The sequence below is a fragment of the Gambusia affinis genome, linkage group LG04, assembly GCF_019740435.1.
Source record: "Gambusia affinis linkage group LG04, SWU_Gaff_1.0, whole genome shotgun sequence".
Taxonomy (NCBI): Eukaryota; Metazoa; Chordata; class Actinopteri; order Cyprinodontiformes; family Poeciliidae; genus Gambusia; species Gambusia affinis.
Genome location: NC_057871.1, coordinates 22853551 through 22910182, shown reverse-complemented (window position 1 = coordinate 22910182; position 56632 = coordinate 22853551). Strand labels below are relative to the sequence as shown.

Here is a 56632-nt window from a genome sequence, read left to right as displayed (position 1 = left end):
TGTCATTTCATTACAGTTTAATTTTTTTGCTTTTCAACAAATTCTCAAGTGGATTTAGGTCTAAACATTAAATATGCTCTGACCTGGACCTTTCTACCTCTCTCTGTGTGTTGACTGTCTTTGCCCTGCTGAAACCTCCAACTTCATTTCCAAGTATTTTGTTCCGAGATGATTAAAAACTAACCACGACAGTCTTCCTGACCTTTCTGCTGTCTTTCTTGGTCTTCACGATTCTGTTTGTTCACTACTATTCTCCGAGACAAACAGCTGGGTTTATCTTTACTAAATAAGAATACAACCAGTTGCACTAGATTTCATTTATTGTTATGAAAGGAAAGGGGCAAATTACATATGCAACATACTTTAGGAAAATATATATAAGTATATATAAGCCAAACTGTGCCTGCCAATAGAGTTATAAAATTAATGTCTTTATAATTAGCTAATGCTGAGATTTGGGATTGTTGTGCTCATAAATGGTCGATTACACTGATGTTTATGGAAATATAAAATGAAGCTAATAAGGATGGTGAGTATTGTAAATAAAATAGTTTAATGTTAAATGTTAAATCTAGGGGGCTTTAATGTACAAGTTGCTTTAGTCCTAATAAATTAGCGTTAAAACGTAACTACAAGTCACGACAGACGCCACCAGCTTAGCAACCAATAGAAAAAGAAACAAATCCCAGAAAAAAAGTATAATCAGCAAAAAAAGAAAGTATGCTAACTAAACTGTGTTTACTATTCGACTTTCAAATGTTAAAAAGCAACATGCTTTTAATTTGAAGGCAAAACTCAACTTCTGATCTCTATATGCTTCCCTTTGTTTGCCTTGACAGCTTGTTGTCAGAATTACTCACCTGTAAATGCAGCTTTGGGCATTTAGTTTTAGTTTGTATCGCCCACGTTACATTACGTGTCAGCGGCTACTGAAAAAAAAACCGTCTCAGTTTTATTTCCTTTCTTACTTTTTAGTGAACACTGTTCTTTTCTATATCACAAAATGTCAGAAAAAAGTATCCACAAACATATAGAGAGACCTCCAGGTTTGACATTTGTAGAACCACTGGCGTGCATATCTTTTCTAATCCTGATCTGGACCTCCATGTCATTTCTGGTCAAACATTACACTAATTGAAGGAATAAACTGCCCTTTGGCTCTTAGTTAATTATTTCAACTGTTCCTCCTGGGCTAAGTGATTATATGATGTGGGAACTCTATGATTTAAAAAAAAGAAAAAAAATTGATGCAAATGTTTGCATTTGTTATGGATTTTTTCTGACGTACACCAGCTCAATAATGATCCATAGATGCTTACATATGTAGATGCTACATATATTCATATATATATATATATATATATATATATATATATATATATAGACATACTATATGTACGTCATTTGTTGCAATGTCTCTTAGCAAGGTCAACCTCCTCATTTATCTCGTCTCACAATTTAAGTTGATCTCAACCTTGTTGTAAGTATATGGAGCTCAACTAAAGTAATAGTGCGAAAATTTGAAACTGGAAAACAAAACATTAATTAAAGTTTAACTCCATGCAGGCCTTCCACTGTAGCCACACAAAGTCTCTATAAATTTCCCAGAAGGTACAGCACTGTAGAAGTATTTAAGCATTTACAAAAACGTTTTACAAAGTCACACACACTGTTAGACTTTATATTGTAATTTTACAGTACCTTACTGGCAACACTGTTGCCAGTAAGTTACTGTAGAATGGTAATTACAGTAACTTACTGGCAACAGTGTTGCCAGTAAGTTGCCAGCAAGGTACTGTAATTACCATTCTACAGTACCTTACTGGCAACAGTGTTGCCAGTAAGGTACTGTAATCACCATTCTACAGTAACTTACTGGCGACTTACTGGCAACAGTGTTGCCAGTAAGTTACTGTAATCACCATTCTACGGTAACTTACTGGCAACTTACTGGCAACACTGTTGCCAGTAAGTTACTGTAATCACCATTCTACGGTAACTTACTGGCAACTTACTGGCAACACTGTTGCCAGTAAGTTACTGTAATCACCATTCTACAGTACCTTTACTGTTATGATATTTCACAGTTAATTTTTACTGTGAGTGTGATTTACAGTTATAACTGCTTTACTGTAAATGTAGTTTATAGCATAAAACTGTAAATGTATTTTATAGTAAAACTGACAACATAATGTCAGTTTTACTGTAAATTAAAGTTTACATTTTTTAATACAAGAATATTTTACCATAAACCGAAAAGTTTCACAAAAGAAATTTTAGTCCAAGTACTGTGAATAAAAACAGGTATTTATTTTCAGCAGATTTGTTGAAATAAAATCCATTTATATATTCGCAATGTCATAAAGAACAAAGTCACAATATAATATACAATGTGCTATAAAACAACAAAACCATAGAACACACTACAGGTCATGTCAATATTTTTATGGCACATGTATGTAGCAACATGAACATGTGTGCATCAAGTACCAGCCATAAACTATTAAAGACTGACTTTTAAAAAATATATAGAATATACTTCATTTAAAAAACCAGCAGAGGCTGCATTGTCAGAAAGCAGTTAACAGTAGCTTAAATGTGCTCTGTTACACAATACATCACAGTAACAGTGCAAGTGCGATAATGTACTATATGGTAGGCATTCATATCAATAAATATTGTTATATCAGATGCATTTCCTACATTAGAAGAACTTTTATTCCATTTGTCAAACAAAATCAGTGGGATCCATCTTGTGGAAGCTGAACTGTAAAGAATAAGACAGAAAATGTGGGAGGTCATGAGATGGTCAGGAAGTTATCTACATTTTCAAATCAACAGGAAGGCTGACAAATTAAACTGAAGTGACAATGTCCAAATGCATAAAACCATTGGCATAAAGCAGCATTAAGTTGATAATTTGTTTAAAAAAAAAAAATCAATTACACTGAAGTGATAATAGAAGCTGCATAAAGAATGTGCAGGACTGGCTTCACTTCAGGTTTTTGGATTGTTTATGGCAAAAGCAGTCAGTCAGTCTTCACTAATTCAAACGATTGCGTACTGTATTGAGACCCTGCAAATGTCCCCAAGGAGACGATGAAGTACAACATGTCATAACAATCTTTTTAGTCATTTTGTTGGTGCTGATGGATTACTGCAAAGGCGTGCCTAATAAACTGAAAACTGCATAGTATAAAAAAAACACCTCAATTAAACGACTACACACTTAAACATTTCTGTGATTTAGTAAGAGATGCAGCGACATCCACTTTTTACCACGGACACAGAAAAGATGCAGGCTACTCTAAAGGGCTATTGTGTAGGAATCACATGCCATTCATAAATAATCATTAAAATCATATTAAAAAGCCTAAAGTAAAGTCAGAACATGCAAGATAGGAGGAAAAGACAATAAAATAATAAACATTTGGTAAAACGCTTACCTAGTTGGAAGTCCTCTATTCAAATTCAGCGAGTCGTTTGAGGAAGGTGGTGATCCGGGAGTTGACACTGACTACTTTCCTCTTGACTTCCCATCTTGCAGCTTGTACTGACTTTGGCTGTGCATTTGGTATCAACATCTGGATTGATCCTCACAAAGAATCTTTTAACAGAAATAAAATATATTAATTGTATTTTTTAAAATGAAGACATACAATACAGCAATCAGCTATGAATCTTCATCATCAGTCAAACTGTCATTAAATTTTATTCATAAATGGCTTGGTGTAGAGTACTTACAGTTGTATCATCTCCAGCGTGGTGGATGCTGACTCCTGATACTCCAGATTGAAGTCATAATATGACCCAAAAAAGACAGCAAGGACACTGGCAAAGTCATGTAGTTGCTCAGGTTCGAAAAATACCTTCTTCTCCATACTGACCATCCACCGGGTTGCAGACATCAAGCTATTTCCTAAAATAGACAAACCCTTGTCAAGCTAATGCTAGTGAGTAAAAGTACAGACTACCATAACTATTACATACATTGCTACAAAAAAATTATAGTGATAGAAAATATTCCTCTTACCAAGCATGATTACCCTTGGTGTTGTAGGTAAGGTCATTTCCATCTCAACAGACATCTTGGTGGAAGATACCTTTGAAACATAAAAGGAAAACTCTTAATTATGAATTACTGGTAGTAATTTATATTTAAAGGGCCAGTTCACCCAGATTATAACAGGTTTTTGAGAACCTCACCCCGGAGACTAGACTAGACTTTACCCCTACATCCTGCTACCACTCTGAAACAACGGATGTGAATGACAGTTTGTGAGGCTAAATGAATTTTTTAAAGCATTACATTCCACAAATACAGTATCTGAATGGCTAAGTACAATATGGGTTAACAAAATGTTTGTAATTTGGGTGAATTGATCCCTTTAACAAATTAATTGAACAATTCTGATTTAAGATGTGTGTTTTAAGTTAAGAGTCGATATAAAATTACATCAACCAAGATGAAGATTGAGTCCTCTTTTTCTTCTAAATGTTTTATTTTTCTCTGACGGAAGTAGGACATTGCTCTATTCCACAAAGAAACCGATAATTAGCTGTGTGTTGATGTTTCTTCACATGAGTACAAAATTCTCTAAATTCTGAAGTACAAATGCTGCAGAATTTACACCTGTACATAGTTGCACCTGTTAGTACTGACTTAACTTTAAATTTGTAAGAGCATGGTTTAAACAGGTGAACAGTCCTTATATGTAACCAGGGTTGGAAATTAACTTTTTTGTCCACCTGCCACTGTGGCTGAACCAACTCAAAAAATAACAGAAACCACTTGAATGTTTTCCACCTTTGTCCTCATTTACAGACTCTTATACACTATGTTGGAGATGTAATGATACTTTAGCAGGCTAACTAGCTGTAGCAAGCTCAAAGTTATAGATTAGGTTAGCTGCTCCTCTACATTTCCAGATTATTTTGTGGCTTCAAATATGTTTGAAGAGCTGTCTTTTTACCTGTTGTCTTGTCTTTTCAAGAGTTGAAGCTATGTTAGCACTCAGCAGGACAAAACTGCACAGCCACTTGGAGGGAAAAAGCTTGGGAGTTAAAAAAAAAAAGTCATCTGACAAAAAGAAAAAAAAGAACAACGTTAGAATTCATCCTTGTTGACCTAGCTAATCTGCACTCTTAACATTTGCAAGGTCATGGTTTAAACAAATGAACAGTTATTAGATGTATTTTAAAAAAAAAGGGGGGATCAATTATCAGTTAACGTTATATTGTTCGACAAAGGATGTAACAACAATGCTAACAGACACTCAACACTGAGCTTATCTCAACCCAAAGCTAGTCGCCGAGGAAGATTTAGCGGCAAAAGCCAAGCTAAAACCTTCGGTAAAATTAGCACCTTAGCTAACGTTAATTCCGAACCAGCTCAAAAAATAACACCATCATATTTTTCTATCTTTCACCTCATGCTAAGTTATAGCATTATAGCATGATGCTATAAGTTACGTTAGCTCCATCTAAAATATACATTGGCTTCAAACAGTTTTCTAAGTGTTTTTTTTACCTGTCTTGCGAAGAGCTGAAGCAGTGTGAGCCCACAGCAGAGCTGCACTTGCACTTGGACGGAAAAAGCTTCGAGTTTAAAACAAAGCGTCATCAGAAAAACGTTGGAAGCGAAGCCACCCTTGATGACGTAGCTAGATAAACTGCATATTAATGTTAGCTAGGATGTGAAAAAAACAAAAATACATGCTCTCTTTCTGCCTTAAAATATGTTAACCACTAAAGGAGTAAAAATACAGAAACAGAGAACCACGATGAAACATCTATGATGACCGTTGGAAATCAAATAGAATTCTTACATGGCCAGCGCAAAGACATTATTAGTACAGTACCACTACTGTAATGTGTAAACAGTAAATTACAACTTCAAAACATACAGTAAGTTACTGTAATGCTATGTACTATACCCATAATGCAATGCAAATTACAGTAACTAATTGTAAAGATGTTTTATGTTAGTTTACTGGGCATTTTATGTATTTAGCTGTAAAAAATACAGTAAAGGCTAACAGTGCAAGATATTATAAATACAGTACCACTACTGCAATGTGTAAACAGTAAATTACTGCAACTTCAAAACATACAGTAAGTTACTGTAATGCTATGTACTATACCCATAATGCAATGCAAATTACAGTAACTAATTGTAAAGATGTTTTATGTTAGTTTTACTGGGCATTTTGCGGTATTTAGCTGTAGAAAATACAGCAAAGGCTAACAGTGCAGATATCCTTTATGACTCATGTTTTCATTCACTGCACACTCATTCACTGGTCTTTCTGTTAATATCCATCCATATGGATGGGGTGTTAGGTTTTCCTAACACCCTTGTCCCTCGTGGTGTCAGGAAGGGTGCCGGTGGTTCCAATCTTCAGCGAGACATTTCGGGTTCACCCTGGACAGGTCGCTAGTCCTTTCTGTTAATATATTATTCTAATTACATTTTACTGTGGAAGATGGAGGACAATTTGAATATTAATCTCAGGGGACGTGTGATCTCTGTGCATGGTTCTTGCGAGAGCTTGGCATGTGGGTGGTGCGCTGAGAGCTTACAAAGAGAGGACTGTTGTGGGATTTGATAAAGCCCGTCTGATAGGTCTGCTCTGAAACTGTGCCGAGGGCCTTCGAGAGCCGCGGCTCAGCTCATCAAACACGCACGACAAGAGCTCAAACATGTGTTTGAGGGTGTAGGTTTTATTCATGAATCCACAGGTGAAGTCACGTAAAGTCGAAAATGCGCCAGAAGGGAAAGAAAGGCCATGCCTCCAAGCTGGTTCACAGACTGAAAAGAGGGCAAGAAAGAGCATTTCAGCTGGTTTGCTGTTATAATTAAGTTTGGAAACTCTTTACTCTTGGTACGGTAAGATTAAAAACTACAGTTGCATTGCTATGAGGGTCTTCTCTGCAGAGCAGCTGATTGTAGACAGGCTACCAAAAGAGAGAGACGGATTAAAAAGGAACAAGCCAATATCAGTTTTACCCGTCACTCCGCATTGTAGAGTAACAGCATTTTCTTAATTTTGGGACAAATCAAGATCATGAATCCTCATAAAGGGCCTGTTGTGCAGAATGTATAAAACCTGTTCACAAACTGTTAAAAAAAAATCTATAAATTCTTAAAATTAAATTAATATATTTTCAGTCCCTCCAGGATTTTGTGATTTTTTGCAATAAAACTCAAAGTATTTGTTGTACTAATTTGGAAATATTTGCGCTTATTTGTAACAGTAAATGCGGCTTTTTATTACTCAGTGTATGGATAGTGACCTGCAATCTGATATCAATTAAGACTTAGTACAAGTAAGAAGGTTTTTGACCATTTCTTTTAGAAAAATCTCCAATAAACTTCCAATTATTAGTGCAAAAAAGAGCGGGGATTTGTTGATTTTGTGTGAATTTCCACAATATTTCTCAAGAAACTGGAGGGACTGATTGATATAATTTGGCAGTAAACAGATAAGAATTGGATCAATTTGACTGAAAACATAATGTTTATGGACACTTAGTGTTTAGTCTAGAATCTAGAGGGCCATACAAAAAGCTATGGCCTTGAGTTTGACGCATTCTGTATTTTGGCTCATAATATTGCATCTAAAAGAAGAAATCAAGTTCCCATAAAATGTACTCACCACCTTGATTGATTCACTCTTTTACTGCTGTTGCAAATCAGTCACTATCGATAAAATGTAGCTTTCTTTTGACAAAAAACCCCCCCTTTAAAATCAAAATGAAAACTTATTTCTACAAAAAAAAAAAAAAATTTATTGTCTAAAAATATGTACCATAAAATCAGCGATTTTTCTAGGGTTCCTAAAGCTTGAATCGGTTTTAGCTCGTGGAGATTTATCTCCAGAGAAAATTAAACTTTGACTCACTAAACTGCAGTGATCCACAGATTATAACCAGCTCATCAAATATGTTCCGAACAGAGTGGGGAGGTATGAATGAGTAAATCCAGCGCAAATTTTGTTCACTTGCATAAACAGCTACATGTTACGTTTATCTTTTTTCCCCCTGCACAATATATTATTTATTTCGAGATTTTACTTCCTCTTTGCATTTAAGTAAGAAGAAAGGCAATCCCAAACTTATTTTCTTTCTCTACTTTTGAAAATCCTTTCAATCGACGCATTGAACCGAAGCGCCATCTGGTGTCAAGTTTTAGTCACTGCAGAAGAAAATGACCGACAGCTATAAGGAATCATAGCTGTTGTCTCAATAATTATAATTATATATATATTCTTCTGTTACACACTTACAGTTTTGTGAAAACAATTATTTGTTCTTTATTAAGAAAATATTCACACATTAATGTCAAACCCTTCATTATTATTATTTTTTATTTATCTCTAAAAAACAACCCTCACACCCCTTAAAATGGCATTTTACTCTTTCTACATGTCTAGATTTGATGGTAAGAACAAACAAAAGTTAGTAAACCTTACCTCCTAAGAGTGAGTGTTAACCCCATCGGTGAAAATGTTTTCACTTCTCGAAACACTTCTTGCAGCCATCGTTTTGTCTTTGACATCTGTCCACTCCTCACTTGCAGGTTTTTGATGTTTTAAGCATTTTTTTATCCGTTCACTCTAGCTTGAGTCACGTCGCATTATCTCAGTGAGATCAACAATTGGGCTTGAATCAATCCAGGCCTGACTTTCCATTTCCCAACTCTCAGCCATGGATTTACTGATATGCTTGGATCTTTTTTGTTGTTGTTGTTGTTGTTATTGTTGTTGTTATTGTTGTTGTTGTTGTTGTTGCAGGGTCCAGTTCTGCTCCAGGTTTTACAGCTGATGACACATTTTCATCAAATCCCTCTGACACACGATAGAATCCATGATGGACTCCGTTATGGAGTGACGTCTGTGGGTCAGCAAAACGTCCCCAAACACTGAAAGTTGCCCCCCTGTGCTTCACAATTGGTTTATGCCGAACCTTAGCTTAGGCATTCCTTTCCTAAGCAATTCCACTCAATTCTGATTATCATCACACCTCTGTCTGGGCTTTCTGCCATTTAAGTGGATTTCTCCGGTAGAACGTCTACTAGGACATAGAACAGAAAGAGAAGTTGAGAACGTCGATTTTCTGCGCCATTTTGAATTTGTAGTCTGCTTGTAGTTTCAGCAAGTTCAACGCAGGAAGCGAAGACAGCCCTTCAGTCCGCGTTGGCCATGTTCCTAAAGTGAATTAAATCAATATCCATCTTTTTTTTTTTTGCTTCATCTTCACAGTGGAGGATGATTGTTTACAGGCCAGGCGATTTCCGGTTAGCTTCATAGCATCGAGCTAACGCATTATATACATATCTGCCGATGATTTGTGTTACGATTTAAAACTTCAGAGTCCCCGCCTTCAGGAAACAATCGTTTCTCAGTATCCGAGGGTCCAGACCCTGTGCATGAAGGAAAGCGGAGAACAAAGGACTGGTTTTCACCAAGCTAGTTCTGGAAATAGAATTCAGTTTCATCTGTCCAAGGAAAAGGATCCTGGAAGTCCTGGGTTCTTCTGTCCAACAATTGTAAACTGTTGTAGACTTATAATTTTGTACAGTCATTTTCCTGAGGGGTTTCACACCTGCAGGGAAACTCCTACAAGTTGAAGTTCAAGCAAACCGAACCACCCTCGAAATTAACCTTCAGAAACTACATCGTTTTTAAATTATATTTTAATAAAATATTTTGTAAGGCAAATTGATAACAATGAAATCATTTCTAGTTCAATATGCTGCACATTACCCATCATGTTCAGGTATTGTTTAGTTCTGATACCAGAACATTAGGCCTTAGTCAAAGGGATTTCACAAAGGAAACAGTGCTGCTGTTGTTTTTGTATCCTGGTTATTTACTGACAATGAATCACACAAAACAAGGACAATATTAAACAGAGTAAATACTGATTAAGGACCCAACAGAGTGTATTTTAATGGAAAATGCCAATATGGTGCACGGCAGAAATGGGGTGAAGCTAAACAACAATTCAAAGTTTTTTGAGGAAAAAAGCTAGGAAATTGTGGGACATTTATTTCTTTCAGTTATCCTAACCTCAAAATCTGTAAAAAATAAAATAAAATAAAAATTAAAGTATATGTATTAGAGCTAAATATAGTTCAGAGGGAAATTACAGTGTAAAATACAACTGGAAACAGAGTGAGAACCTTTCTCCTTATTTTATTAGAACACGTTATCAGAAAACTCTGCTGTTTGTCTGAATTACAGTGGGTCAGATCTGAAAATATAAAATATTACAAGGTCAGCTTTCCTTTTCAGTCCCAGGAGCGGTGTGACCGCTTCCTGATGACTCCTCCGATTCAAACAAATAAAAGAACGAGGAACATAAAACAAGAAACTGAAAAATAATTTCTCTAAATCATAACCCTTGAAGTATATTTATGCTCTAGATATTCAATAAAGTTTGAAAATTAAAACTGTTGCAGAGAGGAATTCAAGGAACAGTTTAATCGCCACAAGAAGTGAAATTATTTGCTAAATACCAAACAAATAAAATTCTTCACCAGCAATATCAAAATATAGCAGTTCTTGGAACATCTGGTTAAAGGTTGCTTGAAGGTTTGTATGAAAAAACTTCTATTAAGATTTTAAAAAAATTTATTAATCACTGGTGCCACACCAATCAGGATTCCCTAAACGTCCAATAAAAAAAAAACGTTAGTGAAGCGTTGAGGAGATAATTCACCCATCGGCCCTGGACGACTGTTGTTAGTCGCCATCTAAATGCCAACCAGTTGTTTGGGAAGCATGCCAGGAAAAAGCTTTTTCTGTCCTAACAACCATGTATGTAAAGGCCGTTTGGCAAACTCTACTGGGACTTTAACTACAACTAGCTGCTTTGATGAGTTGCAACAAAGAGTTGGGTCTGATGTGTAACACAGAATTAATTCATAGAAAAGCACCTTATTCTCACTGTTAGGCATGGTGGAGGTTCTGTGATGTGTGTTGGGTTTGTATCTCTCCTAAGTAGTCTGGAAATCTAGTTAGAGCGCATGGCATTGTGAACTGTTTTAGACACCGGAAGATTTCAAGTAAAAATCAGCAGATCTCTGCCAGAATACTGAAACTGGATTGTCATAGGGTTTTTCAAGTGAAATATGAGCAGAAAGATTTAGCTAAATGGATGCAGAAATGTAAATCAACCTTCCTTCTTGGGCATCTCACTTCCTGAGATGTAAATTCTATAGATGGCCAGGTGGGGGAGCCGAAGAGTAGAGAACTTAAGACTGGATGATCTACTGAGTTTATGCGAAGAGGAATGGTCTAAAATATGGTCTGTATGCTTACAACTTATAAAATATTATAAGAGAAGTAGGGGTGCAAATAAGTGTGGCACCAATGATTTGGCGAAAAAAGAGCAGATGTTTGTCCCCACTTGTATTTAAATTTAAAGGCAAGGTAAATAAAATGAACTGTATAAATGTATGGTAGAGTAATACACAATTAATTTAGGGATTTTTATCAAGGGTCCCAATACATGTAGAGGGCCCTGTATTGTTTTCCTCTGCTTTCAAATACAACTAACAGAACATGTATGGCAAATATTCTTTCCATTTAAGTAGTAACACAAAATATGCTGAAGTCCATTCTGTATCTGGTTTTCTGCACATTTCCAGTTTTCCTGGAGCTAATCCTGGAATCCACACCAGTGGACATTATTTCAGGAAACTATCTGGCTGCCCTCTGCCTCATCTCTCTCTTGGCTGCCCCCCTGTCCTCTTCCTTTCCATCTCACTGCTTCCTCCAGCGATTTTTGGGTTTCTCCTCACACTCTGGACCTTCGCATGTACCGGGGAGAGGAGGCGGGTTTGCTGGGGCAGTCTTTGCCGGGGTGGGTGCCTCTGAGCTTTTGGTGATGCTGCTGAGCAGAGCCGGAAGCTCGTGCGAGATAGCCTTCTCAATCTTCTCCAGCAGACATCCGTCAGTCCAGCTGCAGTGCTGGGAGAGTTGCTTGAAGTTGGAAATGGGGTTGACCCCAAAGAAGTCCTGGTAAGCCTCCTTGTCGGGCAGGTCGAACTTGCTGACGTTGCTCTTGGCCAGAATGGACTTGAAGATGTAATACTTATCGGGGTCATTCACGATGTCTTGGAAAACCTCGTAGGGGTCGCCGAACCAGCCCAGCTTGTCGTAGTAGGTCTGAAGGTAGCGGTCTACCAGCAGAGCGTGGATGCGTACTCGGATGGCGTGCTGGCGGATGAAGGCGATTTTGTTTTCTATCTGATTCTCAACCACCTGCACGGACAAAAGGCAAGTTTAAGTAACACAAATAAGAAAGCAGAGGCAAGAAAACAAGAACTCGTAGGAAAATACAGCTTTGATTGGTGGTCTGTCCCGGGTGTAGTCTGCCTTTTAGCCATTGACAGTGGGAGACGACGACTAGCCCTAACGCCACCCTGTAAGGATCAAACAGGTATGGAAACTGAATGGAAGAATAAATATCATCAATCCACCTGCACCCAAACGCTGACGTTGTTAAAGTTTTCTGTTGCTAATTAAAAACATCCGCCAATTAGGGTAACAAATAACTATTTTGGTAATCAATTATTCTGATAAATTAATTTCACAGATTTTTTATTTAACTACTTAAGCCTTTTTTATACAATATGAGAAGTACATTAAAGGATATAAATAAACACAATAATTAACCTATCCGAAGTTCCCAAAGCCATGACCTCATCATCTGGGCTTTCTCTCATTGTTTAAGCAAATAGAGATTATTTTGGCGATTCTGACTGACCTAAGACAAAAAAAGTTTAGTTTGTCTTAACTTGAGACAGCGAGGAAAAAAAAAAGCTGTGTGTCTTTTTGAAAACTTCTGGCTTCAAATGTAGATATTCAACAACAGCGGCCCAAAAATGGAGCTTTGAGACGCGGCCCCCACGGACCCTCAACAGCTAACCAGCCCTACACAGAGTCATTTTGAGGTTACTGAACAGAAAGTAACCTGGAATGAGCTTAACCTGGTTGAGATCCTCCAGCAGGGAGATTTCCTCCTTCATGAAGAGCTCTCGGCTTGTGTTGGGAGCGTAGTCCTGCGGCCAGAAGGAGCTGACATACACGCGGGGTGGCTCTGTGACATTGACAAGCGGCGCCATGCTCCAGAAGAGGGCCCCATAAACCCTCATTAGGTCCTGCGTAGAGAGGCTGTCGGCCTTGTTGAGGATGAGGCGAATCTGGGACTCGCGGCCCTTCATCTGGCGGAAGAGCATCTCCAGCTCGCCCCCCACATCCAGCTTGGTGGGGTCGAACACCAGGAAGATGAGGTCTGCTCTGTCGATGAACCACTGGCACACGTCGTTGTACGGGTAACCTGTGAACTTGAGCTAGGTTAGCTTCGGCTGTGCAATTTCTATGGAAAAGTCTAAACGTTTCAGGGCTTTCTTCGAACAATATCTCTCCTCTATCCACCTATCTATGGAGGACAGATTTTTGGACTGATCCTTACCTCTCTCCTGCTGCTTGCGGTTTTCAATGATGCCGGGTGTGTCAACAAAGGTGACCCTCTCCAGTAACTTGTGGGGCATCTCGATGCCAACCAGTCGCTCCAGGAAGCCTTGACCGAACTTCTCCAGCGGAGAGAAGGACCTTGAACTGTCTGCTGCCATCACAATGCCCTCTATGGTCCGAAACCTTTCCCCGTGCATGATGACCGTGTACTCAGATGTGGTGGGCTCAGCACCTGGTGCAGGGATGAAAAGAAAGGGATTTTCTTCCGGTGCAAGCACCGGAAGAAAAACCTGCATGCTGTCAGGTTTTATGTGTGCTAACCTGTGTAAAGTTCCTGGGGTGTGCCATGGAGACCCAAAAGGTAGTTGATCATCGAGGACTTTCCAACGCTCCAGGGTCCGAGAAACAGAACCATTGGCTTTGAGGTGATCTCACCATCTGTAGGTGAGTGTTTATAAAAGGTCGGAGGAAGGTTTGAGAAAATAAAAGAAACCACCACAGATCCTAACCCCAGCCCTAACCCTAATCTGCTACATGATGCAGTCCAAGTGTAGAAGTCATTGGTTAACAGGTACTTGTTCTGGAACATGCCTGAACCACCTGTCCGTAATTTCCATTAAGGCATTTGGTGAATTTCATGTACATTCCTTGAAAGTTGCATCCAAAACTCAGCTGGATTCAGTGTTGGACCAAAACGGAGAAAAACACTGAAATAGAGGTACACACTAAGTAAAGTTCCCATGTCAACACTGATACAAGAGCTTTCATTAGTGTGTGATACACGGTACCACACTTTACAAACATTATAGACTTTCTCCATCGTTCTATTAACTCCAATCAGCTTCCCTGTCCCAAAGAGAAGCATCTCCACAGAATGATGCTGGGAAAAAGAAAAAGTTGGATTAAAATCTCAAGTCCTTTTCCTTAGAAAACAAAAGAACCACTCTGCTTTACTTTTGTGTTTTTTCTTAAATAAAATACCAATAAATCCTCCAGTTTTGTAGGTGTAATGGGACTAGATGTGAAAAACTTCAAGGGTAATGAACACTTTTGCAAGGCACTGCTCCTGCAGATTGATCTGACTGGTAAAAGTTAGCTTTAGTCACTTCTGTTCTCGCCATTGTTCTCTTGTTCAGGAAGAGCCAGCAGTACCTACCTGTAACTTCATGTTGCCTGAGCTCGTTGTACTTAAAGACTTGTTCCATTGGCTTGATGGACTTATGGTAGATGTTTAACAGTCTCTTTATGGCCCCTAAACAGGGAAAAGCAGAGAGAGACAGACCCATAACAGCTAATGCCAAAACCTGCTTCCGCTGTAGATGATGAAAAGACCCTATAAAATTTACTGTACAGAACGGAGGCAATAAAAGGCCTGCTCTGCCGTAGCTCATAACTTTTGTAACAGGAACCGCTCTGATTCAACAAACTGTAGAGGGTTTCATGCCCAGGACACCATCACATTTGGTCTGATTAATCGCCCTCATTTGTACACACGCACTCATGTGGTACATGCGCACACACTTTGGCCCAGACATCATGAAGCAATCATCAGAACGGCTGCAGCATGACGACGCAAAAAAAAAACAACAAAAAAACGTCTCAGGCACACATTTTCCTGCGAGCACATCTGGTTTCCTTCGCATTGTCAACGTAGGTGTAAACATTCAGATGCTTGTTGTAGTTCAAGTCATGGCTTCATTTCCACAGCAGAGGTCCAACAGACATAACCATTGGTGATGATGGATAGAGGCAATGTGTTTTTTGTTTATTTTTTTTCCCCACCAGGGTGTCTTTTTGTGGGCTCTAGTGTCCCTTATACCACAGTAGGCTGATAGGAAAGGGGGAAGGAGAGGGGGGGAAGACATGTGGCAAATGTCGTCGGGTCCGGGAATCGAACCCGCGACGGCCGCGTCGAGGACTGAAGGCCTCCAACTGTGGGGCGCGCTACCCTCTACGCCACCGGAGCACGCCCCGAGGCAATGTGTTTTAACTGTGTTTAATAAATGAGTGTCTTTCCCATCAACTCTCAGGTATAGTGGAGCATTAGGCCCAACTTTATGACTTTATTCTCATATTATTGTGACTTTGTTCTCATAATATCATGACTTTATTCTTCTAATTTTGGCCCTAATATTCCGTTTCATTTCAGGGAACTCGCGCACCTTGTAAAGATTTCTTCTCATCAGTATGATCGGGCCGATATTTTGCTCCTTACCAGAGAACTCTGCTGATGGTTCAGCTGTCGCCAGTCGCAGCATCTCCTCAATGTGGGAGCGGTCTCTCAGGCCCGACCCAATGGCCTCATCCTCTGTGAGAGCGAGTGAACATGTAGTGAGTCAGCAGGTGAGTAAAAGAGAGCCAATCCAAATGCGACCGAAACAAGCTGTGCTTCGCTACCAAACAGCTTTCTCATATCACTTTCTATTACTGATATCGCGATACGAGTAATCTGAGTAAAACCACTAGCCTCATAGTTTTGCCATACTTTGTAAACAATTGATCTAACTCATTGTATTGTTTTAGCTCCAGTTTCCAGTGTTTCGCAACCTCCAGCTAGTTTTCTTCCACGATTGCCTCGTATTTTGGTATTTCCTCCTGCTATAAAAAAGCTTCCCCACAACATGATTCTGTCACCACCATTGACATGTTGTAGGTGGAGGGTTCAGGCTGCGTTTCCACCACATGTAATGATTTGAATGCATGCCAAAATTTCATTTTGGTCTGACTATTAGAGTATCTTTTTTTTTTTTATTTAAATAACTTAATCGTTTTTAGTTTAAAGAAAAGCTTAATTAAAAAAATATGCATTTTTTTATTTATTATTATTTAAAGAAATTCAACACCCTTCATCACTCCAGGTGGCATGAATAAAACAAAACAAATACATAATTAACTTGAGAACAGAGTAAGAATCAATGAATTAATCAAAAATAAATGCAACCCAAAATACTCAAATCACTTCTGTACATCACAAGATCATATTCTCAAGATTTTCATACTCTGACGTAGAATGGAGACAAATATATCCAATCGTCACAATAATATCCAACAATGTACTTGCAACGAAGCATAGGCAATCCCATTTCTATGAAGGCATAATACTCTTAGCTCATCTCTAACTGCACAAAAAGTAGCTGTCAAAGTGTCAGGGTCCAATGTTATCAGCTATTACTGAAGGGGATTGAAAAACTGAAGACAATAATGAAGAAGTAATGTTCTCCCTCCCAAGTCCAACAATCTATGTTAATAAAACATGAATTATACATTTCAACAACTTTTTGTACCTTTAGCTGGAAGCTGTGCTGGTTCCTCTGCAGGTACCTCCTCCAGTTTCACCTCCTGGTCAGAACCCTGTTCAGACTCCGGTGTGTCCGCTGTAGTTTCCTCCACTGCATCATCCTCAGTGCCTTCCAGAGAAAGGTCCTGGTTAGCCTGATGGGTGATTTCTGGTTCTGGGTCAGTCTCAGTAATCAGCTCAGGCTCTAAAGTGACTTCTTGTTCTGCTTCTGCTTCAGGTTGTTCTGTCACTTCTGGCTCTTTCACTCGATCCTCCGGTAGCTCCCGTGACTCTGGTTTGGGGTCTTCTGTCAAATCTGGGGGTCTTTCCTCTGGTTCAGGTACCATTTCATCCTCCTCTGCACCTTTGTCCTCTGAGTCCTCAACTTCGTCTTCATCAGTTGCAGTGTCCTGACTCACGTCTTCTTCCTCTACTTGAGATAATTCCCCTAGGGCTCCCCGCTCCTCTTCCTCAGGTGTCTTCTCTGCTGCCTCAGCAACAGTGATCTCTTCAGGTATTTCTTTTTCCTTGCTTTGAGCACCAGATGTCGCCTCTTCATGCTCCTCTGCAATCTCCTCCAGGCTCCTTTCTTCACTTGCAACTTCCTCAACAGAAGAATCATCCTCAGTTGGATGTACTTCCTCTACCTCTTGCTCCAACGCGGCCACCAGCTCTTCTTCATCACTTGACAGGGGCTTGCAAGGGTGGCACACGGCTCTCTCTGGAGCCGGGGTGTCATTGGACGAGGTCTGGCTGGCATCAGTTGTGTCACATCCGCAGGGGAAGAGGTCTCCGTCTGGCTGCTGGAGCTGAAGACGCATTCGATGCTCCTCCTCGTGGACGGAGGACTCTGTCAGGAGAAATAAAGGTGTTAAAAAACATCAAACATGAGTTTGATGAGTTAAAGTAACAACTTTAACTCCAGTCCAGCACTGTCTCAATCTCGTTGTAATCTGTTGATGACAATGACAAATAAATCTTATCTTATCTTAAGACTAAAATGTATTTTTTTTAACTATTACTTTCTCTGCACTTAGTGCTGCTCTTACATTTAAACTTTGTTACCATGCTTTTATGGATCAAACACAGCTACCATGACTTCTATAAAATCATATTTAACAGCAGGGGACTCTTTTGGCATCCCGATACATTGAGGCATGCTGGATATCCTTGACTGCCATGATGGACATAGAGCAAAGGTTTGTGTCCTGCATTTAAATTTAACTGCCTGTGGTACAGAGTGTGATGTGAGACACTTAAATGAATGCCTACAGTTCATGTTACAAGATGGATTCACTACGAGGGAGGATTAAAAGGTTTTGTTTGCTGTCAAAGACATCAGATGTTTTGTTAAGTATTTTGTCACTAATTAAGAAGATCCTGTTGAAAATATTTGTTTTGATTTTTGGCAGTTAACTCGGGTAGACCTCTTGTAAATAAACATCATTTTCTTACTGTTTGTGATTTTCGTACTTAAAGACTCAACTAGGTCTGAGAGATTACTAGCTAAACCTATGCTAACAAGACCGCTAGTATTCAAACTATCTGATATTTCGTCGCCAACAAAAGATGTGTGGAATTGTGTACTGATAAATAAACGAGTTTCTAACATTTTGTGTGCCACAAACTAAAACTTAACTATCGGCTTTTATCAAGTTTCTTGTTGGCAAACTGTTTTCTATTAAGTGCCCAACTTTTAAAAGTCCATATAATCACGTTCTTCTGATACTGATTCTTCTGATTTAGTTAAGAAATTGTATAATTTCAGCTTTTATAGGGGAGCCAATGCTCACCTAAATGTCATAGAGGTCATTATTAGAATGATATCTACCTTTCAGTCCCCCAAAGTACTGTCCAGCACTGTCCCCGACCTTAACTTAAGAAATGTACAATGTGTTCCCATCATGTTGTTGTCACCTCTTGGGGCTCTAAGTTTTTGGCTTACCACCTCCCAGTGGGGTAGTCAGCCTCAACAGCTACTGATCTCGTAAAAAAAATACAATACTGCAGTAATGTTGTTATGTTATGAGGCGTAATTATGCAGACTTTGCCAAAAGCAAAAATAAAATTGAGTCCAAAGTACAGTTAAGGGGCCACATTGTGTCGTATTGTTATGTTAATAAATATCTGTAAGAGAAAAAAAAAAGGTGAATTTTCAGAGTTCAAGGTGTAACAAAAGCAAATTTCCATAGAAAACAGACAGAAAAGAAGATGTTGACTTCAGGCTACAAAACATGACAAAAGTGCAAAGCCAGAAGAAATCTGTTGATGTCCAGATGTGGCTCAAAGAGGGTTGGGATTGATCAAATAGGCCAACCAAGTCTGACTTTGAACATCTTTGTTCAGGCCAAATTTATAGGAAACCTATAGACAGGAAAAGTCCAGTTATACACCATATTTAATTGTTACATATAAACAAGGAAGGTCCAACGTTGATTGTGTGTTTGGAAACACTCTGTAATTTTAACACATTCAGTGGAGAAAAATGTGAAGCTTCTATAAAATTTTTTTTTGTTTTACCAAGATACACTATCCATTGTTTACCGTGAGAGATAATCCTTAGTATTACATTAAAACCAGCCCTCATTTCTTCATGTTACCTTCTGGAGGACACATTCGGTAATGTCCCAGCTCGGATTCATACCAAAGACCTTTTTGCTCTAACCAGTGCCGGCAACTGCATCCCTTTGTTTCTGTTCATCAGTCGGCCATAAAAAGCCTCTTGAACTCAATGAATGAAAACTCTTGGATGACATCTTTTTCAATGCTTTTGAAAGGTCTGCCAGAAAAGAAAACTGAAAGTGGACATTTTTTAGCCAAAAGTTGCAGATGTTGTAATTTGACCAAACTCAACCATTTTTATACCACTTTTAAACATCTATGTACATCTTTAGATATCTCTTCATCTTTCAGTTTTTAAGCCTCTCTAGATATCCAGACATTCAAACATTATTTGTTTTGGATTTGCTTGTTTCTTTTTTTTTATTTGCCTGTTTCAGTTTTATAGACCTTCAGAAAACCTTGAAGAACTATTGATAAAGACCCTCTTAGATAGATTTTAGTACATTTTACACAATCCTGTGTACAAATATCAAGACTTCTGTTCCACAGTAATGGAGCAGAAATCTCTGTCGGTCAAGGTCTTATAATACCCATCTTGAGCAGGCTTACGTGTACCGTAGGTGTCTATAATTGAATGACTCAAGAGAAGAAGAAGAGCAATCTGATCCATGTCTGTGCAGCTTCAACTCTGATCTGCCTGAGTCATGTGGGAGTTTTGGATGCAATCCAGACGGGTGCAGTGGCATCGTTTGCGCTCTAACATGAGCCAGAAAAAACAAAAAAGCTACCAGGTTTTACAATTGTGGACTAACTCGTTGTTGTCAGCAGTTATTAGATCTCTCTGATATTGCTGGCAAATGGAGGGTGGTTAGAGATCTAAATGAAGGGGAATCCTGGAAGAAAACTTGTTAGAAGACACAAAAACTCAAATTTCAGCAGGAGATGCAGTAAAATGGTGTGAATCAAGCCACATTTGTGTTTTAGAATGGCCCAGTCAAAGTACAGATCCACATTTGTTAGTTTATCAAAGGAAACCTTTAAAAATGTGTTTGCTGTTGTTACTTGACACGACATGGTATGTCATTCAAGGTATATGAATAATTCTTCAAAACACTTTACCCAGTTTGAATTAAAAACATTCAGATCCATTTTAAATAATTGTCTGACTCAACAATTGGAGAATACTTGGTGACTACTTTAATATTTGGAGCATTTATAACAAGACTTTATCACTCTTTTTTGTAAATATAAAATAACTAAGCATTGTTTATGACAGGATAAAGACAGACTGCATCTGTCTTGAGTAATCATAAACACAAATTTGAACAACATTTAAAAACATATTTTCAATCCAAAGAATTGTTTGCTACCATTCTTGATAAACTTAATTTAATCTCTGATAGAAAATAAGATGAGTAGTTTATTCTGTAGTATTAATGTCAGCTTTTTATTATCATTTTATGGTACCTAAAAGGTTAGAGCAGACAATATGGGCGTTACTCGATTGTCCAGGCCAAAACCTAAATCAAACTCTTCAGTAGCAATGCTTTTCTACTGACACTAACTAATTGACTTGAGATATTTATCTAAATTAGGACAATATGTATCTATATATATTTTTTTATATAGAAAGATGACAGTCTGGTAAAGTGACTTATTCAAAGCCCAGACCTAAATCCAAGCATGGATTTGTGGCAAGAGAGTTGAAATTTGATGTTAACAGATCCTCCCATTCAAACTGACTGGTCCTGGAGTCATTTTGCAAAAATGTCTGACATTCTCAGTCTGCAACGGGAGACGTTGAACCTTAAGTCTTCTGTTTGCGGGTTATCCTCCCTTCAAGAACGTTGGAATACAATTAATGGCAACGTGCTGCTGTGGTGCAGATCAGTTGACAGAACTGCTCCCCGACTCCCAGGCAGCAGCAGCAGCAGCAGCAGCAGCAGCAGCAGCCTGACGCTGGAGCCTGGGCAGAGCGCAGGCCTGTGGGGACGGAGCGGGACAGGTGCCTGGGTGCTGGACGCCCAGAAATAGTCCCACAATGAGTCAGAGGGCGAAAAGAAGGAGGGATAATTCCGTTTCTATTTTCAGGAAGCGTGACGCTCGTCGCCCTCTCTGCGATTGTCATGAGGCCGCGCTCCGGCTCCTGCAGGAGCTCCAGCCGCGAACGACTCAGATGTCATAAAGTCGGCATATGGCAGCAATTAAACATAGCAGCCAGAGGGAAACAGAGTCCGATTGTGTGTGAGTGCATGACGGATTAGCGGCTCGGCAGGTTTGAGATGAACAGAAGTTTACCATGAGAAACTGTTAAATTACGGTAAAAATCTGTTTCAGCGTTGGAACGGAAATATTCATACACTTAGCAGAAAATGTCCTGGTAATTTTTTGCCAGCCAGGATTTTTTATTTTATTTTTTCAATATTAATTTCCTTTAGAGTGTAGCTGTGAAATTTTAGTCTAAGTGTATGGCTTGAAGTTTGTCTTGTTCTTACAAAGACGTCACAGAAACAATCTTTTGCATTTGGAAATGTGATGTCTGTGCATTCCCAAGAGGTTGGAAGAGATCATTATCAGTCTAACGACCGTATCTGATGACGACTTTGTCTGACAATATCCCGGCACCTGGTCAGTGGGGGTCAAAATGAATCGGCACAAGGACGGACAAGAAGCCTCGACATTAAGGGAGAGTTGATAAAGACCCCAAAACGGCATAAGATGGGTTAGGGTTCTAAACAACAAATTCAGTTCAAGCTCGTCCAAACCTGAAACAGGAAGACTGACAAATTAGACTGGAGGTCTGCACTGAGCATCCAGTATAAAAAATGATTTGATTGATTCAGATTTAAAGCAGCAAATTCTACCAAAACGTTTAGGAAGTTTACCAAAATGGTGACATGCGTACACATTAAGTGGACATTCCATTTGAATCAGTTCAAAAACTAAACGTTCATTTGTTTCTAAATCTAGTTATTTCATTCATCCGGCCTCCGTACCTGCAGCCGACAGAGCCAGGAGACACAGCAAGCGGCACGCAGTTGCCAGAAGCTTCATTTTGGCTGCCAGAGGACTGCAGATCATCCCCCCCAGATATATATACCGCTGCAGCTGAAGGTCAGAGGGCACGCCGTTGGGGGTGGGGTCGCATTGAGTGTCAGAACAGCTGCCCGATCCAATCGGGAGTGCTGATAGGAGCGGAGCAGGAAAAGGCGGGCTGAACGCTTGTAGTTTAAAGTGAGTTGGAGGCCCCAGTCTAACGCAGCCAAGATGGATATCATTCACACTGATGTACACGATGGATGGATGGATGATTATGGGTTACAGATAGTGAAAACCTAAAATTTTATGTCTCATAAAATTAGAAAATCACTTAAGATCAATAATCGAGTACATCTACAAACAAGACTGTCAGGATTCTGAAGACTATATTGTAGTCCATAGCTTTCCCACTAGATGGCGCGACCGTTTTGTGAGTAATATTTTGTTCAAAATTCTGTTCAAGAAGCAGTGCAGATCAGCAGAAGTTGTGATCGTAGGTAGTTTTATGGTTTTATGAGAATGTGCGTCCACAAGTCTGGTAAATTACCGTCTATCTATGTTTAAGTAGGATAATATGTGTATTTTATTAACTTGGACATTTTCTGTTTGCTCAATTTTTCCTGAACAATTGATAGCTAATCTAAGTTCTACTCTAAAATTGTGAAACTTATTATGTTTACTTGCTCTCTTTCACTTTATTTAACTGTATTAGCAACTGAAAGATAAGACTGGAGTAATGAGAAGAAAGTTTCATTTTATTTAGTCATAAGGGCCTTTGGGCCTAGTGGTAAGGCTTAAAAGACAAGTAATGTCTTTTGTAGCTTACTTTTGTAGCTTACAATATGTTTGTAGCTTACAAAATTATTAATTGGTGTACATGGTGGATTGTAATTTGTATTTGTTTATCTTTTTTGTAGAACCAGACATATGCTATATGCTACATCAGTCCACCTGAACACACCTATGAAAGTGGTTAGCTGAATCTTTATTTTAAAGAACAGGAGAATAATCACCTGGCCTTGTTATTTGCTTGGGGGTTGTGTGAACTGCATCATAACATGTTACGTCCAACAAGGGCACAACATATTTGAGGACAGGTAGGCAGAACTGAGGGTTCAAAAAAAATATATTTTATTTTAAAACTCTCTTGAGCTTTTCTTTTGGTTCAGCTGCTTTGATTTTCTGTGGAAGGAAAAAAGAGAGAGAATTAAATAACCTCAGATGCGTTGCGTGATAGATATCTAACTTATGGCTCCACTCACTGTACTTACAGCCGAGGTAGCGAAATAACTTCTAATGTCTGTCGTCCTTTTCTTTTTTTTGGTGGCGACATGGTCTCGGAGACTCATAATAAATGTCAAACTCAGAAGGAGACACGTTCACTTTCAGCACCATAGACCAAGCTTCCGTTCCGCGTGTGGCCAGCTGGCCGCCGCCTGTTGCAGCCAATCAAAGAACGTAGATCCAATAGCGGCATGGATCGTCATAGTTCATAAGAGCGAATTTTAAAATGAATGCTACCACTGCGTAGTATATTGAAATATTAAACTAATCAATGTGGATTTTTGTTTATTTATTTTGTTTTTGTTAAAAAATACATATGTTTTTTTTTTTTTTTTATTAATATGGCAAAAATTTGACTATTTTATATCCCTTGAATATTGGTCGTGACATGTCACGACCGTCCATACCCAAACCTATGCCCATGTGTGGCCGGTTCTAATAATAATTAAATATCATCCAGAGGGCCATTGATAATTAATTCGGGCCTTAACTTTGACATATGTGATCAAAAGGGATATAGAAAGACACTACCCAGCTATTAGCATGCAGATGCGCTAGCATAGCTCGGTAGCACAGCTTATTCACTTAGATCGCTATCTTGTGATGATAGTTGCACAATTAAATCGATTAACATTAATAATGGTAACGTGGGGATAAATAGCTAAATACATTGGATAGATATTTCACTTACAGCTCCTCTGTCGCTGCCAGAAGCCAGGCTGAGGTCTAAACTGTGGTGCTTCGTTTTGGCTACAGCGCTGTTGGAATGGGTTAATGCGATTAGCTGAAACATATGTTACCCCAACGTGGGACTTCGTTCATATGATTGGGTGAAACAACGAAGCTATCTGATTGGCTGCTGATCATCCAATCAGATAGGCCATTTATTAAAAAATACATTTGTGGATTGAGACGTCAGGGGAGTCTCAAAATTCACACACAAATGCAGCGTAACTCACAGGCCAGAAACAGCTTGTAAATCAAGATATACAAGTGTGAATCTCGTGCTGCGCTTTTGTAGATTTCGTCCCGTGCATCTGTGAATCTTTTGCATTTGTGAATTATGAGACGGTTTTTGCTCCTTTAGTCCCAGTTTGATTCAGTGGTTTATATTTTGCTAAGTTACCAACAAATAACTACAATAAAATCAATTCTAACTTTAATGCAACTCTTAAAAACGCAAAAATATGTCGCCACCTAGTGGCCAGACAGTTTTATATGTATATATAAATATATATATATATAAAAAAAAACTGAAACAGGGGAGTGTAATAAAAAAGTACAAATTTTATTTTATTTTTTTTAACTTTTTTTTTTTTTTTTACAAAGGCCGGTTCATCCATTTTTTTTTAATAAACAAAATATAACAGCTTGGCATTGCCCTGGACTGATGAGAAAAAAAAAAATGTAAGTCACACAAAATATAAAAAAAAGTATTGTCACTATAAATGGAAAACAGGAGACAAAAAAAGACTAAAGAGTTGAACAACAGAGCTTAAACTGCATCACGGAAAACAGCTTAGAAAACATAAAAGGCAGCAAAAGAGAAACAAAACAAAAAAAATGATTTAGGCAGTACAGAACAAGTGCTTCATATATATATATATATATATATAAGTATATATATATAAAAAAAATCATCAAAAGAACAGCCGCGCTGCCAACAAAATGTACAGAAACATGAAGGGGTGAAGCGATTATCCGACTGATAACCACACCTGAGATTTAGGCTGTGGATCAACTAAGATCAGCGCAACGCTAAACCCTTCAACAAAGCTTCACAATCAATATGTAATCCCCTCCCTCTCCGTCTTCCCAACCATGTTTGGCTTGAAAAAAACTACTCTAACCAGCTGATGAGTGAGTGAACACAATCCAAACATCCCACACAAGACAGTGTCACAGAATGCAAAAAAATCCTAACAAAAACCTACTTTAAGACAAGAAAAAAAAACAAAAACAACAAAAAAAGACAACATAAGATGCATTTGGTTGGCAAAAGAACACACAACATCAATAGACAGAAACGAATCCAAACGAAGGAATGTTTACAGCATCAAATCAGCGACTCGAATCGAGTATGACAAGAGGGAGGCTTTGCAGCACAGGGGGCTGCGGGGGTTTCCAGTCAGAGTCCCAGCAGAAACACTAGCAAAGTAACATGAGGTGCACAGGGGGTGGGGGGGGTATTTAAAAAAGAAAACAGGAGAGATGGGGCTGCGCGATGGGGGCGGTGTGGGGGGGATATGTGTGGCACATCTGCAATTCTCTTCAGTTTTTCAACGTCAAAAACTTCGCTGTTAGTGTTTCTGATCCTCGGGCTTCGGTTTTCCCGCTATAGCCGTGTAAGATTAAATTTGTCTCTTTTGTAAATCGATTTGTTTCCCTAAATTAATTAGAGTTACAGTCTATGTTTGTACATTAGGGAGGGGAAAAAATAACACTCCCGACTCCGGTTTTCTTGAAGTACTAACTTCAGAAAATGGAGGCACCAGGCATGGGCCGGTTATCCTTTTCGAAGGAATATTTAAGTTTGAGGTGTTATCGTCTGAACACAAGAACACTTTTCCAATCCAGTGCTTTAGATGTATTATTAATAAGTTGCCACGTTAAGTACTCTAGATTTCTCCGGATGAAAATGGGAATCGATCCCTTTCTTCTTGCTTGCATCGCCAACAAACTTCTCCATTTGGAAATACTCCCTAACCCCAAAAAACACAAACGGTTATTCATCATTTGTAAAATGGATAAATATATTATCTTAGCAGCTGCTGGAAGAATCTGCTGCTGTTCGTTTTGTAAACAGAAGTGCATAAAACAGTTTCTACCAAACAAACTGATCCGTGCCTGGTGCCTCCACAGTCGTTGAAGTTTCCGGATACGTTTGTAAATTAAGTTCTCTTCTATAGCCAAACAACGTGTAAAAAAAAAATAATTATAATAATACGCATATGTAGCCCGACTCTCCTTTCACTAGTTGTTGTGCTCTGCCGGACAGCTGGCTTAAAGAAGACTCCTATACAAGAAACTCATTTGTTTTGTGTCAGAAAAAAATAAATGTCTAATTTTGCACATATCACCAGCAGGGATAGCTGTTGCTGTTCTGTTTTGAGATTTAAAAAAAAAAATCTCATTTGTATTTTAACTCAAAGTTATCAAACCATGAGAATCTATTGCTGGTTGAACTTTGCTTGTGGGATTTATTAAATTTTTTTTGGAAGAGAAGACACCAGAAATTTAACTCCTATGTTGTCAAGTTCAACATAATTAATATCTGACTAAATCTCCGGGGGGAGAGAGAAACCAAAACCAAAGGAAAGGTGACTTATTGCAGGTACTTTTGGCCTCGGCTCGTTGCGTCCCTGCAGATCGCCACGGTGACAACTAAAACAAGCACCTCTTAAGTACTACATTCTTCCATTTAAACACGTCAAGTTTCATACACGGTGCATAGAGAACTTCACTCTATGTTTAAATGATAGCGACAACGAAAAAAAAAAAAGGAAAAAGAACAACAAATGAACAAAAGATGGAATTGCATAAATCCCAACATCTCTAGTGCATAGTCACCAAGACCAGATGGTGGATTCAGGCCCTTAGGGGGAAATGCTGGAAACATGATTCATGCCCATCTGTTTCAGAACTTCGATGGAAATATTTGTAGATTCCAAAGAGTCTGATTCAGTCAAACCGTCTCGGGTTGATCGCTTATTTACAAAAATGCGGCACCTGAATGTTTTTCATGCAACAAGCCGACATCAAGTTAAAAACGTAATGGTGCGTTTTTCTCCTCCCTCCTGTTAAGAACAAACAAACAAAAAGAAAATGGTAAAAGAAAAGTCGACTAATTTTAAATTAGGACAAAACCTTCAACGATTGGCGACCCTGACACTTAATGGAAAAAAAAACAACCCAATTTTTATATACATATATATATATATATATATATATATATATGTATATATATATATAAACATCTAAACTGAAAGACCAGAGAAGGAATTCCGCTTATTTCTAAAGGCTTATTTAGAGTTTAAAAACAGCTTCTTTTTTTTTTTCTTCAAGTAAGATTTTATGTGTAGGTTCAAATTTTTAAATTTAGTATTTAATAGCTTAAGATTTGACAGCCACCAGAAATATACACAAAAAACAAAACATGTGAATAAGGATCTCCTTGCTTATTGTGTTGTTACATTCATCTTTCTGATAAATTGACTCCATTAGATTGTAGCTGCACTGTCAGGAGTGACAGAAAGAGGGCGACGATGATTCCGGGACTACGTGGAGAGCACGCACAAACGAGAAACAACGGGGCAGACAGCCTTTTTTTCTTCTTTTTTTTTTTCTACAAGTAGACCGTTTGATTATTCAAGTAGCTGCAGAGATCCAACGGATCCTGCACGCTGACCCTCCTACCTCTTCAATACTCTGAAAAATTACAGTACAAAACTTGACGCAGAGCTTAAACCACTGGATTTAGGAGTTTAGGTAATGCCAAAGACAGATTAACAAGAGTAGTCAAGCTCCTGGAGGAAATCTTACAGTGAGTAGGGTGTCTTAAGTGTTTGTGTGCGTGTTGGAGGGGCGGGGTTAGGCAGGAGTTCAGGGTGGGGGCGGGTCAGTTCATCAAACAGTCTTCGCCCTCCGTGTCCGTGTCTGTGTCTGAGCAGGCGGTGTCCATGGCGACGTGGGTGGGGCTGACGATGACTGCTCTCCTCTGCTCGTCCTCGGAGCTGCCTCTTCTCTCCTGGGTGCGCTCGATGTGCTGGATGGCCTGGGAGGGGATGAGCAAAAAACACTAACATCGTTACCAGAGGTGGGCACACTTCCACAAATCTGCGGAACTAGTTCTTTTGCTAAGAGGTTTAGCATTTTGGCTAGTTTTGAAAACATCTAGCGCACGTAGCTTCCCATAAATTAATTTCCCTGGACAAAGTGTAAAATGCTATAATTTTCTCAGCTGTTTTGTAAGCTTTCAATTGAGTAATTGAAAGCTTGGTGGGTGGTGTGTTGAATTTAGCACTTTAGCATTAGTTTCTGCTAAAAACCATGATAGTGTAGCACTTCAACATTAGAAAAACTAATGTTTATAGATAGCGCTTTAGCAGAACTCATACTTATAGTTAGTGCTTTAGCGTTAGCGGAACCATTGTTTATAGTTATTGTTTTTATCAGTACCGATGCCTATTGTTAGCACTGTAGCGGAACCAATGGTTAATGTTAGCATAGCTAACATTTATAACTAGCGGTTAGCATTAGCAAACCTAATGTTTACAGCTGGTGTTTTAGTTAGCAGATCTAATGTACATAGTTAGAACTTTAGCAGAAATTTTTTTAGAGCTAGTGTTTTAGAGCTAGAGGAACCAATGTTTATAGTTAGTGCTTAAGTGTTAGCGTAACTAATTTTTATAGTTAGCGTTAGATCTAGTAGAACCGACGTTTATAGTTAGCGCACATTAGAACAAGCTCCAACCTGCACAATGGTGTCCAGGTTCTGTCTGGAAGTGGACACGGTGCTGGTGTGGACAGATGGGCTCATGGTCACCACGGTGACGTGATGGTGTTGGTTTAGTGTTGGAGCTGGGACGATGACGGTGGGGTGGTGGGTTGGGGCAGGCGGAGTGGGCGGAGCCAGCACCTGAAAGACAGAAGATCAAATTGAAACCAAAGTCCAGATCTTATTTCCCCCCCAATGATTCTCATCGATCTGGAGCACAGGGACCGTCGGGAGAGAGGAGCGTTTCTGACCTGAGGACTGTGTGTTTGTCTGTCGGCGGCGTGGATCTGCTGTAGCCGCAGCAACGTCTGGCTCTGGATGAGGGCCTGCTCCTCATCCACCTGCTGGGTGATCACCTTCAGACGCTCTGGGTGCAGCTGGCCGTCCAGAGACCGCACCTACGAACAGATACCAATCCAGTTAGAGCACGTCCTTACAAGAGGGGTGTGGAGTATTTGTGACCTCATTTTATCCACAAGTTGCATCAATTACAGGAAAAGAAGGGGGATTTCTAATTTAAGGTTTTTCCAATAAAGTGTTTAACTAAATTTAGTTCTTTACTGGCTCTATAAAAGCACCCAGAGAGCTAGCTTGGAGCCTACAGACATTTCACCAGTGAATGTTAGATTTTATTAACCAGCCTTTTTCTCAGCACTCCTGCAAATACATTCCCAAATATTTCCGCTACAAACATCCGCAGAACTATTGCCATATTCCGCTGGCGTCAAAAAACACACAAATTTGCAATAGCGGTGTTTCCATTAAATAAGAAATACAATTAAAATCACACGTAATTAAGTTAGTTTAAGATGCATGCTGATATCCAACAAATTTCTGATGTCTATAATAGATCAGGACATCCCTGATTTAAAACATAGTTAAATAGTGTTCAGATAAACATTTGGGAGCTGCTCTGAGCGTCACATACTCAAGAAGAAATTTACACTAAAGTATACACACAGTTCATTAAAAATTATGGTGTAAAAACTCCAGAAATGGAAGAAATGCTTTGGATTTGTGACTAAATGAGATCGCTTTAAAGAGATCAAACTATTTCTCAACATGTTGGCGACTCCTCCAACTTTGCAGCGGTGAAATTCTGGTCGAGTCAGCTGTGTCTATAATTGCGCTCACGCAGCCGTCAGTGTTTAGCCCCCTCCTCCCCTTCCTGCTTGTTCAACCTGCTTGTTCGAGTTTCTGTTTGTGTCCAGCACCGGCTGTTCAGGTAGATCCAGGATGTGACCCAATCGGGACATGTCTGCTGGGCTGATAAATGTGTCGGCGCCACAATCAGCATTGTGTTTGAGTGTTTGCTCTCCTAAAACGTGGCTTAAGGGCCCTATTGGCTCAACATCGAGGACAGCGATCAAATACATGGGGAAGAGTTTATAATGGTTAAACGCACAGCTGAGATCACCTGCTCCTCCAGCTGCATGCGAGCCGAGCGCTCCTTGTCCAGCTGCTGCCGCAGCTCGATCATCTCCCTCCTCAGCTCCTCCACCTTCTCCTCCTCCAGCGTGTCCGGAGACCCGATGCCTTCGTCCTTCTCCTCGGCTCGCCTCCTTTTGGGCGAGGAGCCGCTAAACTCCTGCAGGACACGAAACGTGACGTTGTGAGCACGCAATTCCTAACTGGGCGACCGAATCAAACTAAAATTGTGCTTGGAGGCAGAACAAAAGAATTAAAATGACCTGAAAGTGGGTCTGTAAGGCAGGACTAAATAACCAAAACAACAGAAAACAAAACAACACCTCCAGCTATAAAACACACCTCACCACATGCTGCTCAGGCGTTACCAACACCTGCTTTCAAGGTGAAATACAGGACGACATTTTTGTCAACCAAGTTCTCGTCTGACTAGTTAGTGTTGTCTGGTGAGTTCTTACATTTTGTTTTTGTAATAATTATATTGCTGGCTGAGAAATATCTATAGAGTGAGTTACCCAGAGAAGTCATATAACACATTTTTAAAGAGGCTAGGAAATTTAGGTTTTAATTTTGAATTCAATCAAAGTAAGATGTAAAGAAATCAACATAAGGATTCATAAAATTATTTGCTAATCACCATTTTCGATGGGAACCCTTCTGAAATCTTGGGCTGGCTGCAGACATCAACTTTTACCAATGTTTTCCAATGTTACATATTCAGCTTCACGGTTTCTGCAGGTTTCACCAACTCAAATTTAAGACTTTTAAAGACCACTTTGAATGGAATTTAAGATCTCTTAATTGTACAAACTTCTTTCAGCCAAGTGGCCATAAATTTGTAATAATTTATTATTAAAGCAAAAAAAAAAAAAAAAAAAAAAATGCCAGCTAGCAAGACAAGATATATTAGAAGCTAGTTAGCGGTAGCCTCAACTGCCTTGTGACACAGAACACAATGTGGATGTCTCAAATCTTTGCCTGGAAAAAAAAAAAAGAACGAGATGGAACAGGGTTGGCAAGACTAAATTTAGGACCTGACATTTTTAAAAAATGAATTTAAGACATTGCGGCCTAAATTTTACATGCAAGATTTTAACTTTTTAAGGATAGGCGGCCACCCTGACCCTTATTATTAACACTGGCCCAGTTTTACTTATCGGGTAGATAACAGCGTGTTAGAAAGTAACTAATGTCGGCCAATATCAATGTTAATACTGATATTGCAACTCAGTGAGGCAAGTAAATATGGACATGAAAACTCCATATGCAGACAAAAATATAACAACGCTGAGGATGGAGGTTTAAAACCAATAAAACTAGAGACAACGTTTCCGGTCACATGCAAAAATCTACAATTAGCGTTCTTACCTGGATGAAGCGTTTGAGCTGGTTGTTCTGGGTTAGCAGCTGGGTTTTTTCCTGCTCCAAGGTGAAGATGTAGTCCGCTGTTTGTTGAAGGATGGCCGCCTAGTAAAAGGAGAAACCAGCAGCTCAAGTTAGGGTTGAAAAACTCTAAATATTGTCAGTGAAAAAGGAGTAAAAAGAGACTTTAAAGACCCGGATTTGCTCATTATAGCGCAGGAGAAGCTACCTTGCTGAGCTTCTCTCCGTCTGTGTGTGGCAGGAGTGTTTTGAGGGACTGAAATCCAGCGTTGATGCTCTGCATACGCCGCCGCTCGTTGCTGTTGGCGATTTCCCGACGGATCCGTCTCTCCTGGTCCTGGGCCGTCTCCGGACTGAGGGGGATGTTCGCCAGGCTGAAAGACATCGGAAGGAGAATTAAAACGTGAAGAAATAAAACGTCTTAGTTATCCACATCTGCACACCCTCAGCACTTTTTTTTTTTTTTTTAGAAAAACAAATCCAAAGAATGACATGCATTTCATGTAACCCCCAAATAAAATCCAGTGCAACCAAGAAGCTCCCTAATTAGTCAACAGAGTACACGTGTGAAAACTTGCACTGTAAATCACTGCATCCACCACTTGAAACATGGCAGTGGCCGTATCATACTGAGGGGATCATCTTCGGACCTACAGAGTCGGCGCACAGCTTCAGTTGTCACAGCTACAAACTAGTGGTCAGACCTGAACTCTGGCTGTGAGGATGGACTCAGACCTGACCTTCCAGTGTCACATAAAGACAGTTACAAAGTCGGCCTTCTGAAGAACATACGCTCATGTTTGTGGATGTAGTGTGGCCAAATTAAAACCATGTAAGTTCTAAAACTGATGCCTTGTTTTATCTCCCTTCAAAGTAAGCCTTAAAAAAAGTTTTAAGTATATTTTTATGTGAAAAAACATCAAAACAAAGCGGGGAAATTAAAGACGTTTTGATACATATTACAATTTATGCATTAGTTTTACCTAAAAAAAAAAAAAAAAAGCACAACTACAAAAGAGGAACAATAAACTCAGTCTGAATGTGATGCTTTGAACCTTTAACTTATAGCTTTGATGGTGACCTCTTCACTTTCCTGACGTCTGGCTCCAGAGGTCACGAGTTTGGCTGAACTTGCTGCCCCTCTCCAGCTCACGGCGCTGGGCGGCGTACTAGTAAAAAGCCTCGCTCTTGTTTACTGTGAGGGGGCGGGGGCACTACTAACGACATAAACGGTCACAACAAACCTGAAGAACCGGGTCTGCAACGTTGAAGTCAGAAGGTCAGAAGCGACACGGTTCACGAGGCTGTAAAAGCTCGCAGGCGACGCTGAGTCGGTTTTTAATACAGGCCTCAGTTTCACTGCAGGGAAATCTGGAATAATTAAAAGCTTTGTTTTGATTTTTTTTTTGGTTTTAAAAGGACAATTTCTTAAAGTTTTAAACACCAACTTGAAGGTGAATTTGAGTTTGCTTGTTGTTTTTCAAATTGGGTTTTTCTCAGAAAGAAGAGTGAGCGACTGATAAACTTGTAGTTATGCGGTTCCACCTACAATCATTTATCTTCACTGATCAAAGAGACTTCTGTGCAGAGAATTTCTGTGTAAAACACTTTCAATAAGCACTTTTTAAATATTTGTACCCTTGAGGTTCATTTTATTTTCTGGGAATTTAAGCTGCAAATTACATTTCTGTTTAATTTCTAAATTCTGGTGCAACAGAAGCTTGCTTAAGCTTTTTGAGGGATAAACCCCCCCCCCCCCAAAAAAAAAACATCCATAGTTTGTAGATTCATTGTTTTCAAATACCTGTAAAAAAAAATAATCAAGAGAAATTGATACTCGACAGACATTTTTTCAATTGTTTTAGAATAAGATTGCCAAGTACAATCACCCTGAATGACACTTGAAACAGTAAATATTGGAATTTTGAAGTTCTGTGTGGAAGAGGAATTGGTTTCTTACCAACCTTGACCTTAAAACATAACATGGCTGACTTGTGTAAAAAAATAAACTTGAATATTTTATAGGTCAAAGCAACAACGTTTCTTTTGAAAAATAATGCACACTCAATTTCTGTTGCTCTGTTTTAAACAATGAATATTTTACAGTAACAAATGCAATGAAAACAGTTCCAGGTTTACTCTAACCACGAAAATACCACTTTATGGTAACGCCTACATATAGTTAAAAGTTGGCAATTTTGCCAGTATTACAACTTTTAAAAGGTTTTACATCCGTGAATAAATTAGACAGTTTATTCATGTAATGCTTTGCTAATATAAACAAAGCATGTTTAGTTCAGAATAACTACAAAAACATACAACTTAGTTGAAACCAATCTCAGAAAAGAGATTAAAAACAACAAGCCAGCTGTAGAATGATGTCACAGTCTGGAGAAATGCGCTTCCTTTCATTTCTACCGCTAGGGGGCGCGTCTTCGAGCGGTAGCGGTTAGTGAAATGTGACACCACCTGCAGAAGCAGCAGGCCCCCTGGCACCGAGAACAATGCTGTACGCCATTAGCATTGAGCTAACGCTTTGTCTGCTATACGTTAGAGGCAGATATACTTATGTGTGTACCGTAGCTTGTGTTGAGCGACTTATTTAAATGAAAAATATGTCGTGAACATATGTTTAAAGAAACCCAATCACAGTCCACACGGTTGCTACTAAAGTGCGCAGCGACGTATGACTTGCTAGCTAAGCTAAGCTAATTTTAGCACATGACAACGTCGCCCGCAACAGGGAGCAGCTGTTTAAACACACAAATACCGAAGCCGAAAACCTGCTGAACGAACCCAAACGGTGTACATCCATCCAGAAAGTGGTTATTAATGGTGCTCAGTGGAAACTAGTTGGGTTTTAATAAACTATTGTGATTTGAAACATGATTTGGTGCGTCAGCGGCGATCATGTTAACTACCACGTGGTTGGCGTCCATCTGGACATGAACGTATTCGCTCCATCTCGCTGTCTCACAGAGACCCCATCTACATACTTTCGCCTACATAAATAACGCATCTAACACAGGTTAAATTTAGGATATTATATAGTAGTTCTCAGCAGGCACGAATGTGACAAACACAGTTAATTTCTACAAGCACATTCCAGCTGCCAGTAGCTAACAGCTAGCATGCTACCCGAAGTCCCCTCTGCACCACACACACATACACACACACGCTACGGCCACATGAAAAACCCTTCACGCACATGGTATGGCTGCACCACAAATTGTTAATACGCGGTTTACACACCTGCAAAGCCCGCCGATAACATCCTTCTCCGTCCGCTTGAAGTGCTGCAGGGATGTTATCTTCTCTGTCGGCATCCTGACATAGTCCATGCTTTCAAAGCCACCTTCTGTAGTTCGTGTTTGCTGTTTTCTTCCCCTTCCCACTCGTGTGCTCTCGTTGAAGTATTGTGTTTTTCGATTATATCGCAGAACCCGCAAAGGCGTCCCACAGTAGCGCAGATCCTAAAACGCCGCTCTAAAATTCAATCTGAGAAGGAGGGAAGGAAAAAACGAAAAGTAAAACCGAACTGTGTTTCTTTCCACAGCTGATGGGGTTCCCTCCAGCGTGTGTGTGTGTGTGTGTGTGTGTGTGTTGCCTTCCAGCCTCCGCCTACTACGACTCTGTGTGTGTGTGTGTGTGTGTGCAGCTGATCTGTGTGAGGCGGGAAACAGCTGGTTGGAATCAGAGCTGGTTTTCCGGAAAACCGAACAAGCAGGGCTCTGTTGTTGAAGCTCTGCAGCAGGGACTGCAGTTCTACAAATTAGCCACGACTGAACAAACAGTACCGATTAGAAATGCTGGAGACAACTGGGAAACCGTCTGCGGGACAAAGAAAGCACTGAGAACAAAGGGGAAACACTATATATATATATATATATATATATATATATATATATATATATATGTGTGTGTGTGTGTGTGTGTGTGTGTGTGTGTGTGTGTGTGTGTGTGTGTGTGTGTGTGACAGGCGAGCCAGTACATATCCAGTACACCTCAGAAAGTACTTTATTGTGTCCCATGTGGATGTCTTTTTGAGTGTTTTGGAAAGTTAATGGTGGCAGCATCATGCGATGGGGATGATTTGACAGATGGATAGAAAAACTAAGAGCAACTATAATTGGTCTGGATATTTCTAAGACCGTTTTGTTGTCTCTGTTTACACTCTAAAAACGCCTTAAACTTTTTTTTTTTTATTTTACTAGGCTTGTCTGTTATAATTTTACTCAGTCATTTTTATTTGGTCTATATTTAAGCTACTAATTGTAATTTATTTTCAGTTCTATTTTACAAAGTTTTATGACTGTATCTTGGAAAGGTGCTCTGTGAAAAAAGCTTAACTTAGTTTGCTTATAGGTACAAGAAACTTTAAAAAGGATAACAACAAGCTTGTGGAAACTGCCAAGACTGTCTTCACGATGTCATCATTTTAGATTATTAGAAGAAAAAAAAAACTGCACTAATACCAAAACCTAACTGGGAATCAATGTTAAGTTAAGCAGCTGGTTAATGTCAATCTGATGGTGAGATTGACATTTAAATATACTTATTAACTAAATCTGAAGACATTACTTCAGGTTATTCCTGCGTCATATGAGAAGTGTAAAGCTGAGCCACCAAAGTCGAACATGGGAAGAAATTTAATTTACCTTCTTAAGGGAGACACAGCATTCTCACAAAGGCACCATGGCATGTGGTATTGAAGACAGGAGGTAGAGCGTGTGAATATTCCCGCTTAGTCCAGCAGGTGGCAGTACTTCATAGAAATATTTTCAACCAATCAGGATGGGCTTTATTGGGGACGAATTTGACCTCCGTTTTCCAGTGTTCAAAGATTGTTGTGAACAAATTCAGAACTGACTTTTAGCTTTATGAAACACCCTAAATTTGGTTAAGATAATTTTAAAATTAAAATGAACACGATTCACTTTTGAATCAAGTCCTGTTTCCAATTTGACAGATGCTTGAAGCAGCTTATCAAGCATTACTCATGTCTTACGAGGGAGAAACTCAAACTTTCCAAATGCAATATTGTGTCAAAGTTTTAAGTCCACCTTGCAATCTTTATTAATTTTTGTTTTCAAAAAGTCAGACTTTAACATTGGTTACTTTCTTTAAGAATGTGTGTATGCAAGGTAGTCTGGTACCAGCACTGGACTGAAAAGTTTAATGAAAGAAATTGCAGAACTATTTATCAAAACCACTTATTATGTTCTAATTATTTTTTTTTTTTCAGTTTTAAAGCAACATATAAGGAAATCATTGGTAGTTTCAAACTTCTGCAAAGTCTTGATTTATGTAAAGTGCACACATCCTTATATTTGACATACTAAAACTGACATGCAAAAGTTATTTTTTGCGGGTCTTTATTTTTAAATCTGTAAGAGTTTACAGTAAAGCTAAGGAAAAAATACAATTCAACAACAACAAATTATATTTGGTCCTAACAAAAAATGCCAACGTCTTATTGTGCTAAAGCACATATAACATCAAAAGGTATCAACAGAAAGTTTGCTTTTCTTTCAAGAAAACTGGACCATGTCTATTAAGGTCCAGTTAGTGTAACAATGAAGTTTGCGCCATCGACGAGGCTTAAAGCTCCGTCCAAATCCTGACAGAAATATTAAAGCTATAGAACAGAGAAATGTTTAAGGAAACAGAAAAGAGCACAAAGAAAACATCTGTAGTGACAAAGTGCATTTCCTTTTTATGTTACAAATACTAAATATTTAAAACCTACAAGTAAAACCAAATAAACCTTGGGTTTGATGCAACATATGTTCAATTCAAACTAGCCGATACAGAGATTTATAAAACTAATTACACCTTTATCCCTGTGAAGTGAAACAACCAGGAGTTTCCTGGAGCAAACTGAATTCTACAAATCCTACATTTTACATACTTAACATACAAATAAATGGCTTTTAGGTTTCCTGAATGGTCGATTCAACAAATGAATCTAGAATATGAACATGATTATTCTTGATTTCCACCGTCTAGTAAGCCGTTACCTTGGAAAACCCAGTGGAAACGTACAGTAAAGCAACAGAAATAGTTGATCGATACAATGGGATTGTAACGATCGCTGAACAGTTTATGTTGACACCGATGGTCGGATCCTCTTGGCAGCGGATTCCTCCACTGTAAATGTGTAGCTGTACTGAAAAGCCAAGAAACAAAGGAGTGTGTTTTTAATTTTTAATTGCAGCTTGAGGACGTGTGATTTAAATCCAAGGATCACAGTTGAACCTACCTCATTTTCAATGTCTTTCACAGACTTTATGCGGATGTTGTTTAGTTGGGAATTCAACTGGAGAGCCTAAGAGAAGCATGGCAAAAACAAATGATATGCAATTCAATGTCAAAAACATCAAACAGAAGAGAACGACCTTACCGTGCCATTTGCTTGCAAATCGAAATCTGGGTGCAGGCTGAAGGGAACTCCATCTAAAGCTGCAGAAAAAAATAAGAAATTTGAGTCCTGATTAATTAAAAAAAACAACAGCAGCAAATTACAAAACATTTCTGAAACGCCTCGCCCCCTTTGTTGTTGGGCACATACCCAGAAAATACAGTGAGTGAACCAAAATGACAGAAAGCTAATTGGCTACAGTAAAATTCTCAGCTCTTACTTTCTCTATTTTTCACACTAAGTTAGGGCTGAAACAATTAACTGGGATAATCATCAACGAATGAAGTAATTAACTGTTGAGTATACAGATTTTAAAAAAGGCCAACTGCTGGAAGAGCAACATATTCAGAGAAGTAGCCAAACCAAAGCTGTACAAAAAATACATACATTTCATTTGAATAAATAAAAAAATAATAACTTATTTGTCTGTAAATATGTTCAAACCAGAACTCAAGTGGCAAAGTTTTATCATCACCTGGTTCTAATTCTATAAACAAAATTTCTACTAAGCACTTTTTGCTATTTGGTTATTGATTGGTTAAAATAATAGTCAAAAACAAATCATCACCAGATCAGTACTACACTGTATCTAGGTTAAGTTCTTTAGCTGCACTTGAATTCTCTACAAACTTTTAGGTGTTCACTAAAGGAATGCCATATTGTTTCATTTTAGGCAATCAAATTTTTATTTTCTTATTGAAAAAGAGCATGGAATCATTCATTGATTTGTTGTTTTTTTTTAAACGTATTTCTAAAATTATAGAAAATAAGCGTGAAGTGGTTAAATGAAAAATCTGCCGAATGTGCAAATTGTTTTTAATCCAATTAATCGTCAGAACAATAAGTAGAATAATCGATTGCTAGAATAGTTGCGGCCCTGGACAAAATGAAAGCCTGTTTTTATTACTGGTCTAAAGCGTTTACCTTCAGTCTGAAGAACTGAATCTGTCTTCATTAAAACTGGTTCTGTTCAGTTCCTATGCCAACGTACAGTAATTGGTGAGAAAGTCACAAGTGTACAGCGTGAAGTAAAGATGTAAGGCCACCGGGGATCATCTTGCATCCGGTCATTTAACTGTCTCCACGAGGCGACAAACATCAGCCAGAGACATAAATGTTTGATGAACGTGTAAAATAAAACCTGATGTCCGATGAGTCAGGACACATTTTACTGGCAGTCATCATTCCGGTCGATCCGATGATCCAAGACAAACCATTCTAGTCATGTGGGAAGGGAACCTTTAATTATAAAAAAAAAAAACAAAAACCCTGTTCCGTCATCACCTGTAATTGTCTGAAGACTGTTGTCAGCAGATGTGTTCTGGACGTCCCCGGCCTGCAGGCTGTGCCGGCGATTACTCAGCCGGATTTGTTGCGGTATAGGAGGAAGGTCCCTGCAGCGACAACCAAACGTTGACACGTTGCGGCATCCAACCTGTATAACGTCTCTGCGTCTCACTCTGGATGCCTACCTGGGGCGGAGAGGAAGAGCCGGAGCGGACGGTTCCTCCAGAGAGAGACTGCGCACGTCCAAGCTGATGCTACGAGGTTTAGCTTTGGGGCCGGGGCTGGAGAACTGACCCTTCCTGCACCACAGTACGTAGCCGTGGATATCACTGCACAGATTGTCATTGACAAGTTAAAAACCTACTTAGGAAAAGTTCAAAAGTTATTTTAGTAATCATGTGTGTCAGGTGTTTATTTCCCGGCGACGATGATTTGTTTCATCAACGTGGGATGGCGTGGAGGTTCTCGGCCTTCTTGTTGGGTTTTGTGCGTCTGATTTTTCTCTTGAAACATAAGATTCTCTGTGGCGTTTAGGTCTGGCCAGATGGTTGGCCAGTCAAGTGCTGTGATATCATTTTAAACTAGACACTGCCAGAAACTGATACGAGCACATTTATGATGGTTTCCATAGTTCCCAAGTAGCCAATAACTAGGGGTGGACATTTATTGTATCGTTTATCATTTATTGTGATAAATTCCTGATCACGATAAGAGTTTTGATTCATCGCTGTCATGATAAATTCCAATTGATGATGTTTAAAATCCCCCAAAATTGTCTGTATTATCAGAATTGTTAGGTTTGATTTTTTTTTTTTACCACTGTTTTCTCAATGAAAACATTAATAAAAAAATACAAATAAATGTGAAAATACAGTTACTGTTTGGAAGTTTAGTGACACAAACCACACTTCTTTATGTGGCTGGTGTCCTAAAGACGCATGTTACAAATAGGAATGTTTTTCAAGAGAAATTGAATTGTGTGACTCTGCACTCTTCCTCCAGACTATTAAGTTTCCAATGAAGTGAAAAATGTACTCTCAAGTGAAAAGAGGCATTTTTCTGTTTATCCCAATATAAACAGTTTTGTCCTTTAGTCAGGAGTGGCTTATCATAAGAAGAAGGGCAGCTGTGGCTCAAGTGTCGGATACTTCTGTGTGCGTCGGCTCTTGAATTTGCCGACTTCCCTCACCTTCTAGGGTTTCCCTTTAACTTTCCTAAAGCTGCAGTTATTCTGTTGGCTTGCGCACCTTTTTCTACCACACCTTTTCCTTCCACTCAACTTTCCACTGAGATGCCTAGATACATTACTCTAAACATCTGGTCTTATCAAAACAACCATTTGAAATATATCACGATGTGTGTAACAAATCTACAAGCGTTTCACTTTAAATAAAGGAACATATGTCCAAAAACACTTTTGCATGAAGATTCAAGATGAAGAGCTGCCCGTATGGATGCTACTCACCCCACGTAAGTGTAGTGCTGCAGCAGCATTTTGCTTTTGGCCGTCAGCTTGATGTCCAACACAGCCGTTTCTACGTTGGCCACCGGGGACGTGCGAACAACCACCCGCTTCTTCTTAGACACAGTAGTCTCTGAACACAAAGCGTTACACAAAATGCTTGTCAAGAACGCAGCAAAAACAAAAATACATCAACATTCCAAACCTGAGCAAGCCCGTACGCACTTGAATCGAGGAACTCTCTAATGTAGCTGTAGCCGTGGGGAATGGTGTCTTTGTCCGAGATGACCTGAATGTCTGAGACCACCACACTGCTTTTCAGGTCCTAAAAGGAGAGCAATACGGTTGAGTCACGGAGCAGAAACGACTCACAGAGTGGTGTAACCTGAAACATTTATTAAATACAGTAAGCGTCTCTCTGAGAGCCACCTTGCTGTAACAGAGGTAATATCCGGACTTCATGCCAAAGCTGCGCGTGAAGTTCGCCGTCACTCCGTCTACTGTGATGCTGATCTGCAGGAAGTGAAGAACATGAAGAGAAGACCATGTTTTTACCACGTAGCTGGTTGCTAAAGTCACAAAAATGTATATAGTATCTTCTGGGTAACTTTAAATGCAGAACCGGGAGATGAATTTAGTTTTTTAAATCATGCTAACCTTACAGTATTGAGCTTATTGTCACTCGCTGACCAGTTCTCCAGCCAAACTAATTAAAAATATTTCCTTCTGAGACTAATTGTGCTGAAGAAATAAGGCCAGTCGACGCTGCACCTCAAATTTCCGTTTCCTACCAGGACAAAATCTTTTGGGCAGCAGCCGGTGTTGGACGTCCAAGCCACCGCCGTCAAGGGCAGGACTTTTCCCGACTCCATCAAGGACATCTGTGACAGAAACAACAAAAGGGAAAGCTACATCTTTAATTAATTTAAAACACTCAACAATAAATCAATAAATCAAATTTTATTTGTATAGCACATTTCAGCAGCAAGGCATTTCAAAGTGCTTTACATCATATCAAACACAGAAACACAATGCAACATAGAATCAACGATCAAAACGCAACATTAAGTCAAGTTCCGTCATTAAATTTGTAACTGATTACGTTTCAAATACAATCCTAGACAGGTGGGTTTTTAGTTGAGATTTAAAAGAAGTCAGTGTTTCAGCTGTTTCACAGTTTTCTGGAAGTTTGTTCCAAATTTGTGGTGCATAGATGCTGAATGCTGCTTCTCCTCGTTTGGTTCTGGTTCTGGGGATGCAGAGCAGAACCAGAACTGGAAGACCTGAGAGGTCTGGAAGGTTGATAACCCCCTTACAAACTGCAGAACCTTACAGATTAATAACGACACTTTCTAATCTAGCAATGGACTGATGTTCAAATCCCCTTTGCAGTGACTTCCTGATGTTTTGGCACTGAGAAAGCGTATTATTTATGTCCATGTGACAGCGAGTGGGAAATCACTCAGGTCAGCAGACTCCATTGTTTCAGACAACCAGATCTCATTCAGTCTGCAGAGTTCTCAGTAGACAATGCCAAACAGAAAGAAACTATTCAGAGAATGACATGTCGCTCTGACAGCAAAAGGAAGTGGCTTTTCTCCTCGAGTCCAAAGCAGAGACTTTAATAATGCTTTTAGAACATGCAGTACTGACACTAACAAGGTGCAGGCAGCAATGCAGCGCTTTCTGGTTTCCTTAAGCTCTACAAAATACAACTGCTAGAGAGATGTTTTTGTTTTGTTTTTTTTAAACTGTGTGTTTGATTCTTTGTTCATTCTCCTCTCACAGTCTGAGCATTTTGAGCTGCGTTCCTGAAGACACCAGCAGCATTCAGCTTCTGTGCACCACAAATCTGGAACAAACATCCAGAAAACTGCAAAGAAACACAGAGTTTCTTTAAATCAACGCTGAACCCATTTGTTTTCTGGCCTTCTTTATTAGTAGTTCTAGTTCATGAAATTAATATAATTTTGCATTTTATCTAAATGTATTTATTTGTCTCAGGGTAAACGGATATTTTTAATGTCTGTCTATTTCTCTGGTCTTCCTTACATCAAAGTGTATTGCAATTAATCAGATCTACATTCTACATACTTTCCTTTGTAAAGCTCTTTTATATTTAGCTTAAATTTGCTTTAAAAATGGAATGAGTTGATTTGGAGATGGCCACAGTTTGCTTCTCAACACAAGACTTATTCATAAAATTAACAGGTTTCTCCTTGTCACCTCTGTTACCAAACAAACTCCAATGAATGTCTTGTAATTTGAAAACGTAAAGAAACAAGCTTTTAAAAAACACTACATATAAAAATAGAAAACAAGGTCTTTTCCTCATATAACTGCATTAAGATTTAATCAATCAACCATTTAGTTACGGCGATACTTTAGATGCATTTTTTTAAATACAGATCTTACTCTCATTGTGTTGCTTTTAAGGAACAATAATAACACGTCAGGTTCAGGTACATTAACTCTTTCTTTACGTAGCTCTAAAGATAACCAGTCGGTTTCACAACAACCTTATCCTTTAACATTACCCAATAAAGTAATGCTATGTGTCACATTTCCAAATTTATCCAGACGAAAAACTAATTTAAACAGTAAAAGCTGAACTAACCTTACTCGACTGTTCAGCTGGGAAACCTGGCTGTTTCCTGCTCAAAAAGGCACAAACGATGCTTGTTTCATAAAGTGACATACAAGCAACAAAGGTGGCAACACTTACCTTGTTTGTGAATCCGTTTCTATTTTGTCGGCGGCTTATATGGAGAATAAAGAACTTCTCAGCTACTAGCCGAAATATCTCGGTCGCAGTCGTGGAAGCAGGAAGTTCTCAAGTCATCCCAACTACAACTCCCGTCAGACCCCGAGGCATTACGTCATGACGAGAGAGCAAGTTTGCGAAGTGAACCGCAAGGTGGCAGCAGCGGTATTTTTATTACCGCGGCATACAGTTTTAACAAAAGACGAATATACATTCATAGCCGGGTGTTTACACAAGAAAAATATATTAACATCTTTTAGATTACATGGTAGTCACTTTTTTTGGCAAGCTGATTTGTCATATAATTAAATTCCTCTCAGTCAGAACTACAAACAAAACGCAATTTTAACTTTTTTCTGGAAAGGACAAACGTCATAACTCTTGTGAATGTTAAAATTTAGCCTCCAGGTTTTCATGAGTACATTTTTTTCTGTCTCGAACGAACATTTTAGATCTCTAAAGAAAAATACTTTAAGGAAAGAATGAATTCCAATCGAACTTGCAATGTTAAATATTAACAACTACCAGCCAGAAACATATTAGTGCTAGCTAGCTAACGTCTTTACAAGGCTTTCCTTTTCAAATATCAGCGCAACAAAAATATTTTAATTGCATTTATTTTTGATGGGAAATGTTGAGTTTCAAGATACAAATAGCTTTTTTTGCATTTACAGGCTTCATTTGTGTAAAGTGTTTATAAAACCTATTTATAAACACTTTTGTCATTAGCTCAAAAACAGACAGAATATATAATAACCAGCTTTTAATACGTGACTGGCACCCACAGACAATATTTGGAAAAGGGGTCAGCACAGAGGACGGGTTAAAGGCCAAAAGTGATAACGGAGAAAGTAGTGCAGAGCAGAGACAGTGGAACTGCTTTTTGCTCATCATGGGTTCATATGCTGCAGCTCTGATCTTCTGCTCCCTGATATGCTTAGGTAAGAACTCGGTTTTTATTCAGAGAGAGAAAAAAAATATTCCTTTTATTTTAACACAGGCTTTACAAAGGTTCCTGTCCTTTGTAAAGGACAGTAACCTTACTTTTTTACTTGTTTGCCGAATATCTTAGTTGAAACAAAACCATACTTTTGACACAAGATTCAAACTGAGCAAAAAGGGATAATTTTAACCACTTTAGGGGGTGTCCTGATTGTATTTTAGTGCATAGCAACATATTTTACACAGACAACAAAGAGCAAAACATTATAGAAAAAGAGGGGGGAAAAAAACCAAGATGATTAAGAATATATGTTTCTTTATATAGTCCACAGAGGTTGTCTCCGTCCCCTTTAAACTGGTCTGGAGACAGGCGTTTCAAAATCAGATGAAACTAAGTTTGTAATGCGCTGTTACTGACAGTTTTTTGGTTTAAATTTCTACTTTGTCACCACACACATCATGATATATTTGCTTTGGGGTGGTCATTTGTTTACTCTTAGTGTCACACAGGGCCTGTTTAAAGATTCACACAGTTGATTCCTACTTGTGTTTGTCCTCACATGTGACACTTCTGTCCCTCTGTGTATCTGTCATCAGTGGCAGCTCAGGCTCCAGTTGTTACCGTGGAGCCTCGGACAGCAACCATCCGCCAGGGAGAGTCTGTCAGCTACAGGTGCCAGGTGAAGAGCAATGTCCAACCCGTTCAGCTGGAGTGGAGAAGAGCCAATAATCAGGCCTTACCAGGTCAGGAGGAATTACACTTAAAACTGTTTGTCTTGTAGAAAGAAAAATACCTGCAAATATTCTCTGAAATGTCTTTTTCCCCATACAGATAATATAAAGATTGGTCCAGATGGGTCTGTGCTGACAGTTACAAACGCTCAACCTGGAAACCACGGCCAGTACCGCTGTGTGGCCATCAGCGCCGCTGGACGCAGCTTTGCCAACGTTGTGCTGAATGTCAAATGTAAGTTTTGTCTTTACACTTCAGATTTGGAAAATGAAATTCCCCTAAAATAAGATAAAGTAGATCCAATTCTTATTGAAAGAGAAGCTACATTTTCTAAGAAGCCAATCTCAATTTAATCAATATTTGCCAAATATTGATTAATATGTAAGTAGTCAAAAATTTTGATGTTATTTTATACTGCACAATGTTGTTGGAAAAAGATTACATCCATGCACAATTTGGAACTGACTAAAGCTTAGTTAAATATTTTTGTTGAATTTTAGGTTGGCAGTGATCTGTAAATCTTTACCCAGTGACTCTCAGGAGTTGTCAGTACAATTGTTGTTTAAAAATAAAATTAACAAACTCTTAAAAACAATAATTTCCATGTCCTACTATTCATATTAAGCGCTCAAATTTAAACAAGCTGGGTTTTTAAAATTTAAACAAGCTGGGTTTTTCATTTTGTGTTAGTGATGCTTTTGAAACAGCAAATTTTGGGGGCTTGTCCGGGATTACAGTCTAGCAGACTGTACCAGTCTACATGCAGGTGGTCCCAGAGTCAATGCAATAAATGTACTGTAAATATACAGTACAACCTACTAGAATGTTAAGGAGAAAGGACATATATCTGCACAGTGCAGAATAACATTAACGGAGGACATTCAGAGGTTGGATGTCCTCTGTTAAATGTCTGATGTGATTTTGGAGACAACACAGTCACGACTGAACAGGGCATTAAATATTACTGCCAGATTTTTTGAGCTGTTGATAGTCTATAAGCATTCTTACACTTTCAATATCATGTAGACTTCTTTCTCTCTCTGTTAAATTGAGCCCATCCCAACTTTGGTTTGGTTTGCTCCTTCCTACACCCATTTCTTACTTATGCATTGAGCTCCCTCTCTGTAAGCAAACCACTAAACCACAATATGTGGTTTAATGCTTATGAAAATACTCAGATCAGATGTGTAATCTATTTAAATCACATTTTGCCATGGGAAAACATTGTATTAATCTTTATTTGTATTGATACTCATTATGATTCATAATACAAGAGGGTAAGATTAAGACCCAGATACAAATTCAAAAGACCTTTAAGATCCCTCCTGGTGGTAGATCATATTTATTGGAATCAAGTCAATTTATGTATTCACACTTAGACTGTAGGTTTTAAAGAACAATTATTATTTTGTCATGAGTTAGAAAAGTAGACTCCAAACTGGTGGATGCAAATTTAATAATGGCTTCTTTTAAATACAGTTTTATGCCCCAAGAGAATTTGGTAAGAAAAGACCAAGAAGTGATTGAAGTAGCGAGTGCTCTGACCTTAACCAATGCCAGATTGTCCTGAAATTCATTTTGGAAGCAGTTTTAGATATATATGTTTTTTGTGTCGCCCGTTGGCAAATCCCACAGTATAGTGTAGTTATGTGCATCCATCTCTCTCGTAGATCCGTCTAAAGTACAGCTGACACCAGCAGGACCCCTACGTATCAGAACAGGAGAGTCTGTGGCAGTGGAGTGTCGTGCCACCGGTAGGCCACGCCCCACGGTCACCTGGAAACGCAGAGGCTCCACCCTTCAGCTGGTTACCCAGGAGATAAACGACGCCCACATTATAAAGGTGAAAGATAAATGAAAGAAAAGGTGTCAGACTTCAATCTTTTTTTGTGTTTATGCACTTCAGATAAGAGGAACAAAATATTTGACTGTTTTCTCAGTGGCCTTCCGTACGCCCAGAGGACTCCGGAGTGTATGTCTGCCAGGCTGACAACAACGTGGGGAAATCCGAGGTAGAGGTTGAGCTCGTGGTGGTGGGTCCACCTGGAACACCAGTGGCTTCGGTTAACATCGCAGAGATAACAGCGATCGAGGGACAAACTGTCACCTTTGAGTGCAAGGCTACAGGTAAGCCTGTTTTTCTGAAAATTCCCCAATTGTGATTCCATCGTTAATGTGTTTTTTTCCCCTCCAGGCTCCCCTACCCCTGTCATCACCTGGTCCAAGCTAAGAGCACCACTGCCATGGAAGCACACAGTAGCTGATGGCGTCCTGACGCTGACCGACGTGGGGCGCCAAGACTCAGGACAATACATCTGCAACGCGACCAACGTCCACGGCTACAGCGAGGCGTACACCGACATGGAGGTGGACAGTGAGTAGTACATGATGGGTGTGCTTGCTGTTGCTAATTTTGACGAGGGATCCAGTTTACAATGGAATATATTGTGACTATAATGTTATTACAACATTAACATCACAAAGGGCTGTTTTAGAATGTAACGATTATTGGCTGATACACTGCAAGTGTCTTAAGCACTCAAAAAGACGGCCTGTTGGATTCAGTCTCACTTGAGCAGATACATGATAAATCACACCGTCAAATTACACAAGATGTTAACGGGCAAAGGCAGATTAACAAAAAATAGAGTGCCCACTTATCATAGCTGTCATACTCACCAATAATCCATCAATATTTCCTGTTGTCCTGAAGCCCTTGTATAATTTTTCATCCTGTCATTTGCACTGAAAAGTGAGATAATAAGCAGGAAATTGGCAGCTTGAAGCCGTATGATCTTCCTTCGTGAAATATCTACAGAGAATGAAATATGCAAACCTTTCCCAGGTCAAGTAAGACGTAAAAACACTGTTTTTACGTCTTACTCCAACCAGCTGGATCTTGACTAAATTAAGGCTCCAATAAAGTTGTCTACGCAACTTCCTTCCTTTCAACAGACCTTCTTTTCAAAAATCTTGACCTATCCCTTTAATGGCTGTCGTCCACATGCAGCTCCCCCGTACGCCACCTGCCTGCCCGACCAGGTGCGGCTCCAGCGTGGAAACCCTCTGGTCTTACAGTGCCTGGCCCACGGCTCTCACCCAATCCAGTTCACCTGGAGCCGCGTGGGAAGGGGCAGTCTGCCGGTCGGAGCAGAAACCACCAGGGAGGGGAAGCTGATGATAGCCGGTGTTAAACAGAGCGACGGAGGAACGTATAAATGTGTAGCCACCAACCACATCGGTTCGAGCGAGGCCGTGGCGAAAGTCATCATAAAAGGTGAGCTGGTCTTTTGGGAAAGCTACCAAATTAATAACTTGCTTCGCTTGTTCCATTTCTAATCTCCCAATTTCTCTTTTTGTCATTTGTCATAACAGCCTGAGTAAGCCTGGACCGACAAGTGGCATACAAATTGCCTGCAGCCAAGGTTCTATTTAATATATCCATGTATTGTGGAGAATAAAAGCCAACATTTGTTTTGTAATCCTCATCCAACAATTACAATATCAGTTTGATTTTCTGCTCTTATTGAGAACCACAGCTCAATAGGGTTGGACATTATGCAGTATGTCTTTTCTTCCGATTGTACAGGAGTCAGGACAAGTACAAAATTCAACTTAAAATCATCTGTTATAAAGTAAATGAATTGAGACAAACATAAATGCACTGTACGAGAAAAACCGCCTGATACACGTTCATTTTCCAAAGTTGTAACATAATGATAAGACTGCAATAATAATAATTAAAAAAAAATAAAAAATTTGATCTATTTTGTGATGTGAGAAAAATATTGGAAATTTTTAATTTGAATATATTTCTATATTAAAAATATACATTCTTTGTTTACTCTGATTATTTGTCTGGTTGCAAAATTTGTTTGATAATCTGACACATGAAGGTGTGACAAAACAAGAAAAAACTAAACTTTTGTCACAGCACTGCATGAGTGTTTATATGACAGAGACAGCAGTACGGTATGTATGGCAGTGCTTAAACTTTTATACTATGGAGACGTTTGTAGCCCCTTAATATAAAGAGCATAGAAAGGAACAAAAAGGAAGATATTTTGCAGCAAACATATAAAGGAAATATACTCCAAACAAATATGAAAGGGCAACACAAATAATAAAACATAGCTATTTAAAAAATATTCTGGAACACGAGACCCAAAGAAAATACGCCAAAAAGAGAGAAACAGACTAAATATATGTTTTCTCCTTATGGCTGTGAACCCAGCAGGTTGTTATCTTGATCAGACTGAAATGCAAACAACAAACAGCCCAGGGGGAGACAGAAAGTTCAGAGTGGCTGAGTTCGACGGGCTAAAGGTTCAGGGCATGAAAACATGCCTGCTCAAAAAAAAGAAAAAAAGAAAAAAAAAGGAATGATAGAAAATGAAATAAATCAAACATGAAAGAAGCGAAATGTTAATACGATATGTGAAAGGGACGAGTATATTGGATATTTTATTTATCATTGAATAACCAATAAGGTGCATAAACGAACAACCCAGGAATGCTAGTGCATCTCACTGTGTTTCTACTGAGAACCTGGCCATGGCTCCTGAAGGCATCTCAGACACAGAAGCCAGTCTGCAGAAGAAAGGTCGAAAAAGGAAGAGAATCAAGATGTTGCAATGGTCACTCAAAGTCCAGCCCTCAACCTGACAACAACGCTGCTGGAACTGAGGAAATGCTACAAACAAAGAGTTGATCAAAACATCTTTACACAGACCTAAAGTGAGACAGAGGAAGTCTTAGGCTAAATAATTACTTGTCACAACTTCTAAAAGAGCTTCTGAGCAACTTAATCCAACTTTCTTTTTTGTACACGAGGTTAGATTACAACAATTTTACAACCTGGTAAAAGATTGGATAATTTTAATTGTTTTATACTTGAGAGAGAGTCTGCTTTCTTTTTCCTGTATTGTTTCTTGGTATTTTTTCCCATTCCAGGAAACACTGCTGACAGTTCTCACATCACAGTGAAGTGCACACCATGTACATGACAAAAGTCACACCCGTCTCGTGGTAGTTTTGAGCCTGGTTTCATTTAGTCTGCGTAAGCAGTCAAAAGGTCAAAATGAGCCGATCAGCTCATATAGCATAGAAACAGATGTGCTCTCCCCAGTAGCAAGCGTTAACAAGACACTACGGCATGTTTCAGTTATCATAACTTCACACTCTGTAACTGCAGGGGGCTTGTTGCTTTCAACTTCTCTCTGTTTGGGGTTATGCAAAAAAATAAAAATAAAAAGTGACTTACAGCGTCTTAATTAAAGCTAAAAAGACTAATTGTATTGATTGTGATTAATCAACTTTGAAGTAATAGTCAACTAGTAATCGACTAATTGTTAACCAGAAAATCCATGCCCTGCACTGTAAACTGAAAGGGCTGAGCTTATCACACTACTGATTTTTTTTATTAACTCCAGATAGGTCCTTTGTGTACAGTGAAGGAATAATATATTATTGCATTTTATGCAATAGCATGTTTATTTTCCAATTTATAAAGGGATTCCATTATTTGTTTATTTGCATCTTTTATTGTATTCCAAATTTTGCACAAAAACATCTTAAGGGACTGAATGAAAAAATCTGTTAATTTGTTATCCAATTAATCGATTAATCATCAGCATATTTGATAGAGCAATCAATTTGATTCTACTTTATTTTTTTAAATCACATCCTTCGGTCGTGCATGCATTTAATGGCTGTTTTTGAAATCTAAAATCTCGGCATCACTAAATCTAACCACACGGTGGCAGTAGGGAGCTGACACTTGCAGTCATAAAACCGCAGGCCAAAGAAACGATCCTAGCTGTTAACAGTTAATAAATGAAGGGACAGATGCACTGGACAGATGAGGCATAATTTTCCAGATGACTTGACTTAATGCTAACGTTTACAAAAGACAGAGCGCTTTCTCTAGGCTTACCAGCAGTCTGTCTACATAGGGATTATATCCGCCCACTGAACAAAGTTTTATTTGACCAGACCAGTATGTTGCAACAGGCAAGCCCCCGCCGGTTCGGCTGCTGGAAGTAGCTTTGATTATATTAGGTTTAAGGTGAACACTCAGGTTTTGTAATCGCAGCCGTGCTTTCCAGAACTGCTGCCAGAACAAAGGCGTCATGGCCTGCGCGTGACGGTGGCCTCCCTCGTCAAAACACTCCGTGGATTTATCCTTTTCCACTATCTCCGTCTTTACAAAGCACTTCAAAACTAGAGAGAGGAAACATCTGCCCTCTGTCACCTTTAAGCCACCCCCTCACTTCACAGAGAGACTGAGGGATGGGAGGAAAGCCGGGGATGAGAGGAAAATACAGGAGCTGAATTTATTGAACAGTGCTGTTCAGAAGTCTTGCATAATTGGATTGAGTTTTTTTTAAGTGGTTATAAATAATACAGCAAGGTATTTTGATCTGTTTTCGTACTGTGCAGCACTTTAGTGAATCAAATAGTTTTCTTAATGTGGTTTATGAATAAAAAAAGATCTAGATTTAAAAGCTAAACCGATCATCGATGCTCAAATGTGGTGCGCAGTCAGTCTTTTGGGTTATGTCTCTATCACGTTTGCACATCTGCAGATTAAAATGTTTAGCTCCATCCAATTCGATGGGCAGGAAGTCGGAAATGTGATTTAAGTTTTATTATTATTATTATTATTATTATTATTATTATTATTATTATTATTATTATTATTATTATTATTATTATTTTACCTGCGGGGCCAGCTGTGACGAATAAGTGAGGAGATGTGCGCACGCACTCACCCAGTTTGTCGCACCTTCACAAACATTGCCAAAGTTTATTCGGCTGAAAGATTTACCAACAGTGCACACATTTCACAGAATAATAGCATGTTGCCGAAGAGGTGAGAGTAGAACTATTCGCCTTCCTGAGATTTATTATCGCCGAGATCTTTGTTTCTGAGTTTGAAGAGGGCCACGACATTCATGAACTCTGTCCAAATTGTTCATTCAGGAAGGAACCAATGAGGTAGGAGCTTCCTCAGGAAGTGATAGGTGGGGGGAGAGCGTGCGGGGCGGGGGCGCGCTCGAGCCCTGTTGCCATTGGTTACCACCTGTTGAGCTCGGCTAGGCTACGGCGGGGCACTTTGTCGGAACAACAGTGTAGTCGGGACGGATGAAGGTAGGCTGGTGTGTCGAGTTCCTGTTCTGCCTCGGCTGCAGAGCCCTGATGAATACCAGAGCAGAACGCCTCGCCTCTGTCTGGGCTCGTATTTGTGTCAGGGAAAAGGTTCCTGTTCCCACCTCGTGCTACAGGAAGCGGCAGCAATATGTCCGTCAAGCTAATCTCTTAAAAAAAAAAAAAAATAATAAAAAATCCTTTTATGTAAATGAAGTGATTTATTGAGAATACAAGGGCTGGTAATTCCAGTATGTCCCTGGGGGGGAAAAGGCCTTCAGTGGGAGAAATTCCTGCATGTAGGTCTGCTACATTTGAAGAAAAAAAGTAAACTTTCTGTCTCTAATGTAATAACCCTATAGTGACTCTAATTATAGGCAGAACCCACATTTGCATACTTTTTCACAGATTGCTGTTGTGATTTCACAGCTTGAGCCATTCTGTCTCAGCTTTAACACCCGTTTTTTCCCCCCTTCTCATTTTTAGACGCAACATAGATTAAAATAAAATAAATTTAGATGTAGGTGGCCTTTTAGTTTGGAAAACTGTGAAGACTATCATGTACAAATTGGACCTTAGATTACAGAGATATGTATTTTGTGACCCAATACATTTTGACTATTAACCAATCCTACAAAGGTTCCTACAAAATACACTTAGATTTCAAGATATTGTGTGTCCTTGAACGGAAACTGTGAAGTGAAAACCAGAGAACTCCACACCGTAGCATCCTGTTATTGTGAACGAGGCGCCGCTCTGTAGCCGCTTCGATTTAAAAATGCTCTATAGCGTCTAAATATACATGTCCAAACCTGGCCGGTCGTAAGCTTGCCAAAAATATCTATTTTGAAGTCAAAGCAGGAACAGGGTTTTACAAAAAGATCGTGCTAACATGACTGAACATGACTTAATTTAGATTATAGTGAAGTTTCAACATTGCTATCTGAGTGCATTTCTGTACAACAAACTTGTGACCAATCACCCAAATAGTTCAGCCCAAGCCTGGAGTCAAGAAAGGCAGCAGGACACCTCCCTGTGAACAAGATGACATGACTTTATTCAGCAAGGGGCGATTTCAACACTTCTGATGAAGTTTGGAAGAGCCTTTATTGAGACAGGCTCACCCTAATTGAACTATAATATGTTTGGAAAATGTTAAATGGCCCTATGAGTATTGATTCCAGCTAAAATTTGGTGTAAATGACATAAAAGCATCCTGCCTTGTATTAATAGTTCAGCCTGATGGTGTAATGAGTATATAAGATACTCTCCATCTCCATTTACGACCACAGTGTAACTATTTTGTGGATTGGTACTTCCAGTACAATATTGTATGATGTTCCAAAGCTGCCCTATTGAACACAGTAAAAGAGTTCACTGCGCTTCACAGCCACCACATTTCCATAAAGTAGAGATGTCTTATAGGGTGCGGTGGACATAAAACTTACAGCAGCCATAAACCCCAAAGCGACATCCACACGGTGAATTACTATGCTAGGTGAGGGGAGTGCTTTTTCTTCAACATTGACAAGAAAGCTGGTCAGAGTTGACTTGAAGATTAATTCATATACATAACTACACATTTTGTTCACTACATCAGTTATCGTCAGATCCTTTGCCTCATTGTGGTTTTATGCCCAGCAAAACTCCAGCTCTGGCAAGCTTCAAAAACAACAAAAAAAACCTAAAAAATTTTATACTGCCCAGCTTAATGCAAACCTCAAGTTTGATGTGTTTGCCAAGGGTAATTTCGTCTGAGAGTATGCAAAGCAGCTGCAGCATCAAGTGCGAGCTTCAACACTTTGCTGCATCTACTTTTTCAGTTCTCAGTTGAGGCTGTTATTCCATCACACATCTTCTTCTCAGAGTTGCAAAGGAAGCTGAGAAATGTCTGTTTGCATGGTGTTACTCTAGGTTGTGTTGCACAGTCTCTCTTCATGCAAACTCACAAGAGATAGCTGTGTAAAGTTTTACCAGAAGAACACGGCGCAGATTGAGGGGGTTGAAATGATGAAACCAGTTTCATGTGAAATAAATTTAAAGGTACTCTGCCTGTTTTTTTTTAAAGGCAACATTAACACAAGCCATTTTCAGGATCCCCTATAATTACTGCTGCTTCACTTTGAACTCATAAACCACACACACACACACACATTTGCGCAGCTATTTTTGTGGGGATTTTCTATTAACTTTCATTCATTTCTACAGCTTAAACTGTACCCTTACCTTTACCCTAACCCTATCCATTACATACCTAACCCTAACCAAAACTCAATTCACACCTTTCTCCTAAATCTGGCCCTTGACCCAAAAACAGCGTTTCCCCTTGTGGGGATCAGACTTCGGTCCCCACAAAGAGCAGTGTGTCCCCACAACGTAGTATGTCAGGAAAATGGTCCCCAAAAGGTATTAGAAACAAACACGCGCGCACACACACACACACACACACACACACACACACACACACACACACACACACACACACACACACACACACACACACAAAGGGCCTGTCCCCAGTTTGTGTTATGAACCCACTGTACAGATGCTTTCACTACCCGTCTCTTCTTCCTGTGCCAAAGAACATCAGTGACAAAAAAACACAACACACACACAAAAAAGTCCTGCTTTTAAAAACTTGTGAAACTCTTGCAAATTAAATTAAGCAATCTACCAGAGCTGAAACCGCAGCTGCGAGTGCGCGTACGCCTCGGCACATGTGGCGTCACAGAAAAGCCACTTGAGATTCGGCGGGGAGCTGCGTACACGCCCGGATAAAAATACTTGGTATAAAAGCATCAGTGAGGCAGGCGCACACATCATATGTGGCTGACACAGCCCTACACATGTAGGGCTGACTGCAAATTAGTATTTGTGTATCGTTTGTAAAGCAGAAGCACACCTCAAGTATTTAGCAATGTTTGTGTTCGCACCGTGGCAGTGAAAAGAGAAGTAAACGAAACGGTAATTTTGATTGCTCTGACCATTGCACATAATGTACAATTACTAAACACACACGTGTCATACACATCATCTGCGCTGAAATTTTGTACGTTTCAACTGAAACGGAGAAAACAACCGAAACAATGTGAGCAACACCTAAAACACCTAGCTTTCTCTTCTTTTTTCCCCCGCTTACTGTTTTGAATAAAAAAAGAAAGTGAATAAAGTTAAATGCCTTAAAGGTGCTGTATGCTGTATTTTCCAGGCAGATAGTGGTATTTCATAAGGGTGCTATAAGATTACTGTATATGTCAAATGCAACTTCAAAGAAATTTGACTTTGCAATTTAACGCCTTGAAATTGGGTCTCCGTCTCTTTAAGAAGCTCCTGCTCTTCCCAACATTCGGCCTTCAGCGCCTCATGGCGATGTTTCTCCAGGCCGTTTGCTAGTGTTGAACGAAGAAGTCGTTTCTATGACTAGCTCAGCCGACTTTCCACAAGGTGTTTATTAATTTCTGCTAATCTGGAGGATCAAAAAAGTTGATTTTACATATAACACCCCGTCCCTTTAATAGCTTTAAAATACAGTATCTTAGAAAGATTTTTCAGATAGCTAAAACTTTTGCCTGTTTTTTTCAAGTTGAAAATTCCACCTCAATGCATTGCATTTGTGTTTAACTTGGTGCGTAATTCTGAAATGGGAGGAAATGAATGTGAGGATTTCAGACAACAATTTGCTTTGACATCCTTACAATATGTCCGGTGCAACAAATTTACTTTCAGAAGTCACCTGGTTTCTAAATACTGTTGACTTGTGTGTTCTGTGAAGGCCTGAGGTTTGTTAGAGAACATTGGTGAACAAACACCATCGTGCAGACCAAGAGACACAGCAGAGAGCTCATGTGTGAGTCCTGTCGCCATGACAACTAACTGTAAATCTAATATTTATGTGGGTGGCAACAAGAAAACCATAG

General features: G+C 39.2%; 4 protein-coding genes across 9 annotated transcripts; 1 reads left to right on the top strand and 3 right to left on the bottom strand.

The window, feature by feature from the left end:
* Nucleotides 1–10835: 10835 nt before the first annotated feature.
* On the bottom strand, nucleotides 10836–24442 carry LOC122829727 (sarcalumenin-like). 2 transcript variants are annotated; one of them, XM_044114502.1, is made up of 8 exons: nucleotides 24341–24442; nucleotides 16772–17614; nucleotides 15703–15795; nucleotides 14644–14739; nucleotides 13809–13925; nucleotides 13486–13719; nucleotides 13001–13350; nucleotides 10836–12272 (listed from the first exon to the last, which is right to left on the bottom strand). In XM_044114502.1, the coding sequence occupies exons 2-8, from the start codon at nucleotides 17583–17585 to the stop codon at nucleotides 11772–11774; spliced, it is 2205 nt and encodes a 734-aa protein (XP_043970437.1). In that variant the 5' UTR covers nucleotides 17586–17614; nucleotides 24341–24442; the 3' UTR covers nucleotides 10836–11771. The 2 variants fall into 2 exon arrangements, with proteins under 2 accessions (XP_043970437.1, XP_043970436.1); XM_044114501.1 differs by lacking the exon at nucleotides 24341–24442 and adding an exon at nucleotides 22323–22449.
* Nucleotides 24443–28199: 3757 nt separating this feature from the next.
* Nucleotides 28200–35831, bottom strand: LOC122829728 (transcription factor AP-4-like). Of its 2 annotated transcripts, none has more exons than XM_044114504.1 (7): nucleotides 35210–35831; nucleotides 32166–32331; nucleotides 31943–32041; nucleotides 30564–30734; nucleotides 29398–29544; nucleotides 29123–29287; nucleotides 28200–28423 (listed from the first exon to the last, which is right to left on the bottom strand). In XM_044114504.1, exons 1-7 carry the CDS (start codon nucleotides 35296–35298, stop codon nucleotides 28268–28270), a joined length of 993 nt encoding a protein of 330 aa, XP_043970439.1. In that variant the 5' UTR covers nucleotides 35299–35831; the 3' UTR covers nucleotides 28200–28267. The 2 variants fall into 2 exon arrangements, with proteins under 2 accessions (XP_043970439.1, XP_043970438.1); XM_044114503.1 differs by having other exon boundaries at nucleotides 30552–30734; nucleotides 35210–35732.
* A 1484-nt stretch (nucleotides 35832–37315) lies between these two features.
* On the bottom strand, nucleotides 37316–45505 carry mvb12a (multivesicular body subunit 12A). Of its 4 annotated transcripts, XM_044114498.1 has the most exons (11): nucleotides 43853–43987; nucleotides 43745–43781; nucleotides 41919–42008; nucleotides 41557–41640; nucleotides 41353–41452; nucleotides 41131–41260; nucleotides 39851–39994; nucleotides 39663–39772; nucleotides 38361–38419; nucleotides 38220–38285; nucleotides 37316–38126 (listed from the first exon to the last, which is right to left on the bottom strand). In XM_044114498.1, exons 3-11 carry the CDS (start codon nucleotides 42006–42008, stop codon nucleotides 38061–38063), a joined length of 849 nt encoding a protein of 282 aa, XP_043970433.1. In that variant the 5' UTR covers nucleotides 43745–43781; nucleotides 43853–43987; the 3' UTR covers nucleotides 37316–38060. The 4 variants fall into 4 exon arrangements, with proteins under 4 accessions (XP_043970433.1, XP_043970434.1, XP_043970432.1 ...); XM_044114499.1 differs by lacking the exons at nucleotides 43745–43781; nucleotides 43853–43987 and adding an exon at nucleotides 45394–45505; XM_044114497.1 differs by lacking the exon at nucleotides 43745–43781 and having other exon boundaries at nucleotides 43853–43993.
* On the top strand, nucleotides 44690–49416 carry LOC122829725 (basement membrane-specific heparan sulfate proteoglycan core protein-like). Its single transcript, XM_044114496.1, has 8 exons — nucleotides 44690–44832; nucleotides 45431–45577; nucleotides 45666–45800; nucleotides 47237–47409; nucleotides 47507–47693; nucleotides 47761–47940; nucleotides 48577–48843; nucleotides 48942–49416. The coding sequence occupies exons 1-8, from the start codon at nucleotides 44784–44786 to the stop codon at nucleotides 48944–48946; spliced, it is 1143 nt and encodes a 380-aa protein (XP_043970431.1). The 5' UTR covers nucleotides 44690–44783; the 3' UTR covers nucleotides 48947–49416.
* The last annotated feature ends 7216 nt before the right edge of the window (nucleotides 49417–56632 follow it).

Excerpts from the sequence above, each read along its gene's own strand:
- LOC122829727 (XM_044114501.1), bottom strand. The coding sequence starts at position 22,407 with ATGATCTGCAGTCCTCTGGCAGCCAAAATGAAGCTTCTGGCAACTGCG. Across the intron at positions 15,796-16,771 it reads AGCACAGCTTCCAGCTAAAG|AGGATGAGGCCATTGGGTCG; the intron begins GTACAAAAAGTT and ends TCGCTCTCACAG. Across the intron at positions 13,926-14,643 it reads CAGGCAACATGAAGTTACAG|ATGGTGAGATCACCTCAAAG; the intron begins GTAGGTACTGCT and ends ACTCACCTACAG.
- LOC122829728 (XM_044114503.1), bottom strand. The coding sequence starts at position 35,298 with ATGGACTATGTCAGGATGCCGACAGAGAAGATAACATCCCTGCAGCAC. Across the intron at positions 29,545-30,551 it reads AGGAGCAGGTGATCTCAGCT|GTGCGGTCTCTGGACGGCCA; the intron begins GTGCGTTTAACC and ends ATCTGTTCGTAG. Across the intron at positions 28,424-29,122 it reads ACCTGGACACCATTGTGCAG|GCCATCCAGCACATCGAGCG; the intron begins GTTGGAGCTTGT and ends ATCCCCTCCCAG.
- mvb12a (XM_044114499.1), bottom strand. The coding sequence starts at position 42,008 with ATGTCCTTGATGGAGTCGGGAAAAGTCCTGCCCTTGACGGCGGTGGCT. Across the intron at positions 39,773-39,850 it reads GCTCTTCCTCTCCGCCCCAG|GGACCTTCCTCCTATACCGC; the intron begins GTAGGCATCCAG and ends TTGTCGCTGCAG. Across the intron at positions 38,127-38,219 it reads TGAAAGACATTGAAAATGAG|TACAGCTACACATTTACAGT; the intron begins GTAGGTTCAACT and ends TTGGCTTTTCAG.
- LOC122829725 (XM_044114496.1), top strand. The coding sequence starts at position 44,784 with ATGGGTTCATATGCTGCAGCTCTGATCTTCTGCTCCCTGATATGCTTA. Across the intron at positions 44,833-45,430 it reads CTGCTCCCTGATATGCTTAG|TGGCAGCTCAGGCTCCAGTT; the intron begins GTAAGAACTCGG and ends ATCTGTCATCAG. Across the intron at positions 47,694-47,760 it reads CTTTGAGTGCAAGGCTACAG|GCTCCCCTACCCCTGTCATC; the intron begins GTAAGCCTGTTT and ends TTTCCCCTCCAG.